Source organism: Chenopodium album, chromosome 16, assembly GCF_948465745.1.
Source record: "Chenopodium album chromosome 16, dcCheAlbu1.1, whole genome shotgun sequence".
Classification (NCBI taxonomy): domain Eukaryota; kingdom Viridiplantae; phylum Streptophyta; class Magnoliopsida; order Caryophyllales; family Amaranthaceae; genus Chenopodium; species Chenopodium album.
Window position 1 is genome coordinate 28,811,446 of NC_137849.1, and position 72,089 is coordinate 28,883,534.

General features: G+C 35.7%; 5 protein-coding genes and 1 non-coding gene across 7 annotated transcripts in view; 4 read left to right on the forward strand and 2 right to left on the reverse strand.

Moving 5' to 3' along the window:
* The first annotated feature begins 10,920 nt into the window (after positions 1-10,920).
* Positions 10,921-14,384, forward strand: LOC145585077 (UDP-glucuronate:xylan alpha-glucuronosyltransferase 2-like). Its single transcript, XM_081641823.1, has 3 exons — positions 10,921-11,370; positions 11,704-12,349; positions 13,380-14,384. The coding sequence occupies exons 1-3, from the start codon at positions 11,146-11,148 to the stop codon at positions 14,330-14,332; spliced, it is 1,824 nt and encodes a 607-aa protein (XP_081497949.1). The 5' UTR covers positions 10,921-11,145; the 3' UTR covers positions 14,333-14,384.
* On the reverse strand, positions 13,073-13,145 carry TRNAR-CCU (transfer RNA arginine (anticodon CCU)). The gene has a single exon. It is a non-coding gene; the product is annotated as a tRNA-Arg (tRNA).
* A 17,927-nt stretch (positions 14,385-32,311) lies between the features above and the next one.
* On the forward strand, positions 32,312-33,046 carry LOC145584040 (uncharacterized). Its single transcript, XM_081640980.1, has one exon. It carries the CDS (start codon positions 32,312-32,314, stop codon positions 33,044-33,046), a length of 735 nt encoding a protein of 244 aa, XP_081497106.1.
* A 2,768-nt stretch (positions 33,047-35,814) lies between these two features.
* On the forward strand, positions 35,815-36,438 carry LOC145584041 (uncharacterized). Its single transcript, XM_081640981.1, has 2 exons — positions 35,815-35,893; positions 36,086-36,438. Exons 1-2 carry the CDS (start codon positions 35,815-35,817, stop codon positions 36,436-36,438), a joined length of 432 nt encoding a protein of 143 aa, XP_081497107.1.
* Positions 36,439-62,699: 26,261 nt separating this feature from the next.
* LOC145586343 (uncharacterized) lies at positions 62,700-68,553 on the forward strand. 2 transcript variants are annotated; one of them, XM_081643144.1, is made up of 5 exons: positions 62,700-63,058; positions 65,510-65,624; positions 65,709-65,790; positions 67,682-67,733; positions 68,101-68,553. In XM_081643144.1, exons 1-5 carry the CDS (start codon positions 62,708-62,710, stop codon positions 68,161-68,163), a joined length of 663 nt encoding a protein of 220 aa, XP_081499270.1. In that variant the 5' UTR covers positions 62,700-62,707; the 3' UTR covers positions 68,164-68,553. The 2 variants fall into 2 exon arrangements, with proteins under 2 accessions (XP_081499270.1, XP_081499271.1); XM_081643145.1 differs by lacking the exon at positions 67,682-67,733.
* Positions 68,554-69,533: 980 nt separating this feature from the next.
* LOC145585078 (uncharacterized) overlaps positions 69,534-72,089 on the reverse strand; it is an 18,625-nt gene continuing 16,069 nt past the window's right edge. The window contains exons 11-13 of the mRNA XM_081641824.1: positions 71,470-71,588; positions 71,135-71,306; positions 69,534-69,936 (exon numbers count right to left, since the gene is read on the reverse strand). Of these exons, the coding sequence (XP_081497950.1) occupies positions 69,862-69,936; positions 71,135-71,306; positions 71,470-71,588 (366 nt within the window). The 3' untranslated portion in view covers positions 69,534-69,861. The remainder of the gene's footprint in view (positions 69,937-71,134; positions 71,307-71,469; positions 71,589-72,089) is intronic.

Genomic DNA, 72,089 nt, shown 5'->3' on the forward strand with positions numbered 1-72,089 from the left:
AGCGAGTGCTGCTAAATATAGAGAACAAACTAACTCTAAGAGCATAACAATTCACTAGAATGTGGCTTTTCTCATCACACTGTGGCAAGTGCTTTAAATGCCTGCATTGTGTTTAAAATACTCAGAACACTGAATTTTGTGTAATTTATATTGTGCCCAAAAATTAATATCATATCGAGCTTTGTTGGTACATTATCTCATATATGTCTGTATTTTTAATGTTGTTGTAGATGATAACTTGGGATGATATGGTACAAGTAGATTTATCGACTTATTCAATCTGGCTGGCTCTTTTATGCACTCTTCCAGAATATACTGGGATGCTGAAACTTTTCCTTGATGGTATTTTATTTGCAGTGGCTGATTTGCCATTCGACCCCAACGTTTTAGCCATACACTAAGCATTCTTGGATCTCTGAGACAATTATGGCGGTTCATGTGCCTACTCCTGTTGTCGGTAGGGTGCTTTTTTCTACCTCTGTCGATCATTTTTGAAATATTTTTCTTAATCATGGAGAGTGATTAATACTTAAATAGATTCTTATGGCTCATCCTGTATCTCATTTGCATTTTACATTCCCAATTAAATAGCATCTCACTCCCCTCTTGATTTGTTTTCCCTACATTTTTTTATATGTTTATTCGACATGGACAGTACTATTTTATTTTGATTTACAGGTATCGACTGTAATCAATAGACAATAATTACATGTAAATCTTTTTGTCAATAAAAGTTGAACTAGAAAATTTTGGGAAACTGACGTCAGTTTCCATGAAGCAGGTTGTTTACTGTTGGAACTGGATCCACAATCATTGCAGTTATAGTTGTCCAACTGTCTGGGAAAGCTGAAAGCTGTTGATCAGAGACTCAGAGTTGTGCAAGTTTGAGTAAATAGCACGGCCTTCATTTGCTTCCTATTAAAGTATGCATAATGCAATCTTAAATTGTTTCCATTCTCTCTGGTTTTGTTGGCATCATTTTACTTGTACCTAGTCATTTGAAGTTGTGGCCTGTATGGTTGTAAGGCTATGAGATGTTAAAAGCTAACTGACCCAAGACCCCGACTTGAACCAGATCAAGAATGGACCTGACCAAAGTCGAGAAAATGGTGACCTTAACATGGCCCAACTTAAAAATCAACCCAACTCCTGACTCCCGAGTGATTTGAGAATTCCAAACCATAACCTAAACTTGACTTAACTTGAATACAACCCATATTTGACTCGAGAATGTCCCAAACCCAAATTAAGCCCGACCCGTTATTCATAGGACCCAATCATCCTACGTGAATTAAAACCAACCTGTTACTCATAGGACTCAACTCAATCCAACCTGAATTAAAAGTTGGTAACTTGGTATCACGTGATCATGCCTTAGTGATTAATGCCCTTTATATATATATATTGTTTTTTACGCTTCCTAACAATTAATGATTTTTTTGTCCAAGGGGATGAGAACCCATTGACCTATGAAGCATTAGTACTTCACTAGATAGCTATACTCATGTCGGGTTTGATTATGACATGTAGTTTATGATAACTATGCAATGGGATTTACACCTCTAATTAAGCTCACTTGGTAAGACATTAACCATAGATCATCCTCTTAGGTTAGTGTGGTCGATCTTAGGTTAGTATCTTACCAAGTAAGCTAATCATATTTCATGACTTGAGAGTTCGCAAGTAGGTAAGCACTTAGTTCATATTTTATAGGATTGAGGATAGTTAAATACTAGTATTAGCAAAAGTTTCAAATATTTTAATTTCATTATTGGTAGTGCCTTTCCGATAAAATGGGAGGTAGTGCCTCTGTTCCAGGACGGTTGGACTTTATTCGATGGCGTTTAGATTTGAACTTGGTGGACATTCCTTTTTCGAGCCCACAGTATACTTGGACAAATAATCAACTAGACTCCGATCCTACCCTGGAACGCTTAGATAAGGCATATGCTACTCAGCTCCTTCTTGGATTGTTGATAACCTAGATGCTTCCATTCTTCATCAACCAATTTTATTTTCGGATCATGCTGCCATTATTTTGAGAGATTCTGATGACGGTTCAATAGTTCGTCGCCCATATCGAATTGAAAATTGGTGTTTATCGGCAAAGGAAGTTTGCTCTATTGTTGAGTCTGTCTTCTTGACCTTTGTGGTTGGTTCTCCTTTATTCTCTATATCCAGGCGATTATCAATCATTAAGGATCGGTGTACCACTCATTAGGGTTGCCCATATCAGATATCCGATCCGATTCGACCCGAAATTTCGGATATCCGAAAATTTCGGATCGGCAAAAAATCGATCCGAAAAAATCGAATATCCGAATTTACGGATATCTGAAATTTCGGATCGGATCAACGGATATCCAAACCGAATTTCTCATAAACCAAAAGATGTACAGCAGCCCCAAATTTATCAACAAAAGTGTTACATTATTTATCTTATAAACATTACATAGTAATAATTACCACTCACTAGAAAACAATTTGCTATAGTTAGAAATCTGAAATAAAGCATTATTGTTTCACATTTTGAAATAATTGAAAAATAATGCAGCATATTCAAAAAAGTAAGAGAATATAGGATAACTTCAAATACTTTGAGGCTAGTTGTCGAGACTCGGAATAGTATAGCCCCGACCCAATTGACAGCTGTGAGAATAGTAGATCGTGAGTGGGGTACGGCCGGTTGGGTGGCTCGATGGCTCTGCCCATCTGCCGCTACAGTAGTCCGATGAGGCGGTGGGAGTAACTTTTAAACTTTGGAAGGGAGTAGTTGAGGTGTATGGCTGGTTGGGAAAGAGATTGAATGACTAAACTTCTTGAGTTTTAGAGCTTTTTGACATACTGTATAAGAATATTTAATTATTTTTAATAAAAAACCGGATCGGGTCGAACATCCAATTTTTTTATTTTCGTGATCCGAAATATCCGAAACACAAAAAAACGGATCGGATATACTTTATTTCGGATCGAATTGACCGGATCGTGGATCGGGTCAATCGGATCGGATCTTTTGCCCACCCTTACCACTCATAAACGTTTATGGGGCATTGATTGGAAGAAGTTAGCTTTGATAGTCACTCAAAGTGCTTCGAATTTAGATTCCCGAGTAGGACATTGTCTGTTTCTTACTACAAGAGAGGAAAAAGTTGTTGAGGCACAGGCAGCCTTTCCGTTTTGGCATCAACGCGCCAAAGTTAATTGGGACGCTTGCGGTGAGAGTCACTCTCGTCTTCTCTTCTCTTTAGTTCAGTCTCGTCATCGGCGAAACAAGATTCTTAGTTTAAAGTCCTCAGATAATCCTTGGATTACTCATCAGGCGGGGATCAAATATGTGGTCCTTTCTTTTTATAAGGATCTTTACGCTGTTAAAGATACATCTTCGGTTTCTGAGTCGTCTTGGTGGGACCAAATTCAGTTTCCCTCTCTTTCCTCGGTTCAACAACAACAGCTGTTACTTCCTTTTACAGTTGTGGAAATTAAGAATGCTATGTTCAGTATTGATGATAATAAAACTCCAATGCCAGATGGCTTCTCATCGACTTTTTTTAAGGTTCATTGGCATTCGGTTGGTACCTTTGTTACTGAGGCCATTCAGTACTTTTTCTCTCATGGTTATATGTTGAAGGAATGGAATCGTACATTTCTTACTCTTCTTCCCAAGGTGGACTGTTCGGAGTTAGTTACACAATTCCGTCCAATTGGCCTCTACTACGTTTTGTATAAATGTATAGCCAAATGTTTGACTGCTAGGCTAAGGCTCGTCTTGCCTTCTTTGGTCTAGGACTATCAAAATGCTTTTGTTCCTGGACGCCTGATGTCAGATAACGCCCTTATTGCTCATGAGCTTATCTCGTTCAAGAATGCTTCTAAGGCTAAAAAGCGTTTTTATGCTCCTCTAAAGTTGGATATGAATAAAGCTTATGACCGAGTTCGATGGGATTTTCTGCTTCATGTCTTACAGGTTTACGGGTTTCCCCCTTATTGGATTCAAATCATTCACCAGTGTATTTCTACAGTGTCTTATTAGGTGTTGGTTAATGGGGATCCATCGTCCACCTTTCATCCACAATGTGGACTTCGGTAGGGTGATCCGCTTTCTTCGTATTTGTTTGTTCTTTGTTTGGAAGTTCTCTCCGCCATGTTGCGTAATGCGGAATAGCAGTCCTTATTTAAAGGAGTTCGTGTTTCCCGGGGAGCGCCTTCAATTTCGCATCTGTTTTTTTGCTGATGATTCGCTCCTATTTTTTCAGGTCTCTTCGTCTGCTTGTGATAATTTGATGAGTATGTTGTCAGACTTTTGCACTATGTCAGGCCTTCGGATTATCGGGATTATCTTGCCAGTACCTTGCGCCTTCAGTGGAGAGACTCTCTGGACTCTTATTTGGGTTTGCTGGTTGATTTGGGACGGAGTAAAGTTTCGACATTCCTCTTCTTAATGGATAAAGTTTTGAAACGTCTCTCCGATCTTGTCTCTTTCCGGCTTTCTTCTGCTGCTAAATTAGTTGTTATTAATTCAGTTCTTGTTGCTTCCTTTAACCATATCTTATAAGTCTTCAAGGTTCCCGCTTCCATTTGTCAACAGGTGGATAGGATACTGGCTCGCTTTTGGTGGTGTTCCTCTTCCTCTTCTAGAGGATTGGCTCTTCGCTCCTCTTCTTTACTCCAGATCCGTAAGGGCTTAGGTGGATTAGGGCTCAGAAGTTTACAATGTTTTAACACTGCCCTGTTGGCTAAACAACGTTGGCATCTCTACAAACACCCTCAACTTCTGGTCTCAAGGGTTTTCTCTGCAAAATATCCCATGCTTCGATCCTTTAGGCCTGCTTGGGTTTCTCGGCCTTCTTAGGGTTGTCGGGGTCTGTTGGAAGCTCATAATACCTTGGTGCAGGGAATTGCTTGGAAGGTAGGTTCGGGGTCTCAGGTTCATATTATTGATGATGTTTGGGCTCTCGGGGGGCCTGTGTCTTTTCAATTGGATTTGAGTGGGTCGGAGGTTCCGACTCATGTTTCTTCTATCATTAATCCGTGTTCATATGCATGGGACACTTTTAAGGTTCATCAGTTTTTTTATAATGCCACTGCTGCTCGAATCTTGTCAGTTGACCGTCCGCAGAAACTGATGGATTATTTTGTTTACTGGAAGTTTGCGCGGGACAGTAACTTCTCTACTAAGTCGGCTTATGCGTTGTTGATCCGCCAATCAATGTGCTCTATAGTTAGTGTTCCAGCTCCAGCTTCTTGGTGGAAGCGTTTTTGGGGCATGCCTCTTCTTCCCAAGTTTCGGATGTTTTTTTGGAAGATGCTCCATGATGCGCTTCCGCTTAGCGCTACTTTACACACTCGGGGGGTCCCAATTAATCTAGTTTGTACCTTCTGTCGAGATCAGTTGGAAACCGCTTCTCATTTATTTCGGGACTGTACGATTGTTTCCCAGCTCTTGACTTCTTCCCTGGTCTCCAGATCTCGTCCGTGCAAGACCAATCATTTACTCTTTGGTTTACTATGTTGGTTTCTGAGTATGGGCGGTCTCGAAATTGGAGTTCTCTAGCTTCTTTGGTTTATCTTCTCTAGGTTATTTGGATCACTCGCAATGCAATTATTTTTAGGCAGGCAGTCTGGTCTCCTACTTCAATTCTGCATATTTCGGCTGACTGGGTTGTGAGGAATTCCGATGCTATTATGTTTGCACAGTCCACTTCTTCTCCTTGACAGCTCGGTTCCTCTATTCCTTCTCTGGATTTGTTCAGTTGTCTACAGGGTCTGGATTCTGATTTTACAAGTTCGGACTGTTGTATTATATTTGACGGTGCTTGGTAGAGAGATGATCAACAGGCAGGTACAGGTTGGGTTTTTCGGCAGTCCTTTTCCCCCTTGGTTCTAGGCAGGGGCGCCAGAGCTTGTCAGACTTCTTCAGCTTTGCATTCGGAGTTACAAGCCTGTCTTTGGGCTCTTCACGCAGCTAGGAGAAGGGGCTTCCTACATCCTCTCCTTTTCACTAACACTGCGGTCCTAGCCTCTGTGTTGCGACGCTCATACCCTGGTGATATATCCTGTTTTTGGTTGATCTATGCGATCAGGGACATGATTTCTAGATTCGATTCCTGTTGGATTCGTAAGGTTCCTCGTCTTCAAGTTGCTACTGCCCACTGGTTGGCGGTCCGTGCTCGTCGTCGTCAGCTCATTTTTTGGTCGTTCTAGCTAGTAGTTTCTTTTGTTCTTTTCTTGTTTAGTTCCTTTTTATGGTTGTTTTAGTTCTTTAGAAGCCTTTGTCAAAAAGAAAAAAAAAAAAAAAAAAAAAAAAAAAAAAAAAAAAAAAAAAAAAAAAATTCAAATATTTATATGGTTGACTCGAGTTCGAGTTGATTGGGATAAACTAGGTTGCGCTTATATAAAATCGAGTTGTTTTTGGCTTAGCTATCACTTACATCCTCATCAGTTCTTTTTTATTTGACTTGTTTCATTTATCACGCTCGCAATGCACAACTTTAATGATCAATAACTTTAAATCTCCACAAGTAAAAATTGTATAAGTTATATATTATGATTGTACTTACTAAGACAATTCTAAGAAGATTTCACATGAATATGTTTTTCCTTGCATAAAATTCATAAAAGACGGTTAAAGAAGTGGCGGGATATAATATAAAAGTCAAAGTTGGTCAAGTAATAATGAACAAAGGAAGTTTTAAGTTACCAACCTCACACTTTACTACTTGCACTACTACAAAAGAAACCCCCAATAAGTTGGACTTTTAGAGTCAGTTGTACATAAATTGCGACTTATAAACCTATCGAGTCGCCTCATACTTATTAGGCGACTTGTTAAGTTAGGGTTACAATAAAAAAAGCACCAAACAAATCGCCTAATGTATATGAGGCGACTTGATAGGTTAACAAGTCGCCCCATATATGCATGCGACTCTATAACCTGACTTATTTGGTGGTTAGATTTTCAAAGTCACTTGTACATAAGATGCGACTTGAAAATCTGTCGAGTCGCCTTATTCATATTAGGCCACTCAATACTCAATAGGTGAATTTTATTAGCTATGAATCTCACCTAATGAGTCGCCTAATATGTATTAGGCGACTCGATTGGTTAATGAGTCGTACCTTATATACTGACTTTTAAAATTTAATTTAAGCCACCGAATAAGTCAAGTTATAGAGTCACATGCATATATGGTGCGACTTGTAAAACTATCAAGCCACCTCATGTATATTAGGTGACTATTTAGGTGCTTTGTTGATTTTAACCCAACTTAACAAGTCGCCTAATAAGTATGAGGCGACTCGGTAGGTTTACAAGTCGCACCTTACATACAGGTGACTCTAAAAGTCCGACTTGTTAGGTGCTTTATCATATGACCACTACATAATAAGTCGCCTAATACGTGAGACGCGACTCGATAGGTTGATTGTTACAATTTATTTAAAATAGTACAATCTCATATATACATAAAAAGTAACTTTTGGCATAATGACAAGAACTTCAACCTTACATGCAAAGAACCAAAGATTAAGCATGTTAAATAGCATAACATTGACATTATATGAGCTAATTAAAACAGTTGGAAAAAAATGTTGATTTTTTACATGCCGCCTCTTTCAACACAAGTGACACAATTGATTAACCTATAGAGTTGCCTCTTTCAACACAAGTGATACAATAGCTTAACATACAGAGTCACCTAACAACTAATAGGTGTCTTTATATAAAAGCTATCGAGTCGCCTCAAAAGACAACTCCTAAAGTTGGATGCTATCGTGTCGATAACTGTGGAGTCGAGAGGCGACTCGTTAGGTCATTTACGGGCGACTCGATAGGGGTTTTTTGTAGTAGTGTTGCGTATATGTATTGTTGTATTTCCTCGGCCAATTTCAACTTTTCTCTCTATCTATTAGGAATTTAACGTTTTTCGTTCAAATTTCCTTTTTGATTCGACTAAAAAAGGTTATTCTTAAAAATTAACTCATTACATTGCTGGAACAATTGAGTTTTGCACATTCTTACATATAAATTTAACCATTAATAAATCTAATCACATACCAAGTGCTAGTTAAAATTATAAAAATTGATATTATGAAAATGTATATTGTAAGAACTCTAATAAAACTCTCATAATTGTCGTAAGAGTTGTAACTATATGAATCTCTATTGTATTTGCTCATAATACATACTCCCTCCGCCCCTATTTATAATTCCCATTTGGATTGTATACGTTTGCCAATGTAACACTTTGACTGTAAGTATCGTTAGTTACTTACTAGTAAAAAATATAATAATTAAATATAAATAATCTATTCGTCGAGACGAATCAAATAAGACCCAACATAATTATGTTATATCTTATATATTAAAAGTAATTTAGAGGATTCTCTCACATTATGAATAGTGTCAAAATTATAAATGGGAACTATAAAAAGAGGCGAGGGAGTATATGATAAATATAAACTCCTTTTCCGAAATATAGGCTATGTGAAGAACAAGTCAAATTTAAATGATTGAATTCAATTTTTTTTTTTCTTCTTAATTTGGTATAACCAAAATCTATTGTTTTAGGTTCAGGTATCAAGCCACAAATGTCAAAGATATAGATGAAAAATGATCAGAAATTACAGGTATCACTTCTTTAGACTTTAATCAATTAAAACTGTTTATTTATAATAAATTATATTTGTATTTATGTTAATAACTTTGCACCAAACTATGATTATGTTGTGCCAAGTTAGAGATTGCCACTTCGTCATTATACATTCTTCCTCCACCAAATTAAATCATATCTTAATAATTGAACATTCTTTAATTGATGATGGTCTTTGAATCCTATTTAGAATTTTAAAAACATTATTCGTGCATTAGTTATTCTTAAATCACATACTTCGTGTTAATTAATGGGCTTTATTATGTGTTTTAATTATGACAATAATCATGTTTAAGTTATCAACTTATCATGGCAAAGTTTTGTTTTTGACGAGTAATAACACAAAATATAGTTTATTAATACCATGAATCTAATGAAAAGTGCACAAAATTATAAATATAGAACAGTCAAATTTACGTATCCGACATGAAGGTGCATTGTTGCCTTTACGCTTAGGTGAAATACAATGACACCTTTTTTCGTTCTAATTGTTTATCATTGCTCGTAAAAAAGTCCACTTTTTCTTGTTCCTTTATTATTAAGTTTGTTATTGTAAATAACAACCAATTTATTAAAAACATTTTAAAAACCCTTCACATGTATATAAACAATATTCATCATGAGACATTACCCCCATTAAATTTATAGCTAATTAGGAGAATTAGTGGTAAAGATCTAAAATTAACCTTATGGATTATTGTCGTATTATCCCAACCCCTTCAATATTCTATGTTACTCCAGAAGTCATTTATAATAAGGTGTTCTCTTTATTCTAAAACGCAATGCTTTATATATTAATGGATGTTAGAACGTTTATGGTTGTAGGGAGTAATTAAAGGTGTCAAAAAATGGTTCGACAACCTCATTCAAAACCGATCCTAATAAAATCCAGTCTAGATTTAATTTCAACTTATATCGACACAACAATTTAGTATGATTCAAATTTGAATTAGATCTAACCAGACCTCACCAAAAACCCGATCTAGGTGTATGAATTGACACTTATAGGAGTAATATATATTTTGACATTAAGTGTAAAAATAACATAATATAATTAAAGAAATTATGAAAGGAAGGTGAAGCAAGAGAAAGGCGGAGAGATTTCCAAGTGGGGACTTGTTAAGGATTTGGTTAGCAGAAAACAGCGACCCTGCTCAATAAGAAGGTGACATTGCAACTATATTGGTTGTTGAAAGCTCTCCTAATCCACGCATTTCTTGGCTTATCATTATGTTTTTCATTACCATTTTACCCTTCTCCTTCTTCCTTAATCACCTCATTGCCACTCATCAAGAGTCTAGAGTTGGCTAGAGGAATTTATATCTAGGCAAAATAATTCCTATTGTAAGGCAAAAATAAATAACAATCACAATTTCAAGTTGGATAATCCTTAATTACATAATCCGCAGGGAGATTCTAATATATGCACCGACCCGGAGATGTGCAATAACATGTCAATATGCATAGGATGCATCTAACTTTAGATGCATATAAAAATGTACATAATTATCAAGACATCAATAATAATGCTGCGTAACTCGTTTTAAATTATAATGTTCATTATGCTTTTCATGTTTGCCGACTCGTTTGAATTGTATTATGTATACTTACTAGATTTATTTTATCTCATTATTTGTTAGTTGTTTGCCTCCTTATCCTATATGAAGGATCTGCTTTAAACATGTTCCTTTTTACCCACATGTACATCCTATTTTAAGCTTTTAACACTTCTCTCTTCGAGAAAATACAAATTTATCTCCGTAACGGGGACAAAAGTGTAACTTTGGTGGTAAAAAATGGGCCAAAATCACTACTTGCTTCATATTTTGCTTCATGATAAACGAAACTTGTCTATCACAAAGATTAATTGGGACAACCTCTTTTTCTTAGCAAAAATTAACCACAAAGAAAATTTGAAGCACATGCAGGTACTAACTATTTCCTAACCAAGAAAGTTATTAAACATGCATCTTCTCTTTTTCTTTTACACATGTACAAAATATAAATGTAGTGCATATTATAGATGTTTCACTAAAAAAGTTATCTAAATTTCTATACAAACAAAATTGCATGCAACATGGCAATTTGTAAATGACTACAAATAAAAAGGGTAAATTAGACATTTCATACCAGAATCTTGATACCAACATGAGTAAAGCACATTTACATTTTATATTTTAAATTAAATTTAGCACCAACTGCATGAAAAATAAGCATCAATATATCTTCAAAGGAATGCAAGGTAAATTCACTCAAAAGAAGAGGCCGGCATTAGACACATGGAAATATGTCAATGGTCCAACCATCCTTAGCTTATTCTCTATAGTAATCCTTACTCTTATTACACTTACTATTTCCTCTAACCACTACAAATATCCCTCCTAATTATGATTTAAACCTTAGTTTAAGAGCAATTATTATTATAAAAACTATAGGAAGTAGTTTGCAATATACTTAACCTATTAAGATTCCCTTTTTATATTGCGGTTTGTACTCTATGAAAAATTCCTACAATTTGTTGGAAAAGCTTGGGTTATACAAGATGTTCTTGAAGGCAACACCATCCAAGGCTTTAGTTATTAGAATCAATGTTATATTCTTTGCTTTCTTTCTTGTTGCATATTGCACCCTTCTTCTTCGGCCATCTTCCCCATCGGTTTATCAAGATAAAGTCGCATCTTCATCCCTTGTAAGGTGCTCCTTACGAGAATGTCATCACAAGGTAAGGTGAGCTTACCCTATACAGTCAAATGATCACCCTAGTGGTGGTCAGTGTATCTAAAATTAGGGGTGTCAACATTTTTAATAAAATGTAACACAATAAAAAGGTAAGGGTCATTTTTAATCTATATCAATTTTGTACATGTAAATCTAAAAGTTACACTAATAGATGTCAACTAACTTAATTGGTTAAACTTTTGGGTGATACTGAAAACATATCAAATCTCGTCTATATTATCCTTAGAGTAATCTGCCCTAGCTAGTGGTGTTCAGTGTATCTTAACACTACGATTTGTTGCGACTTATTTTGGTTAAACTTTGATGATTCTAATAGGCAGCGGAAAGTGGAGTCAAAATGAAAGCAGTCTTAGAAGAACAAGGAGGAAATCAAATGATAAGCCCTAAGAAGACTATAGCAAGAAGAGAAAAACCAAAGTTCTTACAAGAATTGGGAATAAGAGGGATGAAAATCGGTGCAATAAACATGGAGGATGAAGATCTTAGTGAATGGGAAGTACACGGAGACACAATAGTTAAAGTCCCCTTTGAGAAGGTCTCGGAGCTTTTCGAGTGGAAACACCTTTTCCCTGAATGGATCGACGAGGAAGAAGAGAATGAAGGCTTTCTATGTCCTGAAATCCCGATGCCTACATTCGAGGAGTATGGGAATCTAGACATGTTGGTGGCTAACTTGCCTTGTAACTTCCCGGATAAAGGGTGGGCAAGGGACATGTTTAGGCTACAAGTTCATCTGATAGTTGCGAACATGGCGGCGAAGAAGGGGAGGAGGGATTGGTATGGGAGGACAAAGGTGGTGTTGTTGAGTAAATGTAGACCAATGTTGGATTTGTTTAGGTGTGATGATTTGGTAAGAAGAGAAGGAGATTGGTGGTATTATGAGCCAGAAATGGTGAGGCTTGAGGAAAGAGTTTCTTTGCCTATGGGTTCATGTAATTTGGCTTTGCCTTTGTGGGGAAAAGGTATGCTTAATTTTTACTCTATATGCTTGGTAGTCTCACTTAGTTGGCCTTGTATATATAGCTTAACACAATCATTACTTTAGGACTTTATTCTTAACCTTGTAGGAAATTGATCTGCTTGGTTCTAGCTTGACTTGTGTTGATGATATACTATTATCAACTAGTCCGTCATTTCGGATAATGAAGTCGATATTTGTATGTTGATGATATACTATTATCAACTAGTCCGTCATTTCGGATAATGAAGTCGATATTTGTATGACATGTTTGCATCGAGCCATCGACCAAACTACTAAAAGCTAATCTTAGTTAAGGATGTGGAGTTGGCTTGATGGTAGTACTCCCATCTCGTAACCTCAAGGTTACGGGATCGATCCTTGCCTCCAGCATATGCTGGAATTTCCCCCGCCCCCTGTTGTACCCGCCCTTGTGGCTCATATGAATCAAAAAAAAAAAAAAAAAAGCTAATCTTAGTTTTTAACTTATAAGATATATTTTTTTTTTCATGACATTGCTGATGTGGTGTTATCATAAATTATACGTGTTAAGTGGTCCTATTATATTATTACATATATAAGTTACATTGTTTAAGTGTATCATTTCATGTTAATAGTATTTAAAAAATGGAGCTATAATTAAAAATATGATAGATATATTCAGTTATGCATCATATAATGTAGGAAATTCATTGTTCACATAAAAAGGAAAATTTTATATTTAAACCGCGTCAGGTAGGGGTCGAACCTACGACCTTCTGCTTAGGAAACAGACGCTCTATCCACTGAGCTACAGACGCCTCTGATTTTCTAATAAAAATACAAAAACATTATACCTAATTGTATTACAATATGCCATATTATATTTCCTGTTACTTGTCACTTACTTAAAAGTAGTAAAGTTGGTAATTATACTAATTTTCTTAATAAAATAAATACATTATCAATTTTTTTTTTTTTATTTTGGGATAAGTGATCCTTTATAATTTATGAATTAATTAAATGTTAATTTTGTGTTTGTTAATTGATGATAGGGGTGAATGAAGTATATGATGCATCAAACATAGAACAAAGCACAAGAAAACCAACCAAACGAGAAGCCTATGTCACGGTACTACACTCATCTGAAAGCTATGTATGTGGTGCAATCACCTTAGCACAAAGCCTCCTTCAAACCGGCACGAAACGAGATCTAGTTATACTTATAGACAAAGCCATCTCCCTCCCTAAACGAGAGGCTCTTGTCGCGGCTGGTTGGAAGATTCGACTCATAAAAAGAATTCGAAACCCTAGAGCCGAGAAGGGCACGTACAATGAGTACAATTACTCCAAGTTTAGGCTTTGGCAACTTACGGACTATGATAAGTTAGTCTTTATCGACTCAGACATAGTTGTGCTACGTAATTTGGACCTTTTATTCCATTTTCCACAAATTACCGCAACAGGCAATGATGGCTCAATATTTAATTCAGGGATCATGGTACTCGAACCTTCTAATTGTACTTTCCGTACCCTAATGGGCCTACGTAAGGAAATTACTTCGTACAATGGAGGTGATCAAGGGTTCTTAAACGAAGTCTTCGTGTGGTGGCACCGCCTTCCTAGGCGTGTTAACTTCTTAAAGAACTTTTGGTCGAATTCTTCATTAGAAGCAAGTGTAAAGAACCACTTGTTCGAGGCCGATCCTCCTAAGCTATACTCCATACATTACTTAGGCTTGAAGCCATGGTTATGTTATAGAGATTACGATTGTAATTGGGACGTGGCTGATCAACATATATACGCGAGTGATGTTGCACATAAGAGATGGTGGAAGTTGCATGATTCAATGGATGCTAAGTTACAAAAATTTTGTGCACTTACTAAGTTAAGGAAGAGGGATTTGGAATGGGATAGGAATAAAGCCAACAAGTTAAAAATTAATGGGGATCATTGGAAAATCAATATTACTGATAATAGAAGGTTCGTTAAGCAAGAATTATTGTAAGTAAATGGTTTTGTTTTTGTAGAAATGATATTTTTGTATGGTTTTGGCTTCATTTATCAAATTCATTTCATACTTTTGTAATTTATTATCTTGTGTAGATGTGTGGATTATCTTAATATGAGTTGTACATTATATATTCCACTCTCAAATTAACAAGTTTTGGCGTCCCCCTAAAAAGACCATAATACCGTTCATGACCAATGTTAATAAAAACAAGATTTATTCAAGAAGAAATTTTTAACAATATTAATATCCTGAACGATAGACATAAATACATAATAAGGGACAACTATCATGATTATAATTTTGATATTTTTTTTTGTGTTTACAGAGCCATAAGGGCGAATGGTGTTTATAATAATTTTGATAGGAAAGCACATAATAACACTTTAAAATTTTGACACTAATTCTTCATTGAAAAAATAAAACTTCAAAATATGTCGTCAAAATTTTGAAAAAAAAACGCCTATTTATTACTCTACACTAAAGTATTTTTTGTAGGGAATTTTACATAATTATTAATTTTCCTAGGAGTATTATTATCTAATTATTTATTGTTATGCACATTAGTCTACATATTTTATATTAATTAATAGGAAAAATTGCCCAAAATAATCCCATATTTGGGGCGTCCGTCAACAAAATAATCCCACTTTTGGATTATTTTTAAATAATCCAACCTTTATACCCAATTCGCTCTAAATGGTCCCAACCGGTCATGTAATCTGTTATTACAAGTTACCTAACACGTGACAGCTTGTGATTAGTAAAAAAAAATTAAAAAAAGTTAGATTTTTAAAAGAAAAAATTCGATGTGACATGTTAGGAACACTGTCTCAAAAGCAAAATTCACCCCGACTATGGTGCAATCAGAGATGGCGCTGCCCCCGAGATTTAATATATAGCGATCTCTCTTAATGTGCCTCAAAAAGAGAGATTAGGAGCTCACAATTGCATGCTCAGAACTAATTTAGAGGAAAACCAATTTTAAGAGGAAGAGGAAGAAGGGAAAATTTTCATTGTATCAAAACTGATTGTAAACTTGATTTTTAAAAGCTTTCAAAACTCGTAACTGCTAGAGAAAAATCAGGGAGCAGTAAGATATAGAGGGCGAAAATCAGGGGAACGTTTTGAACAAGTAAAACGTATGTTAGTTGCAAGCTTCTTAACTGAACGGTCTCATAACATGGACTGTCAGTTACGACACGACCGAACCGGCCGGACGGCGGCGGCGGCGCGTGCGTGAGGATGCCCCCTTCGATCTAGCTTAGCCTACAACAATAAGGAGAGCACTTCAAACAACTAACCTTACACCCTCAAATAAAAACCAAGTAAAACTTTCTTCTTCTACCAAAAGTGGCGGGCCTAATGTTGCTCAAGATGGATCACATGACGTGGCAAAGATTTTTACTCCCTCCGTGTTTTAACAAGTGTTATAATTTGACCGGCACATAGTTTTAGGCAATTTAATTGACTTAAATAAAATAAGAGATAAGTGGGGTAGTTTGAGTATTAAAAAATTGTACAAGAAAGATACTTCCTCCGTGTTTTAAGAAGTGTTACAGTTTAACCGGCATATAGTTTTAGGCAATTTAGTTGACTTAAATTAAATATGAGGTAAGTGGGGTAGTTGGAGTATTAAAAATATATAAAAGAAAGATAGTGGGGTTAATAGTTTATTGAACAGTAATGAATATGAGAGGAAAGATATAATAAAAAAGGTAGTAGTGGGTTTAGATGGGAACCATGAGAGGAGAGATAAAACCTATTTTTCAAGTGTTGACTCGTTAATTTTCCTACTTGCAGTCTACTGTTGGTTAATTTGCCCTCCTTTTTTTTTTTTTTTTTTTTGGCTCCCTAATTTTTCCTCTTATAAATAATTTAGGGAAAACCTCCCCAAATCAGTTGAAAAATAAATTTAGGGCAAATATCCCCAAATCAAATCAATTGAAAGGTAAATTAGGTTAAGCTATTTCTTCCACAATTGTAGTTTTGACTTCACCTGCTCACTCCAGCGTTCTTCTCTTTTTTTTTGCATATGTTCTCTTCCTGTGCATTTTTCTCTATTCTCTAATAGTTCTCTTCTTGTTTGTTCTTCTCTCTTCTCTTTAAGTCAACAAATTCAACAATCCATCAAAGTTTGTGGTCTTGGTATTAACATCACAGTACAAATTCACTGACAACAAGCAACAATTAGGTAAATTAGGTTTATTTTTAGCCCAATTTTTATACTTTTTGCAATATTAATTTGATTAATTTACACTTACCTTAGATTAGTGTTAATTGCAACATTTATGGCATGCAACAGAGGAGAGAGACAAAGGGAGAGAAAGAGAGAGAGAGAGAGAGAGAAAGAGAGAGAGAGAAATCCACATTGATGTTATAGGAGAGTAGGGCATTCATGGAAGCAATGGAGAGAAGAATACAAGGGCATTAACTTTGGAGGGGAAATAAGAGGGAAATAAAACTAAGGAGTGCAAATATAAAAAGACTTGGGTGTAAGTAGAGAAAATAAGGGGGTCAACACCTGAAAACTAGAGTCAATCCCGGAAAAGAAGGTTGAGGTTTCATTAAACAAAAAAGGTGATCGTGGTGGTTTTTTTTTTTAACAAAGATCCTTTTAAAAGGTTTTTCTTGCAAAATGAGGCATTTAAAAGGTTTTTTTTGACACATTCCTACCTCAATACCCTCCCTCAAGTCAGAAGTGTAGATCTCGAACGTTCGACTTGGACAATAAAAATAAAATTTGCATCATGCCATCATCAAGTTGTAATATATTATTATTTGAATTATCAACGATCCCAAACTGTCGAATAATCAAACCTAATCTCAAAAAAAATTGTGAACCCTTACAGTTATTCTCTCACTATATATCATACGTTAATTATGAAAATAACTTAAAAATTTAAAAATAAATTCTTCACAATCTCACACTATTTTATGTAATATATGAATAAACGTATAATTTAATTGAAAAAATAGTGAACTCTCACAATCACAATGTATTGGACGTAGATGATGAATAATACGTGCAATTGATCACTCTTCTTACACTAACTCTCGTGTTTAAGATTTTGTTATTCTTGATGAGAACGTCATTCTTTTCGAACCTATCAATCAACAATCAAACAAAAATGTCATTCTTTTCGAACTTGCAAGTATTCCAATATGACGAGAAAGTATTTCTTTTCGAACCCGTCATTTTTTTTCTTCTCCTCACACAATCTCCCGTGTTTAAGGTTTTTCTCATTCTCTTACACGAACTCTCGTGTTTTCCATCCTCTGCTCTCACTAGAACTCTCATCTCTTGTGATTAAGGTTTTTATCATTCTCTCCTCTTCCTCTCACGAACTCTCATATTCAAGGATCTCTCATTCTCGTCATCCGATTCCAGGATCTCCCTAAGTTCTAGATACCATGTAACATTTTTGGGAAAATATTTCTTTTTGTATTGTCTCATTGCATTTTCCCATAGTATTTTTCCCATTCATAATCATCGGTCACATTACGATATATCTAGACAATACTTACAATAGGAATATCTAACCCTAATATTCCTAAATATTTCAACTTCCTAAAATCTATAACAACACCTCACATATATATTTATATGGTGTTATAATCAAAATTTTGACAATTTTGTGGTTTTATAATCAAATTTGACAATTTTGTGGTTTTATAATCAAATAGTAAACAATTCATCTTCTAGAAATTATTTTCTTTGATTTTACCAAGTATGGTGAACATAACATTGAAATATACAACTATAAATTATCAAACTAAATTGACAATTAAAATGAGGGATCGTAAGAAATTTATCAGACTATGGTTATTTGATAAATGTACAGTCACTTACTCGGTAGAGCACAAAAAGTAAGTGCAAACAATAATCCACTAATTATACCAAGAAGGAACAAATAGTTGATAAATGTCTATATAATACAGTATAATATCTTACTTCAAAGAAAAATGACGCCAATTCGTTGAAGACCATCCACATTTTCGTGCTGGCTCTTGATATTTAGGCGCACGTAGAAAATAGACCCGAATATAATACAACAATTTTACGTTTACATAATAATTTAATTTACATGATACATGTATACCGCTCCATTTTCTTTTAAAACAAAGTTAGCAAATAAAACGTGATAATTTAAATTAATTTTAAAAAAATAAAAAATTATCAGTTTATTTGAACAAAAGAGATTAAAATTTAACAATTATTTTATGGTAACTTTATGTAAAATACATCAAATCAAATCACAAATTAAATCATATAAACATATAATTGTGTGATTCAATAAATATTTTTTTTTAAAAAAAAAGTGCATTGTACATGCTTCATTAATCTACGCAGTAATTTTGGTAGGAGACTTATTCCGCATTTACATTCTAATTTGGGAGCTCTAGCTTAGCCAAACCTTAATTGGTTGAAACTATATCGTTTTCCACCCTACATACACACTTATACACACACCATGTATTTATAGTGGAGTATATATGTCGGTTTTCCGCTACTCTTGTTCTAGCTTTTTTTTCGAGGGACAATAAATTCTAGATTATTCTATTTTTATTACAAGTATAGACAATTAGCTATACTTGATTTTTCTACAAGAAAATTTGTCAAATTAGACCTTTTAAAAGACACGTATTGTCAAAAAAATAATCTTTTCTAAATTTTAATTGCAAAGTCGGACCTTAATCCTTACTTTTAAAAAGTACGAGAAAACACTTAAGTAGTGTGAGGACTATTATTATCTTTAAAATGTTTGTTTACCTATATGCCCTAATTAATATGATATTAACTGCCACTAAGCTTTTTCTTGTGTGATTTAATGATTTAACTGATATGAATAGTGTTTGGACAATTATACCCTCTAAAAATATTTATTTACTTAATTATTTGCCCTCATTAATGTAATTGTCTGATTTTTAAACTCTTTAGAATACTGTGTGGACATTTATATCCCTAAAAAGTGTCAACAACTGAAAGAGCTCTCTGGACATGGCTAGTTAGTACTCTAGTTTGATGCTAAAAACTACACATTTAGATAATATAGTTGTAGATCTTTTAATCATTTTTTAAATATTCAATGCGTTAATAAAAGTCATACAACATCTACAAATGGAATCTATTGAAATTAATTTTAATACCAATAACATTGAAACATGGCTTTTCACCAAAAGAAAAAATTTTGAATAAAGATTGGGAAATTTTAACTTTTACCACCTACAAAAAACCACTTATTAGCTTTTACTACATAAAAAAAAAATAAAAAAAAATAAAAAAAAATAAAAAATAAATTACCAACAACAAAATTTTCAAAAATTGAATTTCACCGCCAACTAATGGATTTCGTCCATGAATCCGTTAGTAGGGCCCACCTTTTTTGACGTTTTCTCTTCATCTCCCCCGATCTTCCATATTAACCAACCGACAACAAAATCAACTCACCTCGGTTGGTTGGAATTTTGTGTGGGGCTAGGGAGGGGTCGAAATTTGGTGTTAGCTAAGGAGGGGATCAGAATTAGGTGGTGGCTAGGGTTTTAAGAGTGCAAAATTTGGTGGTGTCTAGGGTTTTAGGAATGGTCGGAATTCGGTAGGAGGAGGCTTTATGGGTGGTCGGAATTAGGTTGAAAGGGAGTCGAAATCCGGTGAGAAGGGGGTCGGTTGTGATTGGTGCGTTTGGGGTTGAAGGTGAGTAGTGGTTGTGCGGTGGCTACTGTGTGGTGAGTTTTTGGTGGTTGTTAGCTGTTATTGGGGGCAGGGAATGCATGGTGTGTGAGGGGGAATGCAAGTAGGTGGTTGGGCGAAGCAGGGAAGTTAAGAGGGATGTGTTGCGGTGGTGAATTTGGTGGTGCGGCTGTTGTGGTGGCGATTGAGGCTTCTGTGTGAGGGATCCTTGGCTGTCGTTGGTGGAGTGGCACCTTTTGATGTCGGGTTATTTCCACTGTGGAGCAGCGATGGTGGGCAGTGGTAGCGATGGGGATGTGTAGGTGTGGGGTTGGGCTGACTTGGGCAACCAGTAACGGCGATGGGTAGGGAGCCGATACTGGCGGTGAGGCAGGGAGTTGGTCCGGCGGTGGTGTAATACCCCGTATTTTTGAAACGTATTTCTAATTAATTAATTAATTAATTAGTACTCTCTTAAAAAGTGTATTTTAGTAATTTAATTTACTATTTGAATTTTGGAGCTAAAATGATATTTGAATTTTGGCGCCAAAAGTATTTTAAAAACTCAATTATTATTTTTGGATTTTGGATAAGATTTATTATCCATTTATTTTATTTTAAAAACCGGATTATTTATATATATTTCGGATATTTTAACTAATCAAAAATTATATTTTAATTATTTAATTAGGAGGTCTGAATTTCCTAAATAATAAGCTATGATTTTCGGATTTTCTAAGTGTAGATAATCTGATTTTCTTAGTGAATTTATTTAGTGAATAATTGGTATTTTCTTAATTAATTATTTTATACAATATATTTTATTTACACGATTATTTTTAATTCCTTAAAACTAGCAAATTATTTCCCTAAATGTCTAAAGGGAGGTCCGAAAATATGAGCTTAGGAAAGCTCAAATTTTCAGCCACCATGATGGATTTTTGGGTGATTTATTTTGGTAAATTGTATTTTTAATTATCTCCTTAAAATTTCTTATTTTCCTTAATTTCTATTTTCCATCTCACAAAGATTTGATCATCTTATTTTCCTACTTTATTTCATCCTTGATTATTCCCCAAGTAATCTCTTTTGTCATATTATTTTCATGACAAATACACTTTCCTAAATTCTATTATTCTTAATCACCTTAATATCAAAAGTTTCCATATTTATTTATTCACTTCTCCAAGTAATTCCTTAATTCTTTTTACCATAATTCTCTCATTCATGAGCCTATAAATACCCCTTCATACCTCTCATATTCTTCACACCAAAAACCCAATTCTCTTCTTCTCTCTTCTTCTTCTGTTCCCTAAACTTTTTCATACTTTTCTTCTCCTCTTTTTTCACAAATCATCCCGTTTATCTTTGAAGCCAGTTTTCGGGCACTTCTGGTCAATTTTTGGGGTATTAATGTTTCACAAAAGATTGTTCCTCTTGAAAAAACCTTGAGGTTAGGCTCAAGAATCACCCAATTCGGAGTTATATTGAAGGAGTTATGGCGTCTGCAAGTTCTGCTTATTCTTTCCAACAAAAATTCAATTCTCTTTAATTTTATTTATTTATCTTCTTCATGGTTAGTTTTCTAAAATACAAATACCTATTTCAAAGTTATAATTTTATATTAAAGTATTATTTTAAAAGAGTTTTATAGTCCATGCACATTAGATTTGAGTTTATGTTGTGATAACCTTATGGTTATGTTATTTGCAAGGTGTATTCGTGATTGAACTTTGAAAGTGCGAAGTGCTGATTGATATTCGGAATCAAGGTTCTTGAGGTTCTTTTTGTGTGGTTTTTCTAGCAAGGATCAAGGTAAGTTTAGGTGGCTAGATACCTTTGAAAGTTATTAGTTTGAATAACATGTTTTATATGATTTTATTGGTGATTGAATTAAATTTATTTGAATTATGTTTGGAGGTATTGATTTTAATATTTAATTTGTTTTAATAAAAATATTTTGAATGATTGATTTTTAAATCATGTTTTGAATGGTTTGAATTACTTATCGTGTTTAAACAAAGGAATTGATTTTAAAAGGTTTGTTGAATTAAATAAAAGGTTTTTCAAGGAAGAGGTATTGATATTAAAAAGTTATTAATATGAGATTTTATTCTCAAGTATCTATTTAAAAGGTTTTGATTTTGAAAGTATGTGGAATTATTAAAAAGGAGTTTGAATTATATTGGAATTTATTGGATATTAAAAGGATTTATTGAACCATTGAATTATTATTATTATTATTATTATTAATGTTTTATAAGCATGTTGGTAATCCCACTATGCGGATTTGGTTTATTGATAAGGCCTTGGACTTTGTATGACCGACTCTTTCCTCAAGAATAGCCTTGTAATATAAGGAGACTACCTTGGGGGGTGTGCACACTTGGGTGAGGAATTGGATTAAAAGAAATTGGTTCTTAATAAAGGAATTGGTTTTATTAACTATTATTTTGAATATTGAATCATTGGAATCGGTTTTGGAATAATGAGTTTGGAATTTATTAGATTAATTATTGGTATTGATTTTTAAAGCATGTTTGCAAATAAATTGAGTTTACATTGTCTTGCACTTATCGTACTTACATATTTTGCTAATCCGTATTTCCTATTTATTTTGGTTCGCCCTGTTTACCGTAATGGTAAGCAGTGTTGACTATTTTCAGGTAGAGTCATGAATGAGCATGTGGGAGTCCCGGAATTTGCTTCACCTAGTTTAGGAATGTTGGTCTCGTCTTTATTTTACGTACTCATAACAATGTTACTATTTTTATAAGTATTAATAAAAGAAAGTTGAGTTTCCGCTGCAAGTTTTGTTATTGAGTTAAGTATTTTGAGTAACCTTACGTAATCACGCGGCGGTAACACTCCTAAATCTATCTCTAAGATATAGTTATACGTATTATACTAGTATTTCCGTAGAGGGAGATTTTGTGGTGTTACAGGGGGCTCAACAATATGGTGACACGTGTACATGGTAGGGCCCACTAACGAATTTATGGACGGAATCTATTATTTGGAGGTGATTGATTGGTGATAAAAGCCAACTTTCAATTTTCTATGTGGTGGTAAAATATTTTTTTTTTTTTTTTTTTTTTTTTTTGTAGATTGTAAAAGCCAATAAGTGATTATTTGGAGGTGGTAAAAGTCAATATTTCCTAAAGATTGATTCATAAAAAAAAAATAATAATAATAATAAAAATTAAAATAAAAATTAAAAAAAATAAAATAAAAAATCATATGACATCTACAAAGAGATTTGAATATAATAAATACATGACAATTGAATCAACTAAAAACATCCTTTTAGCAGAGCTAAGATAGTTGGTGCAAATCGTACGTTCTTCATACCCTCTTTCATATTGCTGTGATTTATAGTCTTCTTCGACGAGGGGTCTATCGATTTGTTGTATGTAGCTGTGATTAAAGTTTTCGTGTGATTCATCTGATTTTAATCGAAGAATTAACCTCTTTTACAATCCCGCGCACACAAATCTTTACCCATGAAACAACTTGTACCATACTAAACTTTAAAAATAAAAGCAAAAAACAAAACTAGAACAAAGCCCACCATAGAGGCACTTATTGTACTCAATAACCCAATATAGGGTACTTATTGCCTTCAAAGGGTGTAGATTTATTGAATTCAATAACAGAAATATAAAAAACTAAAGGGAAAGGGTCAAAAATAGCCAAATTTCCGAAGAAATTTGACTATCCGTCCTTTTGAAACACTTTTTTTGTTGAAGAATTCTAGAGAAAAAATAGAGAGGAGATAGGTAAGATTTTTTATATCTTATTTCATGCTTCTCACCAAATTATGTTACTGAGTATAGGGTACTTAGGGCCTGTTCAGTTGAACTTAATTTCAGTTCAGTTTAATTCATTTCAGCTCCAATCAGTTCAGTTCAGCTGTTAATTTCCTTTTCTCATAAAATATTCATTTCAGCTCAGTTCAGTTTAGTTTAGGTCAGTCCAGTTCAGTTCAATTCCAATCAGCTCAGTACAGTTCAGCTCAATTCAGTAAATGTGAACATGCCCTTACTATAGAGTACTTACTATTATTATTTTCTTATAATAATAAAACTAAAAATTAAAATGTACTCCGTAGATAATTTTTCACTTTGAAATAATAATAGAAAATTAAAGATTAATCCCTTATAAAATAAATATACACGTGAATTGATAATCAATTAAGCCTTTCGTTGAACAAATAACTAAATCAAATTTTATCAAACCAATTACACGTAGACCTCGGTTGATGCTTATAAATTTTTAATTACTTTTTCTTTTCAATAAAATTACTATGGGATATATAGTATGGGTAACTTGTATCTTTTACGTTGTCTGGGTCGAAATTGAGTACTTAATGGAATATTTACAAATTATCTCTATATAAAATCGTTTCCTAACTTCAAAATTTAACAAAATTGTATGTGTTTTATTACCCTACTTAACTTTCCAAGTCAATCAATCAATAATACTCATCAGTAAAGTTTCTCTAATTTTGTCGATCGATGTGTAAAAGCATTGATTTATTTATTTTGTTTCCCTAAACTACGTTAGTTTTCTCTGTCATGCACGATAATTTTCAATAATCATTATTAAACTAACATTATAAATAGTTATTTACAATTAAAAAATTAAAAAATTTAAAAATAATAAAATTGACAAATTTTGAACAAAATAAAAAATTATAAAGGTATGTTAGATATAAAGTCAAACTGATGTAGAATATGATTAAAAGTATGTTAAGAATGTTTTTTATATAGCTATATAAATATATGTGTTAAAATTTGTCAAACTTTTTTATTTTAAGTAATCGTAAGGTATATGGTTAGGGAATTATTGAAGTAAAAGATTTGTTTCTTTTTTTTTTTTTTTTTTTTAAAAAAAAAAAAAAAAAAAAAAAAAAAAAAAAAAAAAAAAAAAAAACACCAGAAGATGACACGTGTCATTGCTGTTGTGTCTTTTAGTATATGGTTATTGATTATTGATTGATTGTTTTAATCAAAAAAAAGGAGAAAGGATATTATTGGTGGTTTAGAGCATCCACAATGGTTGCATTAAAGGACCTGCTTGCAATTTTTAAATAATATAGAGCTACATGATAGCCATTGTGGAGGTACATAGGTTGTAGCTAAGACTAAACTACATAGCTCTATAGAGGTATGTAATTTCACTCCACCCAACACACATATATTGATTTTTTAATACTTTTTAGAAAAAATTTCTCACAATAATCCGAACTTTCCCTCATTCGCCCAAAATAATCCCAACTATCGATTATTTTTTAATAATCCCAACTTTATACCTTATTAATTTTAAACAATCCGAAGTGACTTGAAACCGGTTAAATAGGATAATATTTGTGATTTAAGATTAATTGCACACGTGTCACCACGTGGTTGGTCAAAATGAAATTAATCAAATTGAAAAAAAAAAAGTAAAATCAAGTAATATTATAGAAACCACCACCATCTTAGCCACACCACCTTAGCCACCACCATCCCCACCGAAACTCGAACCCAGCCCCGGAATAATCACCCCCACCCCCATCCAGACCCCGGAACCACCACCACTACCCCATCCCGACTCCAAAACCACCACATCCAACCCAAACCAAACCCGAAACCACCCACCTACCCAGATTTGATACGGGACGAGTGAGTGAGAGAGGGGCCAAACACAAGACGAGGGGAAGGGGAAAGGCCCGAAAAATGGGCGGAGAAGGGGAGGAGGCGGGAACATGGACGGGAGAAAGGGAGAAAGGCCGTTAAAAGGGAGGAGGGTCAGAAAACAGGCGGGGGAAAGGTAGGAGGGCCGGAAATGGATGTAGAAAGTGTAAGTGGGCCGGAAAATGGGTGGGGAAAGGGATGGCCGCCGAAAATGGGACGGGGAAGGGGAGGGGTGCTAGCGGCGGTGACAGGGGCTGCCGCTGAGTTTGAGTTTTTTATTTTTTTTAAAGGTTTTTTTATTTAATTTTTCTGATCTATCATGTGTCGACACGTGTCAGGTAACTGGTAATATCAAGTTATATAACCGGTTGGGATCGCTGAAAGCAAATTCATATAAAAGTTCGGATTATTAAAAAATAATCAAAAGTTGAGTTTTTTTGGGCAAATCGAGCAAAGTTGGGATTATTTCCGTCAATTTTTCCTACTTTTTATGTATTTGTTTGTTTATTGTTTACTATTTTAATTTTTTATGGTTTACTTATTACAAAAGGATATAGCTTACCATTGTAGAGGTTGTAGCTTAAATCATGTAGCTTGAGGATTAATGATGTGACAACCTAAAGTTATATGTACATGTAACTAGCCACCTCCTAAGAGTCCGGAATCCAAACCACGAGATTCGAATTTTTCCACGACTCTGCCAAGAGAAACCTTACACCAAAATACAGGTTTCTTTCCTGCAATTCTACCTATATAGAATGCAAGAAAAAGGAGGACTTTGCTTACCCCAAACATTAAAGATGGGGAGCCTCCTTCAAGATTGAAAGTTTTAATGATGACTGTCTTTGTCATCATCAACACCAACATCGACACTGGGATGATAGTAAGTGAATGAAGACCCAAATCATCTCGTAACCAAGAAGCAACTGGACAAGCAAACAAACCTCTCCCCTCAAACTTACCTTCTCCCTGCAAATTCCAAATGCAGGGAATACTTTATGCTTGTATAAATACCGCTAGCCTCTGGAAAATGGCACAAACACATAGGACATAGCCCAAACTATCAACACTTCAACTAATTAATTAAAACACTTGAAAGTGGTTGTCTATGTTTGGGCCACGCCTTTGCATGATGCGAGTAGGAGAGTGGAGACTACATAATGTGTGTTGAGATAAAGTGAATGAGGGATACAAAATAAGAATGTAATGGGAATTACTCCCTCCGTCTTTTAAATGCATCACTTTTCTTTTATGGACGTTTTTTACAACACAAACTATTAGGTACGGCAGTTCGCACCCAATGTTTCGTGCGCGGTAGGTATTATGTTTCCTCCTTTCTCCATTATTCTTCACTTTTCTTCTCTCTGAAAAATGCAGATTCTACTATCTCCTCTTTGTTCTTTCTTCCACCTAAAATACTCCATTGTATGTTCATTTCTCTTTCCTCGTTGGAAGATGTGAAGCAACGAGGCAAAATTAGTGGTGCGACTGGTGGTAATTTGCGATTGGTTGTGCGATTGAATATAAGGCTATTAATTTTTTCATTTTTTTTAATTTTCATGTGTTTGTGGGCGTTTCATTCTCTATTTGTAAATGTTTTGTGCGTTTTTGGGTGTAAATTAAAAGCAAATTTGCGTGCGGCGGTCCGCACCCAATACCTTCTCTTTTTAAAATGCATCACTTCTATTCGGTAACTTTATATTATATTTTATTTTATCATTTATTTCTCTTACTTTTACCCCAAAATAGATTATTTTATAATTTCTCTCTCTCATGGTCTCCACTTAAACAATAATAAAATAGGAGGAATTTATCATCTTCTAATAATTAGAGTCATGAATTACTCTTATAACACGCATTGTTACTTAATTATACTTTAGATGGTATCATCATGATACCAACATACTTATTCAGTGATACCATGAATGCAAAAATATTTTGTTGGTATCGATATAATCAGTTGTTGGTGTCGTGATGATACCATCTAAAGTATAATTAAATACCAACGACTGCAATAAAAATAGTACTTTTATCACATACTTCCTTTTCCATGGTTCTCATCTTACTTTTACTATAAAAATAGTACTTTTATCACATACTTCCTTTTCCATGGTTCTCATCTTACTTTCACTATAAAAACTTACTCGCTCACTCATAATATTATATTACTCTCCTAAAACTCGGCGAATCACCAAGTGATGCAAAAACGGAGGGAGTATAAAACAATTGAATGTAAATTTTAATTATGTAACTAAAAACTATGTAGTTTTTGTGGATTATATTTGGAAATTTCAAATAATATAATTAGACATAAAACTCTACCCCCTACTTGCCTAGTCCTTCTCCTTTCTCTCTTAAAATCTAGCCTCCATTGTTAATTTTAAAAGGGCTTTCATCGGATTTCACCGGTGGCAAGCCTCAATATATACATATATATATATATATATATATGTATATGTGTATATATATATATATATATATATATATATATATGTATATATATATATATATGTATATATATATATATATGTATATAAATGTATATATATATATGGGCAACGGGCCGTGCCGTGCCGCTGCGGGCCGGCCGCGGTGGTGGGCGTGCCGTGCCGTGCCATGCCGGTTCCGCGGCGGGCCGTGCCGTGCCATGCCTAAATTTGGCACACCCCAGCCCACGGCACGACACGGCCCATGTGCCTGGCGGGCCGTGCCGTGCCGGGCCGCGGGCCAGACTGTGCCACTTTTTTTTTTTTTTTTTTTTTTTTTAAAAAAAAATGTAAATTAAATATATATATATATATATATATATATATATATATATTAGTACAACTTAATTTTATATAAATAATGTTATTAATTTATGTTTATGTTAATGTTAATATATTTTGTTTTGAACAACTTTATTTTAATTAAGGTTTGTATAAATTATTTATCTAATTATGTTTAAGTTTATATAAATAATTCTATTAATTTAGCAAAAAAAACAACAATACATATAATAAAAAAAAATTATGAGTGTCGTGCCGGACTGTGCCATGTGCCGTGTCGGCGTGCCGACCTACGGGTCGGCCATCGTGCCGCCCGCCGTGCCTCTTGCCGTGCTCGTGCCGATTCCCAAATTTTTGTTCACGGCACGGCCCACGGTCCACAGGTGGGCCGCCGTGCCGGAATCGTGCCGGGCCCGTCTTTATATATATATATATATATATATATATATATATATATATATATATATATATATATATATATATGCTGGGCCTATTCCTCCAAGTAGCCCAAGGATCGCAGGGCACATTCAAGCACCCAAAGATATACACGGAAAAACAAATGGCTTAATTGATACAAATACAGCAAGAAGATCAAAGAATCAATCAAGAGATTATATGCCAAAAATACACCAGCAGAGCAAGGAAAACCGAATAAAACTAAGAAGATCTTGTCCTTTTGAATATATTCTGATATCTATGTAACCCTAGTAGTTCCTAGGTATAAATAGCGAAATTAGACATTGTAATACTATGATACGCTCACTAGCTAATACATTAATACAAACAATATACTTCATTAATTCTCTCGAAATTGTGTCCTTTCTGATCAAGGAGCCCGTCCTTACTCAGTACTGTATCTTTGAACTATCTCTTTTATCTTAATATCGTTTGTTTATTGCTTTATTATTGTTCTTGGTTGTTGTGTTTGATATTGAAGGTTTGATTGTTATTACCCCTCAATCCCTAAGCAAATTCCTAGATCACCCCATCTAAGATTTGCCTAAACAATTTGGCGCCCACCGTGGGGCTGATAGTCAATTAACGTGCCAAGTCCTCCAAAAATCAAGACAACCACCATGACTGGGCAACCAGTACCTTTCACCGTACCATAGATGAAATCAATGAGAGAATGAACAAATTCCGTCAGACCCTAGACCAACAGAAAAGCCAGATCGAAACACTACAAGCCCAAAAAGTCCAAATCGAGGCCAAACTCTCTAACCTAACCAGACAAAATGAAGCCCTCTGTAGCTAAATAAAATCAGTTGCATCCAAAACAGTTAATACCAGAAAAAACACTGAAAGCATAGCCATTCAGCTTGATATGTCAGGAGCTTTCCATACCCCTATTAACGGGGCAAAAGGTTCCAACAACAGGGATGAAACTCTAGATGAAGGTTTTATTGATGCAGGTAATTTTCAGAAAAGTAAGCAGATGGGAAATGAGGAGGGAAAGATAGAGAAAGTGGTCAAAGAATACCTCAAAACATTCGAGGCCTAGATTGCAAAAATCCTAGGAGTGCCAAAGCCTATGGAGGAAGAAGCTGCAGATGGCTACATATAGTCACCCTTCTCAGAAGAGATCACCATGGTGAAAGTACCAAAGAGGTTCAGTACGCCCAATATGGCCATGTATGATGGAACAACGGACCCAGATGAGCACGTGTCCCTCTACAAGCAAAAGATGATGACAAGTTCAATCCTTAGAGATATCAGAGAGGCCATCATGTGCAAAGGCTTTGGAGCCACGTTGTTAGGTTTAGATCTAACTTGGTTCACTAATTTAGATAATGGGACTATTCGATCTTTTGCAGGGATGGTAAACCTATTCAAGATCCAATTCGCCAGCAGCAGAAAGATCGAAAAGCAATCTTCAAATCTGTACCGAGTCGTGTGGAGGCATGGAAAGTCTTTGAGAGACTATCTTAACAGGTTCAACAGAGAGAAGATCGAGATACACAAGTGCGATGCTCTTACAACTATTGAGGCATTCAGAAGGGGTTTGCTGGATCATAGCGAGCTCTACAAGGAGTTAACCAAGTATCCATGTGCAACCTTTGAAGACGTGAAAGCTAAAGCAATGGCACTAGTTAGATTTGAAGAGGACGTGTGATAAGTCTATTTTATATATATTTTTATTCCCCGTCCCGTAGTCATATTTGTGCTTATTTGAGCTCTACGGAGCTAATTTTATTACTAATATACTTTTTCTAGTTTTTTGTAGAGTTGGTATTATTTTGTAGGAATTTGCAGATTTATGACAATTTCCAAGCTTATTAAACCACTACGAAGATATTGAAGATTGATCGTATTTCATGACCGTATATTTAAAGCCCAACGTCGAACTAATTAAATTTAGTTCGGTAATTAAGGGCTCGAGATAAGAAGAGATCCAAGATTTTACAAGGTATTATTACGGATCATCCAAGGAGAAGCAAAGCAAACGAGCTCGCTATCCTATTGACCAGGCCCAATCGGGCAGAATTGAAGTTTTGTATGCTATGAACACGAGTCCGTGAAGTTGGGCCTACTGTTTTTGGGTTATTTGCTGAGACCCACATATTGCGGACAGTTGACGCAACCTCGAACTATACTCGTAGTAGTTTTAGTTCTAGGAGGTAGTTGTCACTTTGTCAGACTTCTTTTAGGATTTATTTATGCTTACTTATCTTTTGTTAGGATTTTATTTTCATTATTTTATCTTAGTTTATAGTAGTTTGAGTCTTAGTGGGAAAGTCTTCCTTAATTATAAAAGGGAGGTAGTAGTAGTACATGGGGGGTTAGGCAAGTTTTATTAGATTAGTTTTTAGCTTTTAGATTAGGTAGTTTTCTTATTTTTAGTTTTAGTTTAATGATCAGATTTATATTTTTATACTTTTAAAATACTTTGTTTTATATTTTTATTTTACTTCTCTAATTTCTTTTCTCTAGTTTTCATTATTATGGCTTTTTACCCTCTTTTTATTATTATTGTTTTTATCATGCTTTCTTTAATTGCTTTGTTTAGTTTATATTTAATTATGTGTGAGTAATTTTCTTTCTAGGGTTATGGGAATCCATAAATAATATGAAGGGGTAATTTATTATTGTTAATTGTCAATGCTTGATTAATTTCCTATTGATTGATTTAATGCTATGCGGTTTAGATTTGGCCAGATTTAATTCGTATGAGTTTAGCAATATTGATTCGAGATTCGAGAGATGAAAATTGATATTTAGGCTTAGTTTCAATAGGCAGGTTAATTTATAAATGGTTAAGTCGATATTCGAGAGATGAGATTTAATACCGGTAGATTAATTCTGTGATTGTAATACGTAGCGAAAGCCTTTTATGATCTGATTAATTGATGCATTGATGATTGATTATTATGTTTTACCATGGAATGTTATTTATTGGTGAACCTATGCCCTGGGTCATTTATTCATTGATTTCTCTTTACCCTTAATCTTCGTAGTTTAGTTTCCATTCTATAATAATAATTTGTTACTTAACAATTTAGATTGCTTTAATTAGTTAGGAATAGAAAGACCAGTTTCAATGTGGATTCGACCCTACTTCCCTATCTATATTTAGTTAGTGGTTTTAGGTAATACTTTTGATTGGGCAATACGACTTTAGCCTGTCAACGTGTACGCAAGAAAGACCCCTGAGCCAAATCGCTCGTCAAGAAGGAGCAACAATTTTACCAGAAGGGATCATCGATTCAAGCCTTATCAGCGTTCTCGTTTTGAAGAAGGATCAGTCAATGCTGTCGAAGAAGAATTCACAAATTGGAGGGAAGATCTTGAACTCTAACCTAAATTGCACGAATATTGTTTCAAAGTTAACCCTGTAAGTGTAATTAGGACCTTGAACAAAATGGGTGATATTGTGCAATGGCCCAGAAAGAGCGACATGCCAGGAGAGAAGAAAGATCCTTCAAGGTGGTGCTATTTCCATTCAGATATTGGCCATAGTACTGACGAGTACGTCGCGCTTAGAAAGGAAGTTCCTTACTTGCTGAAGAAGGGATTCCTTAAAGAGCTTTTGACGAACAGGTCTAAAGCCTCAGGAAGAGAAAAAGAATCCAAGCAAGGTGGCCTACCACCACCTCCTCCAATTATCAAGACCATTTGTTTCATATCAGGAGGGTCGAAAGTATGCGGCTTGACGTACTCAACAGCAAAACGTCATGCCAAAGAAAGTAACATGGATCAACCAGAAATGAAGGCGCGGGCAGAGCTAGACATCCATGTCATGTTTGAGGAAAGCAATGCGGTAGAAGGGAATCATGACGGCCTAGTAATACCACTCCCAGTAAGGAATTGCCTGATTAAAAGGATCCTAATTGACAATAGAAGCTCAGTAAACATCATCATGCTTGATACTGTGAAACATATGAACATTGACGAGAAGAGCATCATCAACAAGTCAACAATGCTGGTAGGATTCAGTGGGGAAACCAAGAAAACCATCGGAGAAATTACACTGGCCACCTATGCAAAAGGGATCAATTTGCAAGTCAACTTCCTGGCGATCGATACTTTATCATCATACAACATGATTCTGGGCAGACCATGGATACATGATATGAAAGCCATCCCGTCCACATAGCATCAGGTCATCAAGTTTCCCACAAAATAGGGGATCCAAGAAATCAAGGGAGATTTGGAAGAAGCCAAAGAGTATTACAAGATCGCCTTGAAAGCAACATTTGCAGAGAAAGGATCAGCATAGCAACCAGAGGGTCAATTGGATCAAGAGAAGCTCAGTATATCAGAAGAGCAAGAAGCAACAGAGGTCCAACTGAACCCAAAACATCTAGATCAAAAAGTACGAATAGGGTAAGAGCTAAGTGAAGATCTCCGTCAACAAATCTCAGACTTCTTGGAAGCGGAGAAAGATGTGTTTGCATGGAGACATGAAGATATGAAGGGAATCTCTCCAGAAGTAATCACACATAAGCTAAACGTAGACCCAAAGCATACGCCAGTAAAGCGGAAGAGAAGAAAGTTCGCGCCAGAAAGGAATAAGGTCATCAATGAAGAAGTTCAAAATCTGCTCAAAACAGGGGAAAATCAGAGAAGTAAAGTACCCAGAGTGGCTTGCCAACGTGCTAGTAGTTAGGAAGAAAAATGGGAAGTGGAGAGTATGCATCGACTTTACAGACATTAATAAAGCTTGCCCAAAATACCCATTCCCATTACCCCATATCGATGCCATGGTAGATGCTACAGCAGGACACGAGTTACTCTCTTTTATGGATGCATACAGTGGGTACAATCAGATCCTCATGCATAAGGATGGTCAAGAGAAGACCGCCTTCATAACTAGCCAAGGAATCTATTGCTACAAGGTGATGCCTTTCGGACTAAAGAATGCAACAGCAACGTATCAAAGGCTAGTGAACAAGATGTTCACAAAACAGATTGGAAGCACAATGGAAGTATACATAGACGATATGGTGGTGAAGTCCAAGAAGGCAGCTGATCATGTCAAAGATCTCAAGGAAGCCTTCTCCATCCCAAAGCAATACGACATGAAGAAGCCTTCTCCATCCCAAAGCAATACGACATGAAGCTAAACCCTACAAAGTGTACGTTTGGGGTACAGTCAGGAAAATTCTTGGGATACATGGTAACACAGCGAGGAATAGAAGCAAGCCCAGAACAAGTCAAAGTTATTCTAGACTTAGAACAACCAAAATCGAAGAAAGACATACAAAGCCTTACAGGAAAAATAGCAACACTAAACAGGTTCATTTCTAAATCTTCAGACAAGAACAAGGTCTTCTACAAGGTCCTGAAGAAAAACAAAGAATTCAAATGGGAGCAAGAACACGAGGAGGCATTTCAGAAGTTGAAGGAATACTTAGCCAATCCTCTAATACTGTCCAAAGCAAAAGAACGAGAGCCACTCCAGCTATACCTTGTAGTGTCAGAAGGAACAATCAGCGTTGACCTCACCAGGGAAGAAGAAAAGGAGCAATTTCCAATCTACTATGTAAATAAAACCTTACTCAGTGCGGAAACCAGGTATGCTTCTTTAGAAAAGAACATTTTAGCCTTAGTCACTGCTTCAATTAAACTGCGTCCATACTTCGAAAGCCATTCTATATATGTGCGCACAAATTATCTTATTAAGGCTATCATGAGAAAGCCAGAAATGTCAGGAAGGATGGAAAAGTGGGCACTCCATCTCAATAGGTATGACATTCAATACAAACCTAGAACCGCAATCAATTAAGTCACAGGCCTTGGCAGATTTCATAGCCGATTTCAGCCCAACTCTTGTACAGGAAGCGTAAAAATAAGTACTGGCCCTATAAGAACCTAAAGCCACACAGAAATGGAGACTCTACACAGACGGAGCAGCAAACATACGAGGCGTAGGCTTGGGGATAGTACTTACATCCCCCTAGGGAGACAAAATTGCACAGGCAGTAAGGTGTAACTTCAAGGAAACCAACAATGAAGCTGAGTATGAAGCATTAATAACAGGGTTGACAATCGCCAAAGAGATGAAGATAAAACACCTAGAAGTGACCTCCGATTCCTTACTCATTGTGAACCAAATCAACGGTGAGTATGCAATAAAAGACACCAAGATGATAGCATACCTAGAGGTAACCAAGAAACTCATCAAAGAATTCAAGATTGCACAAGTGCCCAGGAACCTGAACACTGAAGCAGACGCTTTGGCAAATCTTGGATCAAACATCAACCCCAATGAGTTCGGAGCTATACCACTGGTGCACGTCTTATCACCAGCTATAAAAAAAGAATCAACCATGAGCGTTTATGAAACACAAACGGATCTCGTTGAAGAAGAAGACAGTTGGACAAGACCTCTCAAAGACTTCCTCACGGACAAAGTAACACCAAAAAGGAAGACCGCAGCTCATGCGCTTGCCATGAAGGCATCTAAGTATTGTCTGATCAGCAACATGCTCTTCAAGAAGTCAGCAGCAGGACTATGCCTACGGTGTATAGAGAAGCAAGAAGCGCAACAAGTCTTACAATCATTACATAGTGGAGAATAGAGCCCTCAAAATGGGTACTACTGGCTAGTATGAGAAAGGATGCTGCAGAATTCTCAAAAAAGTGCCTAGCATGTCGAAAGCACGCACCGTTGACCCATCAACCATCTAAAGAGCTACACCTAACATTGACACCTTGGCCATTTATGAAGTGGGGAATGGATATAGTAAAGCTGCCAACCCTCATCAGGGCAAAGGGTCTACTTCTTGGCAATGACAGACTACTTCTCCAAATAGATAGAGGCTGAAGCATACAAAGACATCAAGGACAAGCATGTCATCTCATTCATCAAAAGGAACATCCTAAGCAGATTTGGTGTACCATCATAAATCATCACAGACAATGGGTCCCAGTTCATCAGTAACAAAACCAGGAAATTCTGCAAGGAATGGAACATATGCCTCATCACATCCACACCAAGGTACCCACAAGCGAATGGATAAGCAGAGTCAAGCAGCAAGGTCCTCATCAGCAATATGAAGAAAAGACTAGAGGGTGCCAAAGGAAAGTGGGCAGACGAACTACCTAACATACTGTGGGCAGATAGAACGACTCCAAAAGGCGCATGCAACAGGCCATACTCCGTTCTCACTAGTATACGTATGCGAAGCAGTAATTTCTACAGAAGTAGAAGTCTCTACTGCAAGATATGGATTAATGACTGAAGATAGATTCCAAGCCGAGTTGGTGCACAACTTAGATATAGTGGAAGAACTCAGGGAAGATGCAAGGATGAGAATGGCAGCTTACCAACAAGAAGTAGCGAGGAGCTTCAATAAGAACGTAAGAGCAAAAGTCTTTAAAATAGGAGATTGGGTCCTCAGAAAAGTATACGAGAATACAAGAGAAGTGAACGCTGGAAAATTAGTACCCAACTGGGAAGAGCCTTACGAGATTATCAAGGTGTTTGGAAACAGGGAATACAGACTAAGGAATGCAGAAGGAAAAGAAGTACAACAAAGCTGAAACGCAGCACACCTAAAGCTTTATCATTTCTAAGGTATGTGAAAGTGCAAGTAGCTGGGACTAGAGAAAGGTACGCAATAACTAATTTAACATACTTTTATGAAAACATTAGTCAGAAAGGAAAACCTCCCTGCAGGCAGTAAGACATAACATGAAAAAGATACTTCCTCTTATCATAATACTTAGTCAATTAAGTTTATTTATACTACGAATACTGACTTAAGCATCGGAGGGCCGTTGGGGAAACCCACGGCCACCCCTAACCCTACTTTGTTTTGCAAGGATAACAGTACAGTACGGAGCACAGCAAAGCATAAGATCTTCCCTGCAGAACAAGGAATGCACAAGGCGTAAATCATGTAAGAAACACAACATCCCAACTGTAGTACAAATGTAATACAACTAGGATACATGGAAAAACAACATGAACAGCATAGCATAGAAAATACCAAATTACTTAGTTGCATAAAGCAACAAAACAAACAGAACATCCAACTGTAACAAGGCAACAAACAGACAAACAAAAACACCAAATATCCTACTGCACTTAGGCAGCTACAACATACATACTGAAAACATTAAAAATAAAGTTGTTTTGAAAATTCTATGTGACAAAGCACCACAAAGATAATTCTCTCCAGTCTTGTCATCAGGGACCTTCTATTCTTCAGGAGCAACCTTTGCATCCTCATTGACTGGGGAATTCACCTATTCATCAGCATAGCTCAGCAATAGTGAACTCGGAGCAACAACCCCTTCTGGAAAAGAAGTAGCAAAAGCAGACTTCTCAGCAGCGTAATCCCATGTCTCATGCTTGCCCTGCTGATACTCCTTCATCATCTCTAGACGAGCCTTCCCAAAGTAATAACTTACCATGTCAAGAGACTCATTCGCAGCAGCCTTCAGAGTGCCTTTCATTTCAGCACGAAAATCTTTGTGCTTAGTCCTCTCACCCTTCAGAGCTTCAGCAACCGCCTTGTAATTATCAATAAGAGCATCACTATAGACACCCAAATGTGTCTCCCCAAAACCAAACCCGGTGATGAATACTTTTCACGTCAAATTATAATCGAATGAAGTGAAAGTGTGGAAAGTCCAGTGTTGCGATTAGTTTTTATTTCTCTTCTTTCTCTCTATTTTTGAAAACCTATTTTATGAAAATAGCCAATCTAGTTTATTTTGGTCCATGGCAAGGGTCCAATAATAGTGTAGTTGGATGGGGTTTGAAAAGACCTTTCCAATGATATATTATAAGCCCAATTCCGATGAATAATGAAGAAGTTATGGCCAAATTACTAAATTGGGCCCGGTTTGACCTTTATATGCGGCCCAATGATCTAGAGGAGGGCCTATTATGATTTATCATTCCTAATGCAATTAGGATTGATTATAGTCTTCTAGAATCTTCTAGAAGATTCTTTTGAATCCTAATGTGATTAGCATTGATAATTGAGTTTTATTTAGAATAAAAGAAGTGTTTTAAATGAAATTACAGTTTTACCCCTCGTACGCTTAATTTTATCAAAAATATGAAACGTTTGAAAAAACTGTCTGCAGCGCCGCACCACAGGCTGTCGCGCGGCGACAGATGCTTGTGTGGCGACAGCGTCGTGTTTTATTCTTCTTGAAACTCTGATTCTTTTTTACCATATTCCGGCTGATTTTCGTTATAAATACCCTCTACCAACTCTCATCAAGAATTTCTTGATACTCTTTCTCTTTCTAAACCAACTTTTCACAAACAAAATTCCGCATTCACAAGATCTAGACACACCTAGCCCAATTCGAAGTTGCCTTCGCCCTAGACGTGAAAGGTTTGATATTTCTGAGGGTTTGGTCCCAAATATCTATTTCCATTATTTAATTTAATTGTTTGATTTATTATTTTTCTTGAAGTTACTAACGTGTGTATTTTGTTATTAGAAAGAGATACGAGGCATCCAAGTAAGTACTTTAATTGTTTAATTGATCTTATTATATAGAAATCATGTTAAGATTGTTATTTTGGTTCCTAGTATCATGTTATGATGCTTTCCTTAGTATGATATTTAGGGTGATTTGCTTATATCAATTATGATTTCTAGGATGCTTCCTATTTTCTTTCCTAATATCATGTTAGTATCATGTTAGGGTAAAAGCTTTGATCTTTAATGCTTAGTGACATGCTAGAGTTTGTTATTAACCTTGTTAGTATCATGCCTAGGATCTTGCTAATAATATTATGCTTTAACATGATTATAATTATGATGATTGTTATTATGTTGCTTGATATTATATTTATTTATTGTTGTTGCTTGATCACGCCCTCTCTTGCGTGTTTTAAGGGAATTTGTACTTGCAATCACGCTCAATAAGATAATTAATAATCTTATTTAGGGCTAATATGATTATAATTCAAGTGATCGCCAATAATAGGTTTGTTTGTGCATTATATTCAACCAACATAGATTAAACAGGTTTAGGGTTAACCTATTGATTGCGTATTAGTCAGAAAGCGCACATGAATACGAGAAGAATAAAGTAGAGGCCTATTTTTAGGGCAGGTTTAATCTCTTTTAGGTTGGATTTGTACCTTCATCCCCGAACTTCCAGTCATGGTTCTAGACCTATTAGAGTTGACGATCTCATGGATCGTTAAGGGGTGTAACCTTCACCCTGTGAACGGTTTACAAGTTCCTAAAACTTGTTGGCGACTCTTTTGCTCTAGCTTCCTTCCCTTTGGACGCCACCATGCTTAAGTGTATGATCACAGTGGGGTTCAAGTTTAGGATGGCTTGAAATATTCCCTACAGTTTTTGGCGACTCCATTGTTGAGGATTTCTATTTTAATTCTTAAAATTTATTTTGGCAATGATTTAGAATGAGTGGATGACACTCGAAAAGTTCTAAGTATTTCATGTGCGTAATTTTGATTAACATTATTGTCATATGCATAAAAAAGGTTCTCATTGGAAAGACCATCTGTAATGAGTCAAAAACATAGGATTTTTACACGTAGAAAATTTGAGGAATATCTTTCACAACTAGAACCGAAATAATGCTGCGAAGAAACTGGAAAATTTTACGAACATAGAAAGCTGCTGAGGCATGTAGGAACTGGCGTCTAGAAAACAGAGCTTGTCGCCGAAGATATGGCTCTGTCACCGAGCGACAATTCTGTCGCCAGGCGACACGGCTATATTACGGCGACAGTCTCTGTTGGCTGGCGCTACGTTCTTCCAATACCGAGCCAGAAATATAAGTTCTAATTTCGACCAGTTCTAGCACTGTTGGCTGGATTCTACTTCATGATTGAGTTTTTCTCACTTTTCTGAAACCCATATATGTTCTACATATGGACATAACCCTCTGGGAATTCATGCTCCATCTACCTGATTGAACGCTCTGAGCAACAAAGGGTACATCTGAGAATGTTGAATTCCCCAAACCATGGAAGCGAGTTTAACTCGCGGGGTCCCATCCACACATGCCAACCCTTCCAAAGGTAAGGCTTCCGCGCGGTGCATCCGGATTCATAACCATGGACCCTTTTTGACTAACACATATCCTGAACTTTAGATAACTAGAGCCATGGTTAGGTTGCAAACTCATTGCATCATGTTGTGACTACTTGACTACTTGTGCATTATTTGTTTGTGCATAACCTACATGTGATTGAACTAACTGTTTGGTTTGACTTGTAATTATGAATATGCTTAAATAAACTAACCAAGGACTAAAATACTTTTCTTAATTAATTAGTTAATTAATTTGGCTAATAAATATGGCTAAAATCGAGTCATAGCTCCTTTGAGTCAACCCGGATTTTTATTCCCGTATACTGCACAAACGTCGAATTGTTTTGGTCATAGCCGGAGTTATAGAAAGAACTAAGAGTCGTACAACCTATGGATCTGTAGCCCCGAGTTTTATCTTTAATTTGGCGTTGGTTTCATCCCAATTAGAGTCACAGATCAAAATTTATTACTAAAATACCACAGCCTATCCAGTTTAATGCATATATGTGAGGTCTTAACTTAGTCTTTACTTGAGTCTAGTCACATAGTCTAGCCACATGGTCATGACACAAGTCTTAACATGTCACCTACACTCAATAGTATTAGCACACACTTTGTAAATATGTCACCATGACCATGTCTTAGGTTCATGCATGAGTCGTTTTCCGTCATTTGAGTTGGGGGTCCACTTTATTCCTAAATTCTTCTATAGATTCCCATATACATAATTTTTTCACGCTTTACATAATTTTTTTCATACCTATCATTCTCCCCTTTCTTCCATGATCTCTTCCCATCTATTGCATGTTGAATAGAGCTTGAGTCAAAAATAAAAAACTTATCCCTAATTTCCCTTTCCACAATACTTGGTCAAGGAGAGAAGGGCGATTAATCAAGGACAACACCTTCGTTCAAGTTCAACTTTTTGATAAACCAGTCGGTCGAAAAAGAAAAGCTAAGAAGATAATGGCAAGTCAAGAAGAAGTCAATGAGCGCTTAAGAAGCAAATGGCTAATGTGACTGAGGTGTTGAAGGCTTTAACCCTTCAAATCAATGACCCTGTGAAACAACAACAAATGGAGCTCATGCAAGAAAGCTTGAGCAAAATATCCAATGACTATAGATTCCAGGGCATTAGCTCACAAGGGGTCTCAGTGGACAAGGAGCTTCTTCCGCAGAAGTTCAATGCCAATGACATCCCTAAGTTCCAGCCAACGGACAATCCTTACTTTCACTTAAGGGCATTTGAAACTATAATGAACATTAAGGGCATTGATAAGAATATTTTTCACTCTTTATTCTCAATGTCTTTAGAAACCGTTTGTCAACATTGGTTCTTTTCTCTTGATAAAGAGAAAACCTCCACTTGGGATGGAATAAAAAACGCTTTTATTGACAGATATAAGTGTAATATTCAAATCGAAATCGACTATAGACAACTTGAGATGCTAAAACAAAAAGAGAATGAAGGCTTTACTTCTTTCTTTAATAAATGGAGGGAAACTTCCGATAAGATGATTGAGGTGCCCACCGAAAAAGAATCTGTAAGGATGTTTATCAAGAATCTCCAAGAAAAGTATTCGAAGCACTTAAAATATCAACACAACTTGAATACTTTCAAAGCCGTCTATGACATAGGCATCGAGATCGAAGATGACCTCGCAAAGCAAAAAGCTACTAACAATAGTAACCACAGTGGCTGGAAAGGAAAGAAGAACGACAATCCTTCTTCTTTCGAAAACGCCCACTCTAGTAACAATGTTAGTACCTTTGATCTCAGTGAAGTCTTAGACATGGATAATCAAGGATCTAAAAAGAAACCCAAAAGAGAACTCACACTCATTGGAATGACCTATGATGTTGCTTTCGATCGTCTCTATGATCGAGGATTAATCAAACCTATTGGCCCTACCGAGGATCCAACACCAGAAAAGCGATCTTCAAGACGGGATCCCAATTCTTATTGCAAGTATCATCAAGGAAATGGTCAAACCACCGATGAATGCTACAGGTTTCAAAATCTCATTCAAGATCTCATAGAAGCAAACAAGATCCCATTGCCTCTAGCTAGCAAGAAGACTGGGTAATGATAAAGCAAAAGATATAAGGCGGGCTTCAACGACAAGATTTCGTGACCTCTTTTTCTATTTTTCTTTTACTCTTCCTTTCCCCAATAAGTCTAGCATAGACACCTTTCACTTTCCTTAGATATACTTTGTAGATTTTTTCTTTTTTCCTTTTAATAAAATGAACATTTATTTCCTTGCATATGATCATGGCATTGCACCCAAAAAAAAAAAAATTGAACTAAGCACAAGGTATACCAGTGATTAGAGGCACCCCTTGTAGCCTATCATATCATCTTCACCCTTTCAAATATACAACCCTTTTTTTAAAACCACTTTGAGCCTCGTCTAACGATAGACCTTTCTTTCTTCAACCCACATCTACCTAACCTTGGGATGGGACAGTGTGCAATTTATGCAATTTTAAAAAGTTTGAGTGATTTCAAAAGATCAAAATAAATAAAATAGCAAAAACAATAAAAGTGTACAAAAGAGCAAGTGTTCCAATGACTTTGATATGAAAATGTCTTTGATATGAACACGTCTCAGATTGCGTTTCTTATCGAGTGCTCGGTACCGTGCCTGAGAAACATGAATGTCAAGTGAGTGATAGACCGCATGATTAGGATTGCCCAATGTAGACACCCATTTGTGTCTCCCCAAAACCAAACCCAGTGATGAATACCTTTTGCGTCGAATGATTATCGAACGAGGTGAAAGTGTGAAAGGTCAGGTGTTGCGGTTGGTTTTTATTCAAAATTCTTTCTTTCTGTTTTCGAAAAACAACTCTATTTTATGAAAACAGCCAATCCAGTTTAGTTTGGTCCACTACAAGGGTCCAATAATAGTGTAGTTCGATGGGGCTTGCAAAGAGCTTTCCAACGATATATTATAATCCCAATTCCGATGAATAATGAGGAAGTTATGGCCAAAATACTAAACTAGGCCCGATTTGATCTTTACATGCGGCCCAATGATCTAGGGGAGGACCCAATGTTAATTGTTATTCCTAAAGTTATTAGAATTGATTATAGTCTTCTAAAAATTCTTTAGAAGGTTTTCTTTAATCCTAATAAGATTAGAATTAATAATTAGATTTTGATAAAGTTTTACTTGGAATAAAATATTATTTTATGAAAAATACGATTTTGGTTTTCATACGGACTTTATAAATCGATTTTGATTTTCATACTCAAAAATTTTCAAGGCCGTCTATGACATAGGCATCGAGATCAAAGATGACCTACGCAAAGCAAAAAGCTGCTAACAATAGTAACCATAGTGGCTGGAAAGGAAAGAAGAACGATAATCTTTCTTCTTCCGAAAACGCCCACTCTAGTAACAATGTTAGTACCTTTGATCTCAGTGAAGTCTTAGCCATGGATAACCAAGGATCTAAGAAACAACTAAGGAAAGACTTCACCCCCATTGGGATGAGCTATGATGCTGCTTTCGACCGACTCCATGCCAAGGGACTCATTACTCCCATTGGACCTATTCAAGATCCCGCACCTGAGAAGAGATTGCCTAGTTGGAACCCAGATTCACATTGCAAGTACCATCAAGGTAGGGGTCATACTACTGAGAGTTGTTGGAAGCTAAAAGAGGCTATCCAACATTTGATCGATAATAACAAGCTTCCTATACTTCCAGTCGGCAAGAAGACCGAGTGATGATAAGGCACAAGACAAGAGGCGAGCTTCAACGACGAGATTTCGTGACCTCTTTTTTCGGTTTTCATTTTTTCCTTTCCCCAATAAGTCTAGCATAGGCACCGTTTTATTCTCCTTAGATTTATTTTGTAGGATCATTATTTCTTCCCTTTTTTTAATAAAATGAGCATTTATTTCCTTACATATGATCATCGCATTGCATTGCATTTAAAAAAAAAAAAAAATCGCCGAACTAAGCACAAGATATACCAATGATTTGAGGCACCCCTTGTAGCCACATCATATCACCTTTCACCCTTTAAAAAATAAATCCTTTTTTGATAAACCACTTTGAGCCTCGTCTAACGATAGACCTGTCATTTTTCAACCCATATCTACCTAACCTTGGGATGGGATGGTGTGCAACTTATGCAATTTTCAAAGAACGAAAGCTTGAGTGATTTTACATAAAACTCAAAAATTCAAATAGCAAAATAGAAACAATAAAAGTGTACAAAAGGGCAAGTGTTCCAATGTCTTTGACATGAACATGTCTTTGATATGAACACGTCTCAGATTTCGTTTCTTATCGAGTGCTCGGTACCGTGCCTGAGAAACATGAATGCCAAGTGAGTGATAGACCGCATGATCGGGATTGCCCACACTTATAAAAATAAAATAAATGCTAAAGCAAAAGAGAGAGCTAAAAAAAGAGCAGAAAGCCTCAAGCATAAAAAATATAAAGATTCAAAAGCAATGTTGCACACCTTGGGGGTTTATCTAGGGTCTTGAGCCTTTATCCCTTTCTTCTATAACCTTTAGCCTAACCACGTTACAACCCTTAAAAAGACCTCTTTGAGGTATACACACACTTGTGCGAGGTTCGACTAGAGCTACGTTCGGCCTGATTCCTAACGGATACGTAGGCAACCTCACAAAGGGGTGCGGCCGTAATAAACATGCATTCATATTCACATTCACACACTCACACCATGATCATATCAAGGGATCTCCGATGCTCATCCCTATTCATGTAGAGCTAGACTTGGGGGCTTGATCCTTACATTATTAGCCTACCCAGCCTAAGAGTCACCACCATTTGACTCTTTTCAAAATATTTTTCCACACACTTAGCCCTTGCGGCCTAACTTTAGTGTCACTTTCACACACTACACAGATACATGACCAAATAGTCTTTCCCTTAGGAACCATTTGTCATGAAATCTTAACACAACGTTGGAGCATACTTTGTCATAACAAAATCACTCATCACTCATCATCGCATCACAAAGTATAAAGTACTTAGCCTCCGCGCCTAAGTTACCTAAATACTTTCATTATCGAGTCAACCAGGATAGTCTAATATGTTATAATCCTTGTACTGTGAGAGACAACGTTAACGGATTAAGCTCATTCAACATGCACCATAAAAAACTTCTTCCTTTTTGTGTCTTTCTTTTTCGGGAGAAAGTCGGTACCCTCCACAAAATGACGGAAAATTTTTGAATTTTTGCTTTTTCGCATTTTGAGTCAAGCACATCATAATACAATGCACACACGAGTCATGAGTCACACGTGTCAACTCACCTTGGGTCAACCTCAAGTCAGTCAGTCACATTGAGCCAACCTCAAGTTACACGTCGAGTCAAGCAACACTAAGTCTTAGGTCAACCCTAAAGAAAGATAAGCAAAGTCCTATAGTCAAAGATAAATACAGGTGCGTCCCAGCGGCAGCAAGAGCAGAATAGGGAAGACCCTACTCTAGCGCCAGACGACAACATCTAGCGTCTGGCAACAGATTTCAGCGTCTAGCGCTAGATCACAGCGTCTGGCGATTGAGCCAAATCGCAGCGCCAGAGGCATTGCAGCGGCGACAGAACGCTCAACCACTCAGAGCAATTATTTCAACCTCTTTCAGCAATTTCGGGTTCCTTGGTACGCCAGTTAGCCCCTATAAGCAGTTTGACATGATTAAGTAGTCGGCTTGATTACAATCGCAATAAGTGATCGACCTGACGAAAGATCATCTCACTTAGCTTAAAGCGCCTAAACATCGGCTCATCGCAAGACACCGACATACTGGTTCATAAACAACAGAGGCACCGACATAATGGTTCACAAGCAGCAAAAGCGCCGACGTATTGGCATAGTGGAAGCAAAGTTCAAGCGAGCTTTAAAAGATCGACAAGCGTTGGTCTTCGGTAATTTTCTTTGGAACATTATCGTAACAATTGAGGATGACTTCAAGCGAAGTTATCTTCGACAGCGTTCGCTAAGATTGTGGAGGTTGTCACCAAGATTTGAGAAGATAGCACGAGATGGGCAGTCTTCGACAACGTTCGCTAAGATTGTGGAGGTTGTCACCAAGATTTGAGAAGATAGCATGAGATGGGCGATCTTCGACAGCGTTCGCTAAGATTGTGGAGGTTATCACCAAGATTTGAGAAGATAGCACGAGATGGGCGGTCTTCGATAACGTTCGCTAAGATTGTGGAGGTTGTCACCAAGATTTGAGAAGATAGCACGAGATGGGCGGTCTTCGACAGCGTTCGCTATGATTGTGGAGGTTATCACCAAGATTTGAGAAGATAGCACGAGATGGGCGGTCTTCGACGGTATTCGCTAAGATTGTAGAGGTTTTCACCAAGATTTGAGAAGATAGCACGAGATGGGCGGTCTTCGACGGCATTCGCTAAGATTGTGGAGGGTTGTCACAAACAACTGAAGATGGCTACAAGCAGAGTTATCTTCGATCGTGTTCCCTAGGATGTGGAAGATGGTCACAAGCGGCGGAGAATGACTACAAGCAGAGTCATCTTCGATAAAGTAGGAGGCAGCTACAAGCAGAGCGATCTTCAACAAATGCAACAAATCGGTTACCTCTAGAGACGTGTGCTCGACGGTGCAAGATACGCGTTTCTTAACTCTTTTATCTATTTTAACTAACGCTAGTTTGCAGGTATCGGCGTTACAAGAGTGATTTAGGATCGCAGAACGTTCTGAATCATTCTCCGTCCCTATCGCTACTTTGACTTTCGTTTTCGAAACATGCGTTTCTCCAAACTCAGTCAAAGTGGGGGCTTCTGTAGACACCCATTTGTGTCTCCCCAAAACCAAACCCAGTGATGAATACCTTTTTCTTTGATTGATTATCGAACGAGGTGAAAGTGTGAAAGGTCAGGTGTTGCGGTTGGTTTTTATTCAAAATTCTTTCTTTCTGTTTTCGAAAAACAACTCTTTTTTATAAAAACAGCCAATATAGTTTAGTTTGGTCCACAAAAAGGGTCCAATAATAGTGTAGTTGGATGAGGCTTGCAAAGATCTTTCCAACGATATATTATAAGCCCAATTCCGATGAATAATGAGGAAGTTATGGCCAAAATACTAAACTATGCCCGGTTTGATCTTTACATGCAGCCCAATGATCTAGGGGAGGGCCCAATGTTAATTGTTATTCCTAAAGTTATTAGAATTGATTATAGTCTTCTAAAAATTCTTTAGAAGGTTCTCTTTAATCCTAATAATATTAGAATTAATAATTAGATTTTGATAAAGTTTTACTTGGAATAAAATATTATTTTATGAAAAATACGATTTCGGTTTTCATACGGACTTCATAAATCGATTTTGATTCACATGAGGACTCCGTGTTTGAAAGCGCGTAGGAATCTAGGCTGTCGCTAGACGACAGGCCTGTCGCCTGGCGACAAGGTCGGTTTTGCGGCGACAGCGTGGAGTTTTATTCCTTATCAAATTCTACCTATTTCCGGACTGTTTTCTTATAAATAGGGTCCTGAACCTCCGTTTTCAATCTAGAATCAACAATCATCAATTCTCATCATCAATCATCTATTTCTCTATGCTCTCATCTCTCTAGCTTTTTACAAACACAATTCCGCATACACGAGCACTAAACACACCTAGCCAAGTTCGAAGTTGCCTTCGCCCTAGACGTGAAAGGTTATAATTTCTGAGGGTTTGGTCCCTAATCTCTCTTTCAATTATTTAATTTGATTGTTTGATTTTATTATTTTCCTTGAAGTTACTAACACGTGTATTTTGTTATTAGAAAGAGATACGAGGCATCAAAGTATGTAATCTTATTGCTCTATTCTTGTAGAAAGCATGTTTAAATTTGTTTAGTTCCTAGTATCATGTTAGGATGTTTCTGTTGCTTTCTAGTATCATGTTTAGGGTGCCTTTTACTCTTTTCTAATATCATGTTAGTACCATGTTAGGTTTAAAGCTTTGATTTTTATTGCTTAGTGACATGCTAGGGTTTATTATTAATCTTGTTAGTATCATGCCTAGGATCTTGCTAATATTATTATGCTTTGAGATTGAGAATATTATTATTATGATTGATGTTGATTGTTATTATGTTGCTTGATGATTATTATTGTTATTGCTTGATCACACCTTTTATGCATGTTTAAAGGGAATTTGTACTTGTAATCACGCTTAATAAGATAATTAATAATCTTGTTTAAGTTAATATGATTATAATTCAAGTGATCGCCAATAATAGGTTTGTTTGTGCATTAAATTCAACCAACATAGATAAACAGGTTTAGGGTTAACCTATTGTTTGCATGTTAGTCAGAAAGCGCACATGAATACGAGAAGAATAAAGTAGAGGCCTATTATTAGGGCAGGTTCAATCTCTTTTAGGTTGGATTTGTACCTTCATCCCCGAACCCTATTTGGTTCAAGACCTTTTGGAGTTGACGATCTCCTGGATCGTTAAGGGGTGTAATCTTCACCTTGTGAACGGTTTACAAGTTCCTAAAACTTGTTGGCGACTCTTTTGCTCTAGCTTCCTTCCCTTTGGACGCCACCATGCTTAAGTGTATGATCATAGTGGGGCTCAAGTTTGGGGTAATGGCTTGAAATATTCCCTACACCCACACTTATCAAAAAGGTTCAAAATAAAAAAAAAATTCAAAAGAAAAAAAAAGAGAGAGCAAAAATATAAAAGAGAATTCAAAACTGAGAAAACTCAAGCATAAAAATACAAGGATCCAAATGCAAGGTTGCACACCTTGGGGGCTTATCTAGGGTCTTAAGCCTTTATCCCTTTCTTCTTCAACCTTTAGCGAGGTTTGGCTAGAGCTACGTTCGGCCTGATTCCTATAACGAATACGTAGGCAACCTCACATTGGGGTGTGGCCGTAATAAAAATGCATTCATATTTACGTTCATAATTAATCATATCTAGGAATTTCCAATGCTCATCCCTTTTCATTTAGAGCTAGACTTGGGGGCTTGATCCTTACATTATTAGCCTACCCAGCCTAAGAGTCACCACCATTTGACTCTTTTCAATATATTTTCCCACCGTTAGCCCTTGCGACCTAACCTTAGTGTTACTTTCACACATCACAGATACATGACCAAATATACTTCCCTTAGGAACCCTTTGTCATGAAATCTTAACACAACGCTGAAGCATGCCTTGTCATATCAAGATCAATCATCATTGCATCACAAAGTATGAAGTGCTTAGCCTCCGTGCCTAAGTTACCCAAATACTTTCATCATTGAGTCAATAATTGAGATAGCCTAGGATGAATTAATCCTTGCACCTTGAGAGATAGTATTAAACAACATTTGACTAAGCCCGTTCAACATGCACCATCAAAAACTTCTTCCTTATTGCGTCTTTCTTTTTCGGGAGAAAGTCGGTACCCTCCACAAAAATGACGAAATTTTTTGTTTTTCTGCATTTCGAGTCATGTGCATATCAAGCTTCACGAGTCAACACTATGCACACACGAGTCCCACGAAGTGAGTCATCACTAAGTCTTAGGTCAACCCTAAAGAAAGATAAGCAAAGCCCTATAGTCCAAAATATAAATGCAGGTACATTTCAGTGAGCAAGAACATTCCCGAATTTTTTCGAAAAACCGCGAATGAAAACCTGACTCCAGCGTCAGACGACAAGGCTGTCGCTTGACGACAGAGCGAGGACGCGGCGACAGCGGTTTCCAGCGTGCGCCAGAGCAGTAATGAGATACATGGCCCCATATTGGATTATGCGGACCTCATACAGCAATTTCGGGTTCCTTGGTACGCCAGTTAGCCCCTATTAGCAAATTGACATGATTAGTAGTCGGCTCGATTATAATCGCAGTAAGTGATTGACCTGACGACGATCGTCTCATTTAGCTTAAGCGCCTAAGCATTGGCTCATTACAAGCACCAAGGCATCGGTTCAAAAGCAAGCACTTATACGACAATTTTTCCAAGATTGGATTGTCATCCCCAACTGACAATATTTCCAAAAGTGGATTGTCGCGCATTCTTCTTAAACGACAATTTTTCCAAGATTGGATTATCATCTCTGGCAAAGTTTCCAAGCGTGGATTGTCGTGCTCCTGCTCTGTTTGGCAATTTTTCCAAGATTGAATTGTCATACACATAGTTCCCTATGGCAAAATTTCCCAAAGGATTGTCGTAGGTCTCTACTCATCATAAATTTTGGCAAAGGTTCCTCAATGTGGATTGTCATTCATTTTAGTAAGTGGAAAATTTTCCCGAAGTGGATTGTCGGTCGACTCTTTTTTGCAAATGTTCCAAGACGCGGATTGTCAATAGTGGCAATATTTTCCTAAAAGGATTGTCGCATAGCGTTGGCAAATTTCCAAGGTGGATTTCTTTCAAGAGTTATATTCCAAGATGTGGATTGTCGATCGTAGCAAAGTTCTTATGACAGATTGTTACGAAGCATTGACAACTTTTCCCAAAATTGGATTTTGGCAAATTTTTCGAGATACGGATTGTCGCTTCATCGTAGCAACATTTCCAAGGATAGATTGTTACGTGGCATTGATAACTTTCCCTAAATCGGATTGTCATACATCATACAAGAGTTGTGTTGACAACTGTTCCTGAAGAAAAGAGGATTGTCATCACCCAAAGCATCAACAGCAAAATTCAAGCAGCATTAAGGATCGACAGGTGTTGATCTTCGGTAATTTTCTTTGGAATATTATCGCAACAAATGAGGATGGATTCAAGCGGAGCAATCTTCGATCATATTCCCTGGCTTGCGGAAGATGGTCACAAGGCGGTAGAAGATCATTTCAGGCGAAGCAGTCTTCTATAGGATTCTCTAGCTTGCAAAAGACTATCACAGCGGAGATTGGAGGCAGTTACAAGCGTAGCAGTCTTCAGGTGGTATCCCCTAGCTTGAGGAAGATCATCAAAGCAACAGGATGGCGTTCCCTAGCTTGTGGAAGGTTGTCACAACAACAAAAGCAACAAAATCGGTTACTCCAGAGACGTGTGCTCGACCGTGCAAGATACGCGTTTCTTAACTCTTTTATCTGTTTTAACTAACGCTAGTTTGCAGGTATCGGCGTTACAAGAATGATTTAGGATCGCAGAACATTCTGAATCATTCTCCGTCCCTATCACTACTTTGACTTTCGTTTTCGAAACTTGCGTTTCTCTAAACTCAGTCAAAGTGGGGGCTTCTGTAGACACTTAAATGTGTCTCCCCAAAACCAAACCCGGTGATGAATACTTTTCACGTCGAATTATAATCGAATGAAGTGAAAGTGTGGAAAGTCTAGTGTTGCGGTTAATTTTTATTTCTCTTCTTTCTCTTTGTTTTGGAAAATCTATTTTATGAAAATAGCCAATCCAGTTTAGTTTGGTCCATGGTAAGGGTCCAATAATAGTGTAATTGGATGGGGCTTGAAAAGACCTTTCCAATGATATATTATAAGCCCAATTCCGATGAATAATGAGGAAGTTATGGCCAAATTACTAAACTGGGTCCGGTTTGACCTTTATATGCGGCCCAATGATCTAGAGGAGGGCCTATTATGATTTATCATTCCTAATGCAATTAGGATTGATTATAGTCTTCTAGAATCTTCTAGAAGATTCTTTTGAATCCTAATGTGATTAACATTGATAATTGAGTTTTATTTAGAATAAAAGAAGTGTTTTAAATGAAATTACAGTTTTACCCCTCGTACGCTTAATTTTATCAAAAATATGAAAACGTGTGAAAAAACTGCCTGCAGCGACGCACCACAGGCTGTCGCGCGGCGACGGAGGCTTTTGTGGCGACAACGTCGTGTTTTATTGTTCTTGAAACTCTAATTCTTTTTTATCATATTTCGGCTGATTTTCGTTATAAATAGCCTCCTTAAACCTCCGTTTTTAAGGACCAACTCTCATCAAGAATTTCTTGATACTCTCTCTCTTTCTAAACCAACTTTTCACAAACAAAATTCCGCATTCACAAGATCTAGACACACCTAGCCCAATTCGAAGTTGCATTCGCCCTAGACGTGAAAGGTTTGATATTTCTGAGGATTTGGTCCCAAATCTCTATTTCCATTATTTAATTTAATTGTTTGATTTATTATTTCCTTGAAATTACTAACGTGTGTATTTTGTTATTAGAAAGAGATACGAGGCATCCAAGTAAGTACTTTAATTGTTTAATTGATCTTATGATATAGAAATCATGTTAAGATTGTTATTTTGGTTCCTAGTATCATGTTAGGATGCTTTCCTTAGTATGATATTTAGGGTGGTTTGCTTATATCAATTATGATTTCTAGGATGCTCCTATTTTCTTTCCTAATATCATGTTAGTATCATGTTAGGGTTAAAGCTTTGATCTTTAATGCTTAGTGACATGCTAGGGTTTGTTATTAATCTTGTTAGTATCATGCCTAGGATCTTGCTAATAATATTATGCTTTAACATGATTATAATTATGATGATTTTTATTATGTTGCTTGATATTATATTTATTTATTGTCGTTGCTTGATCACGCCCTCTCTTGCGTGTTTTAAGGGAATTTGTACTTGTAATCAAGCTTAATAAGATAATTAATAATCTTGTTTAGGGCTAATATGATTATAATTCAAGTGATCGCCAATAATAGGTTTGTTTGTGCATTATATTTAACCAACATAGATTAAACAGGTTTAGGTTTAACCTATTGATTGCATGTTATTCAGAAAGCGCACATGAATACGAGAAGAATAAAGTAGAGGCCTATTTTTAGGGCAAGTTTAATCTCTTTTAGGTTGGATTTGTACCTTCATCCCCGAACTTCCAGTCATGGTTCTAGACCTATTGGAGTTGACGATCTCATGGATCGTTAAGGGGTGTAACCTTCACCCTGTGAACGGTTTACAAGTTCCTAAAACTTGTTGGCGACTCTTTTGCTCTAGCTTCCTTCCCTTTGGACGCCACCATGCTCAAGTGTATGATCACAGTGGGGTTCAAGTTTAGGATGGCTTGAAATATTCCCTACAATCACGTTCCTTCTTTATGGCTTCAAAGGACCTAGAAAACTCTGACACCTTGCTCAACACGCCCAAGCACAATTGAAGACTCTTTATAAACAGAAGACAACATCAGTAAGGATTAAATAATTCCTTATAGCTACTTTATTTAAAAAAAAATTGGGGAGTATACTATACCTGAAAAGAATGTGCAGCAGCCTCCTAAGAAAGGTCAGTAAAAGTCTGCAAGGACTAACGTTCCTTAAAGGAGGGGAATAACAAGTTTTCTGCGTGAGGAGCCAAAGCCTCATAGGAGAAGGTCGCAGCATCAAAATCAGTAGGCATCTCGAACTTTCTTTTAAGACTAGAATAGCGAGGTGGAGGAAGTAAATGAGCTTTCTTCAGTACAGTCACCTTCTTTGGAATGTCCTCACCAACCTTGGAGGCCGTTTGCTTAATACGGCCAAAAATAGAACATGAACTAAGCAAATCATGAGACCTCAACGACCTAGAGGTATCTATAACTCGAAAAGTAAGAAAACCAAAGTAAATTCAACAAGGCAATACAAAATCACAAGGCATACAGAACGTAGACAACCAACACACAACACAAACAAGGCAACAACATTACACCAAGTGTACGCAAACAAGATTCAATAAAACAACAGACCTTGAGACATAGCAGGGGCAACTTCTTTGTCAAACTTAGAATCGTCCAAATTTTCAATTTGCACAACTACTTCAGGCTGTGTTAACTTGATGAAAGACCTCTTGTCTGCACTCAACTCGTACGGTTGGTCAATCAAAGACTGAGACTGGGCACACTACTTCAACTTGCTCGCTGCAAATACCACGCAAATAAGCCCAAATCAACAAAGAAGGAAAGCTAACACAAAGAAACAGAAATTAAAAATACCTTTAGCCTCAAAAATGTCAATCAAGAAATAAGTGTCTCCACCTAAAGAATCAATCCTCACAAAGAAAAACCTATGATACCACTTCTTATCAAAAGCCTTCTCCAAATCTGTCACAAAAGGATCAACACCATCCTTCAAATAAAGGCCAAATCGACCCTTACCACTAGTTCTAATAGTATAAGGATAGCAAAGATCCCTCACATCCAAAGAAATACCCAATTCCGCACTCAGCAGCTCAAGAATTCGCAAAATTCTCTAAGTTTGGGGCAACAATTGGCAAGGCGAAACCCTAACCTTAGAAAGAAATTGCCAAACAAGAAGAGAGAATGGGAAAGTGTGCCCAATAATGAAAGGATACTCAAAGAAACACACCCAACCAGGGGCAGTCCAGTTTGCCCTCTCTTTAGAAAACGGAATTTTCACCACCACCCCATCGGGAAAGTGCACAGCTATGGCGATCTTCCTAACATCGTCCTTTACCAGATGAGAAGGATAAACATCCTTAATAGGAAAAACATCTTTCGCGACAAAAGTCGGCTTTTTCACACCTTCCTCAGCCCTAACAAATACCACTCAGACCATCTCACTCATCCCAGAAAACGCAAAGAAAACAAAAGAGATAAAAAGAGAGAAGATAGAGAAGAAAGATAAAATACCCGAGAAAGAAGTTCATATTGGGGCAAAGAGTGAAGTGATTAGATTGAAGCATGTACACCCAATAAATACTGCAAGGAAAATAAACCGCCTATCACAACTATCGAAGCACTTGCCTTAAAACCAACACCCAACTCCCTTATTTTTGTTAACCGCTGTAAAATAACTTCCAAAATTTGAAAATCTTCCAACGACAGTTTTGGGTAATTTTCATCTTCAATGCTTGAACATAAAAATTAGGGGCAATTGTTGGGCCCGTTCCTCCAAGTAGCCCAAGGATCGTAGGGCACAGCCAAGCACCCAAAGATATACACAGAATCAAACAAACGGCTTAATTGATACAAATACAACAAGAAGATCAAATAATCAATCAAGAGATTATATGCCAAAAATACACCAGCAGAGCAAGGAAAACCAAATAAAACTAAGAAGATCTTGTCCTTTTGAATATATTCTGATATCTATGTAACCCTAGTAGTAGTTCCTAGGTATATATAGAGAAATTAGATATTGTAATACTCTGATACGCTCACTAATACATTAATACAAACAATATACTTCATTAATTCTCTCGAAATTGTGTCCTTTCTAATCAAGGAGCCTGTCCTTACTCAGTACTGTATCTTTGAACTCTCTCTTTTATCTTAATATCGTTTGTTTATTGCTTTATTATTGTTCTTGGTTGTTATGTTTGATATTAAAGGTTTGATTGTTATTATCCCTCAATCCCTAAGCAAATTTCTAGATCACCCCATCTAAGATTTGCCAATATATATATATATATATATATATATATATATATATATATATATATATATATATATATATATATATATATATATATATATATATATATATATATATATATATATATATATATATATATATATATATATATATATATGAATGGGATCAAGTGAGAACAAATCCCTTATGTGAGAACTAGGGGTGAGCATGGGACGGGTACTCGTACCGTTAGTACTAACGGTTCGAGTACTCGATAACCAAAATCCCTAAAAGTGATATCCATAACCCGAACCAATAAGTTCGGGTACTCGAATTTCGGGTACCTGGATTTTCGGATCGGTTATCGGGTACCCAATAAGATATCCAATAATAATAATTAAACTTAATTATGTAGTTATTATGATATAATTTACCACTAATTAACAACAATATCATATGATTTTGACCAAATTATTAATAATATTACTAATCATTGATGTTATAGAGTAATTATGAAGTAAAGTAAGAGTTTAGATTTTTAAAAAAATATATAGATTTAACTAGGGAAAAAATGCAAAAAAATGCTTATCGGATCAGATCGGGTAACCGTTAATTTTAAAATGATACCCAATAACCATACCCGATAACAAATTATCAGAACGAGTACCCGAACCGTTATGGTTATCGGATCAGGTACCCTAATTTTCGGAACGGTTACGAATCGATTTTTCGGGTTTTCGGTTTTTCGGGTAGTTTTGCTCAGCCCTAGTGAGAACTATAATCTATATGAGAACAAATCTAGTCAATTGATCAAATTAAATCTAACGGTCCAAATAAAACATAGTAATGGCATTTTCGTAATTTTGTGAATTACACTTCTTCTCTCTTTCCTATTCTTTTTTGCTTTCATGTTCAACATCTCCTTCTCTCTCTAACCTTTTTGCTGCTCTCTCTCTCCTCGGATCAGTGTTTTTGGGGATATTCTATACCAATTTGAAGTAAGTTAATCAATATTATGATTTAATTTGTTTTTAAAATTCGATTATTTTACATAATTTGCTGCAATTTGATATAAACATGCGTTGATTTTAGTTTGATTTTAGGTTTATTTGAATTTGGTTTACATATTGAACCGATTGGATTGGATATTTTGATGATAAATCTGATTCTAGACTTCAAGAGCTACATTTTTACTCAATCTCTAAAGAATCGTTATTTGTTTAAGATTTTATTTGAATTTGGGTTACAGATTGAATCGATTGGATTGGGTATTTTTGATATTGTCCACCACTATTAGATGAAATGCCCGGTAGAAAATAACATGTTTTGCATTTTTTTTTTTTTGACAAAACATGTACTATTTTGCCTTTCTCACTCTTTGTTGTTGTTCTTAATAAAAATAACAGAACATACATTTAACTTCTTTTTTTTTTTTTTTTGACAAAACATGTTTTGCCATACTCAAGCTTATTTAATCTTGTGAATATTTGAGCTCATTTTATGTTTTGTTGCTCATTTATGAAATATGAGGTTTTAAATTTTGTATAGCATATTTGATGAAATTTATGTTCTATCTGGAGTTGTAGTTATGTGTTAAATTAGCACTTAGTATTTGCGCATTTGACAAATGAGCAACTAACTATTTGCTCATTTGATAAATGAGCAACTTGCTAAATGAGCAAAAAATTGATTGCTCATTTTCCAAATGATCAAAAAAATGTTTGCTTATTTTATAAATGAGTAACTAATTAATTTTGCTCATTTGACAAATGTGGCTCGACCTAAATCTGAATATTATTTGCTGACCATTGTCTTAGATCTGCTCAACCTTAACCGTTAGCCAAAATGATTTTTCTTGTAGCTTCTTGGCCATGATCATCCAAGCATTTACTAGCTAGTTTTCATTTATGTCTTCACTAATACCTCATGTAGTAAGGAAGTTGGCCTTTTTTTGTATAGTCAAATATGCTACTAATCACAATCATGTGTGCTGTCTGATATCTATGTGCATCTTCTCCAATGTGCTGACAATAACAACTTACTGGCTTATGAAAAAAAAAACAGGGGTAATGAATGTATTTCTCAACCATTCAGAATGGATTTTAAAAAAAAGTGTGGGGTGTGTTGTTTCAGACTTTCAGCCATGCATTCAGGTTGTGTTGGGCTGGTGGCTCTAGTTTTGGTGTTATTCAGAGATACCTGGCTACCTACAACACAGACACACAGTCAACCAAACTCGGATCATTTGGAAGAGTGGCTGCATCACTCCATGTATGGTTGTTGGGCTTTTTTTTCATAGCTGATGTGAACCATATTGGGCTGTATTTTTTACTTCTAAGGTGTTATACCATACCAAGCTTGAACCTTCATAGGGGCACAATAAATACTATTCTTCCAATTCTAAACAACTGGTACAAACTTTATGTTATGAATTTTCAACTGTTACTTTTTTCTAGTTGTCTAACTTTGCCTTATGATTACCCTTTTCTTAATACGAGTAAACAAATATTGCTCATTTTTGTCGATTGATGCAAAAGAGGAAACAATGTTGCTTATTTCATATTTTGCTCATTTAATCATTTCATAAATGAGCAAAAATATTTTTGCTCATTTCATTTCATAGATTGACGTAGAAAAATAACTGAAAACATATAATTTTAGCAACAATTATTTTGTTAATTTATAGAATTTGTTTTATACACCCGTGTGTACTGTACACCCGGAGTAATTTACTCATAAATTTTTGCTCATTTAATAAATGAGCAAGGGTGTACATTACACCTAGGTGTATAGATAGGCTCTCTTTAATTCATCAAATGCCCTTGGTTGCCCTAGTCTCCATTTTCTGCCTACTACCATTACAATGGTTGGGAGGGAAATTATGGTTGATATTTGGTGTTAAAGGATCATCTCAACCAAAAGCTTAAACTGATGGTTGAGGCCTAGGAATATGTTTTATACTCTATCACTCCCCATCACATGAAAGGCCTCAGCGCAAATTAATTCCACTTTGAAGGAAGGGTCAATGAGATTCAAACTTATGACCTTTGTGTCACGTTGGCTCCGATACCATGTTAAAGGACCAACTCAACCGAAAATTTAAACTTATGGTTGAGGCCCAGGAATATGTTTTCTACTTTATGACTCCCTCTCACATGAAAAGACAACTCTTCATATTCTTGCTTGCATTATGTAACAGGGCAGTGTTTGTTTGGTATACTTCTCCACTAAGACTCGAGCTTAGCACATTTAAGGTTGCATCTTAGAGTTGGAGATGGTGCACACTGATATTGAATGGTAGAGCGTGTTCTGGAGTCTGCTTTGGGGTATATGATTGGTTGCAAAGAAATGCCTGGGTTTTTGAAGGGAAGATGGTTGATCTAGCTGGGATTCAACAAAAAGCTATGAGCATAATTGGAGAATATGAGAAAGCCAATGAAGCAACATCAATTATTAATCTAGGTGCTGCTAGTGTTGTGCAGAAATGGGAGAAGCCTGAGGCGGGTTGGTATAAGGTAAACTTTGTACTAGTTGAGAAGTGTTTACTTATTTGATAAATGAACAAAGTATTGTTGCTCATTTGATAATTGAGTAAAAAAATTATATGGTCATTTGATAAATAAACAAATAAATGTTAGCTCATTTGACAGATGAGTAAAGAATTGTTTGCTCATTTGATAAATGAACAAAGAAATGTTTGTTCATTCGACAAATGAGTAAACAATTGTTTACTCATTTGATAAATGAGCAAAAAATTGTTGCTAATTCTTCTTCTTTCCATAGCATTAATTACTTCCTCTATCTAAGATTCTCTTACCTTTTCTCATTTGATTTTCATTTGTGCATTTTTACTATATGTGCTTTTGCTCATTTTATTTCAGTTTTCTAATTTTAATTTTAGTTTAGTTTGCTCATTTTAATTTCACTTTGCTCATTAGAATTTAGTTTGCTCATTTTATGTCAGTTTTCTCATTTGATTTTAATTTAGTTTGCATTAACCTACTAGCTCAACAGGTAGAGCATTGTGCAAATGCACAAAAGATGTGGGTTCGAATCCCACGTAGGTTCATTTGTGTAATGAGGAGACAAAGCGTATATGAGAGTTTAGTTGTAACAAAGTTTCTATCGATATTAATCATTTTAATCCAATTTTTTGCTCATATAATTTTTTGCTAATTTGATTTTCTTTATTTTTAATTAATTTCTTTTTTAGTAATTTATAGTTATAACCTATGTAGGAATTGAACCTACATCCTTACATTTGCATAGTGCTCTACCAGTTGAGCTAATAGGTTTATCATATGTTATTAATAGTTTTTGCATATGTTCTAAACTTTACTAAATATGTTCAAAAATTTACACCATTCTAAAATTTTTCGCTAATGGTCTAGAATTTTCTACTTTAGCTCTAAATATATGGTTTAAATTATTTTTTTTCACCTTATGTTGCCCAATTGATAAATTAAAAAGTATTGTTGCCCATTTATCAAATGGGCAAAGAATTGTTTACTCATTTGATAAATGAGCAAAGAATTGTTTGCTCATTTGATAAATGAGCAAGAAATTGTTTGCTCATCATTTGATAATTGAGCAAGAAATTGTTTGCTCATTTGATAAATGAGCAAAGAATTGTTGCTCATTTGATACATGAGCAAAGAAATGTTTGCTCATTTGATTTATGAGACTTAATTTATGTACATGTCATCTTTTATTTATATGATTAATTTCACGACAATTGAGAGTTCTGAGAATTATTTAAGCATATATACCTTAATCCTTTCATATAATCAATTTCAGAAATAATAGCATCCAAATATAGTAATATACTCTTCTCGCTCATTAGAATTTAATTACAATAACACACTCTTTGAAAATTTCACATAATTAAACCTAAAATTTTTCACTCAACAGAATTCAAAAATGAGCAATCAAATAAGAAAATACATGTCATTTCGAAACTAAATTTTAGGTCATAATTCCAAAAAATACAAAAATTGCAATAGAATTCTCAAATCAGCAATTAACATAAAATCGAACAATGAAATCCGCAATCTAACATAAACCGAACAATGTAATTACAACTTCATATCAAAATGAAAATTATGATGAAAAACCAAAATTAAGAGCATGATATTCAAAAATTACTTACCAAAATTATGTATAAGTGAACAAGAGGAGAGAGAAATTATCGATCTTTGATGCTTCAAACCATTGAAGTTTCTCCTTTAACTTTAGGGAGAGAGAGAAATAAGCTGGGTACTTTTTTCTGGAGAGAGAAAAATAAGCTGGGTACTTTTTTCTGAAGAGAGAAAGAGGTTATGTGTGATGTTGGGTTTGGGTGGGTTTTGTTATGTTGCAAATTGCATTAATCTAAATGGTTAAATTTAATACAATCTAATGGCTGCGATTTGTCCTCACATAAGGGATTGGTTCTCACATAGAAGGTGGTTCTCACCGGATCCTGCCCTATATATATTTGTTTTTAGGTTATGATAATGTCTCCTTCAAAAAAGGGTTTATCTCCTTAGAAAGGTTGTTTTGATCTCCTCCAAAAGACAAGATTTTATTTGCGCTTGATATGCTCTCTTGCTGTGCATGAAAGCGATTAATTGTTGCTCGAATTTGAGTTACAAAATCATCACAAGAATTTTCTTTCTCACAAAATTATGAAGTGACTACGAATCCACTCAAAAAGTTGTATGAAACAACGAATCGAGAATGTGTCGAATTGTTATATTTATGTACTCCCACTGTTCCTGAACATTCGACTCACCTTTGCATTTGCACAGTCTCCAATGAACATCTTTGACCATTAATAACTTTAGCTATGTATAAGTAAAATATTTAAAAAGTTGATATTTGAAAAATTCATCATAAGTGGAATCTAATAAGATCAAACTTGTTATTTAATTTTATTTATATAAATCATCAAATGTGGTCAAAATTATTTTATTTTGACCACATGAATAGTAAGTCGAACTTTCAGGAACAACTATTCCTCAGTTAATTCTTGTTTGATTTTGTCAAATTTATTTCATTATCGTTAATTGTCAATTGTAGATGTCGTAAGACTTTAATTACTGAAATCGATTGTCTAGTCAAAATAAAGGCCATTCAAATATTCAAAGTAAGGCCCTGTTCACTTCATCTTAAAAAAATAAAAATAATATTCAGTAAAAATGATTTCAGTTCAGTAAAAATAAGTCCAGTTCAGTAAAAATAGTTTAAGTTTAGTAAAATAATATCAGTTTAGTAAAAATCAATAACTTTAAAGAAGAAAAATTATAGAGAATTAGTAAAAATAATTTCAGTTCAGCATAAATAATTTCAGCTTAGTAAAATTATTATCAGCTCAGTAAAAATAATTTCAGTTCAGTAAAAATAATTTCAGTTTAGCAAAAATAAGGTAAAATGAATGAGGCGTAAATGTAGATGATCAACTAACTTAGTTAGTTACCCCGTAAAAACTTATAAAGTGTACTTTAAACCTAGTATCGAATCTCGTCTACATGATTAGGCTTTGTCTGGTGGCTGAACAAGGCTTATGCTTTGCTCTTACTCCCCCAAACAAAAAGAAACACAAGTTTAAAATGGATATGGTGCAATATTTGTGAAATTTTCTTAAAAGGCAAGTGGTGCAATATTTTAAAAAATAGGAGTATAAGTTTTTAAAAATTTCATAGAATTATTGGAAATATTAGGGGTGTCAATTCGGATGATCGGATCGGGTCTGATATGGTCGGGTCAGGTCGGGTAAATTTTTAAAGTTAAGTCATACTAAATTGTTATGTCCACGCAAGTCCAAGTCTGAATAAGATATTTTTCGGATTGGGTCGGGTCGAATGTGCTTTGACACCTCTAGGAAATATCAATTTTTTGGATTGTACGCATTAGGTCGATGAACCAAACCCCCTCATAATTGGTTAAATACTTTTTTTCTTTATTTTTTTTAACGAATAAAATTGGTCAAATACTTAAGAGATGGAGTAGCACTCAAAAACTGATACGAATAAAGGGGCTTTACAAGTGTTAAGGTTCTTACTGACTACTGTACGGTCCAATCGTTTCTTAGGGGTCAACTTTCGGATGCTATTTCAATGATTTGGATTCTGAAGGAGATTCGTCATCTCATCACGTTGTTCAGGATGTTTGATATTCAGAAAGTGTCCCGGCAGGAGATTAGTTATGCTCATCTTATGGCGGGTTTAGCTAGCCGCAGACTTTTGCTTTATTTTCGCTTATAGTTTTCTTAGTTCTCTTTGTAAAAAAAAAAAATAAAATAAAATAAAAAAAAATAAAATAAAATCCCGCTTAAATTATTTCCCCTCGTATCTTGTGGCTGAAACACAAGCCATCCCCAATTCCCTAGCCCTAATTAGGAAATATTAGAGGCAATTGCATTTGCTTAGCTCCCCAAAACAAAAAGTAACACAAGTTTAAAATTTTAGTTATAAATACCCAAAAAAACAATCAGTTAATCAGATAAAATTAAAGCAACAATGTCACTCCTCCAAAGCAACTGCTGTTTCAACTCACCTCTTCCCTTCAAACCCAGAAAACACAATAACGATCATCTCCTCTCATTCTCATCCTTCTTTCTCTCTCCTCCAACTTCTAGAATTTTCAGGAACCTTCCATTTACAGCCTCTTCGTTAGAGAATCCTCTGCAACCGGTTTCACTTGATCAAATTACTCCGCCTTTATCATCACCGTTGATTTCAGCTACTGATGTTGTCAGAAATTTCTATGGAGGAATCAACCGCCATGATCTTGCCGCGGTTGAACCCTTGATTTCTGAAAGTTGTGTTTATGAGGATCTTATCTTTCCTCAACCCTTTGTTGGTCGCAAGGTATTTTTTATTTGATTTAATTGATCAATTATTATTCAAATTCATCATTATTTGTTATTCAATTATGGTTAAATTGTGAGTAAATGTGATTTTGTTGAGTGATATTATGTTTTTTTGCATTGATAAGGCTTAATTGTTCTCATTAAAGTTACTCGTTTTTATGTGAAAAATAATAACCGTGGAAACCGCCAAACAGGAAGAAATTCTAGAGACGGAGGTTTTTTGAATTTATACAAACAGGAAATTGTCTTTGATGATGTTTTTTTTTCAGTGTAGGACAAATAATTATACGGAAATACGGAATAATCACTTTTGGTTCATCTAGCCGACCCCACTTATGGGATTAAGGCTTTGATTGATTGAAGGACATCTAACTATTAGAGAAGGAATGTGTTAAGGGTATTTGAGATTTGACCTATACTGATAAGAATTTACAGCATTTACGGCGATAGGTTGGAAATGCCTACACCCCAGTGCATATAAGAATTTGTACTTAGAATCAGAATCAAGTTTGATAGACAAGTATATTCGTAAATGGATTTTTAGTTCCTTTCAAGTGTATGTAAGGTTAGTTATTGTTGTTCTTTGGAAAATTTAGTGACCATTTTGGTGAGATAAATGAATGACTCTTAAGAATGAAAGACTCTTGAATAAGGAGCGAAAGAAAGGGAGAAGTGAGACGAGGGGAGAGATGGGAAGGAATTGGCTTGCATTTTTCTTCCAATGTTTCCAATATCAAAGAATTTGATTTAGTTAAAGGGGAAGGGAAATTAGCTATTTTTTCTTTTTTCTTTCATGGATATGGGTAAGATTTTTTCAGATTTTAGGCGAACACCACACATTCAGGGGGTAAAATGCGCTACCAAAGTTGTGTGCCACCTAGTTGTTCTATTCAAATACACACCTAGTCCTTGTCTGTGATCAGTAGTGATTTATGTTTGTTATTTAAAAGTTAGTCCTCTGTTACAGTTTTTACTTTATTATTAACATATCAGATTGCTTCACGAGTTAAACTGAGACGTGCTAGACCCTTGGTAGCATAATGATCGATAGATACTTTTATGGGGTAATACAAGTCATTTATGCCTTTTCTGAGTTGCTCGTAGACCCTTGGGATTATACTGATTAATACATACATTTGTGGGGTAATTCAAGTCATTTATGCCTTTTGCGTTGCTCATGGACCCTTGGAATTATACAGATTAATACATACTTTTGTGGGGTAATTCAAGTCATTATGCCTTTTCTGCGTTGCTTATATATCCTTGTAATCATACTGAATAATACATACTTTTGTGGGGTAATTAAAGTCATTATTCTTTTTCTGCGTTGCTCATAGACCCTTGGAATCATACTGATTAATAATACATACTTTTGGGGGGTTTTTCAAGTCATTTATGCTTTTACTGTGTTGCTCATACACCCTTGAAATCATACTGATTAATGCGTGCTATTCTTGAAGCACAAAATTAAAAATATTATCGTGATTCGTGACAACTATCTACTTATACCCTACAAATTGACAATCTCTGTCCTAGACACCTTGAAGAGACGTATCAAAATCACAAAATAAATCTGAACTCCTTCCAGGCTCCATTTCTTGCTAGTTGATCTCCTACCTTATTATCCTCCCTAATTACATGTTTTACACCAATTTCTTCAGCATCCATCTAAATGCTGAAAACCATCTAATATCCATCGATCTTTCCCTTTGTACTTTTTAGCTATCTTGGGACTTTTATGATTTTATCGAGCAATTTCAAAATTCAGTTGATTTTGAGGTATGACAAACTCCTGGTGTGTATTGACTATGAATTGGCTTTAGAAAATGTCATTTACAATGAAGTTACCCTTATCCAAGTCCATAAGATTAATATGAATGATGAAGAAGGACCTCTGATAATTGGTAATCTCTTCTAGTCTTGTTTACGAAACCTTGCTCACCTGCTGGACATGTTTTCCTTAGTGAAGTACCGCCTTAATTACATGACTAAATTCCCTAGTAAAAACTTTGGCGCTTGTTCAAAACTTGTAGAATCCTGGGAACTGTGACTCTGAATCTCTTCTAAAATGTAAGGCAATAGAATATATTGTGGGCTAATCTCATATTTTACTGATTCTACTTTGTAGTCAAGGTGCATCTAACAATTGACTGCTGACATAGCTATTTAGCTGTTACTGACTTTAGTCAATGTGTGCTTGTTCACCTTGTTGGATAACAGTGATGGTTCAAGGATGCTACATGAGTATCTTCTGATAAATTTTACGATCTATGGGTTAAGATGGTTCTAGAATGCTACAAAATAGATTTGCATTTTTAAATGGTATAAAAGAAATTGTCCTTTAATTTATAATTCACAACTTTTATTTATGATCTTATCAATATTGTCAATCCCATCTTTGTATTTCATTCCTTAAGAAACTTCACTTTTTACTTTTTGGTTTCCACAGTCTATCCTGGAGTTCTTTGGGAAATTCATAGATTATGTCAGCACAGATTTGCAGTTTGTGATTGATGCTATTTCTGAGGAAGATTCATCGGCTGTTGGTGTGACATGGCATCTGGGTATTTTGGAAATTATTTGAATTGCTGTTCTTTCCTATGTTATTTGATACAATTGGATGCAACTCACTGAAGAAATAATGACAGAATGGAACGGAAGACCTTTTCCATTTAGCAAAGGTTGCAGCTTTTATCAATTGAAGGTAATCAATGGCGTTCGACAAATAATGTAAGTATCTTTTTACTCTTTTCTTTATAACTGTCTGAACATATAATCCTTATTGTCTGTGTCATGATCTAATCTATGCTACTTGGATTTGGGTTCCATGTCTGGTATGCATCCAAGTGTCCTACTCGACTACTTTCTTAAAAAAAAAAAAAATCCATAAATCTGGTCTGTATTCAAGTGTCCACGTGTCCTACTCATGTCTTAGTGGTGAGTGTTTGAAACGAGTAGAGGCGAAATGAAGAGTTAAGTAACATGGGATCCAGTATTGTCTTGTTTCCATCTAGTAGAGGTGAAATGAAGAGTTCAGGCAAACATATTGACGAACATATTGTTATTGTGATAATCTAATCTAATCAAAGCTAATTAAAGCAAAGATATTGAAAGCAATAACTAAAAGTCTAAAACTAAGCAATAAAAAGGTTTAGAAAGCGAAAGGATATCTAAACTTGTAATTATGAAAGCTTGAATTCAACAATAATATTAAGAGTGCTCTAAACTAAATCCTCTCTAAATACTAAAATCGCCAAACCGGAAATTAATTAATGAAAAGTGTACTTAAGGATTCTAAAAAAAACGTATTTAAACAAAGCTCCAAAAGAATAAAAATAAAACTTAATAAAATCTATCTCTTGAGACACGTGCCCGATCGGTCCAGCCTTCTGCTTGCTCGCTAATTGCTCTCGCTCGCCCGCCCGATCGGGCGGTAGTCCATCCCGATCGGGCCCTGTGCCTTTATTTCACTTGGACTTTTGAGTTTTGACTTTGGCCTTTTTTGACTTGAGTCCAATGTCCTCAATCAGCTTGGTTCGTAAATTCGTAGCAATAATTCGGACCTCTTCACAATCGAGCCCTTAATCTCCAAACCAAAATGCTTAAGCTTAGTCTTGGGCATCAAACATCTCGGTCATAGAATACGGTCCAACTCTAGTATCTCATAGCGGCTCAATAAGCTCGGAAATCACCGAAAATCCCAAAATTCGTACCAAACCATACTACCTCTACAAAACACTAGAAAACGCATATCAGTAATAAAAATAGCTCCGTATAGATCCATTAAGTTCAAAAATGACAGTGGGATAAGGATCAAAATCGTATATAAAATGCACATATCAGCTATGAAATACATGCATACCTTTGTGAGCCTGATGTGCGTACATTAAGTACCCTTCTTACCCAGGAATACGGGAATGACCCACCATCATGTTGTCTAAGGGCAATCATAGGCAAGGAGACAACTATTTTGGGCAGAATCTTGTTGAAAGCCGGGACATCACTATTACAGTTAACGGATCTTGGCATAAGCAGTCTGGTACTGCTGGTCTGGTGTGGCCTTTTCTACTGTTGGGACCAATTTCTTTGATGAGCTGCTGTAGGGTAATCCTAGGCTTGTCTTCATGCTCTTCGATGGGCTCTAGCTTAGGACTACCATCAAATAACCCTATACTCTGACTCAACAACACTGGTTTACTGAGGGAGAATAAGAATACAATGGTCACCTTTTTTTGGCCCTGAAAGAGGAAAATGGGAGTTCTCTTCCAAAGTTATATCGTATGGAAGGTAGACAGTGTCAACAGGGCATATCAATTGGCAAATGGTTGTAGACTTAATTTTATGAATTTTACTAGTGCGTAGTTTGTATTTCTAGTTGTCAAAATATAAAAAGTAAACAAATAATGTTAAGAAATTAAAGCCTGCTAATGATTGTTAAAAGCTTTAGGGTGATGATATTTACAATTTCGAATAGAATTATGTTAGGGAATAGGGAGTGAGTGTTTGTTTGGGGTAACTATGAAAGAATGTGTACTAGGTATCCATTGCTTTTTTTTGTAGAGAAAGTGACTTTTTCACATGTTTACCACTTTACTATGAATGTTTTCTATTTATAAAACAGCTATGCTCGAGACAGTGTGGAACCTGCAATTAAACCTGGAGAATCAGCTTTGGTAAGTTATAAGTTGATGCATCTTTTCAACTGATGTATTATTCTTAAGTTTCTCTTACATCATACCTCACCATATTGACCAAATTATCATTTTAACCTAACCAATCTGCTTTATTGAACCTTAACTGAGGCACTTATACCTCATACCTTCGTCATACTGTCATACCTGTTACTAGTCCCTCGAGTGTAACTCTCCTGAAGTGATCTTCCAAAATCCATGACCTTATGGATTTAGTAAAATTGTTTGGCAGCCTAAAAGTGGGTTGGATGAGACTTGCTATCAAGATATTGCTCTTCCCTGCTACTTAATGATTGTCTACATAGTATTACAGTAAAATTTATTCTGATAGTGATATGGTTCTAAACAGACTGCAATCAGAGGTGTTACGTGGCTGCTGCAGCGATTTCCAAACCTTGCAGACCGGTTTTGATAAATGACCATGGAATCACCATATGACTTTGGAGTGATTTTCCTGTTGCTTTTGCAACATTTTTACAGAAACAGAGTGCAGGGGCTGACGCATGTTCTGAAAGCAATTCCTTGTATATTGCCAATATTGATGAACATAATTAGGTTTGTAGTTGGTCATATACCGCTGTCATTTTGTATTGTTAGAAAGGGAGAAAGGGAATGTATGGTGGTGAGGTGGAAACCCTTATAGATCTCCATGAAACATTTCGCATTGTAATTTTTATGTACATTGCTCATATTAGATCATAACTGTAAAGATCATAACTGTAAAATGTAAGCCATTACAAAATTTGTACATACTGGCATCTTCTACAGTCCTATATATATATATATTGGTTGAGTTCTTTCATCTTTCTTTCCTTTTTTATCTTGTTCGCTTCTGTTTGTGCTATGTTAACCTTTGGTAAAGACCAGTAGACCACATTCATCGCTTTTATGTATCAGGGGCCATATATGTTGCTTTGCAGATTCTAATCATGATCTCCTTTTCGTTGATTCTATTTCTATGATCAAGTCTTCCTTTTAGTAACAACAAATTTGAAATATTCAATTCAATTAGTCTATCTTTATAAATACTTTTTATGTTTAGTGTAGTAGTGATACACAATGGTTTAAAGTTGAGAAATTAATCCAAGCATTCCAAGAAACGCAACTATATTACACTGAATAAAAAGCTATTCAAAATATACACATGAGCAAATACCCTTGGCTCTATGAGTATCAATGTATGTTAAGGTACAATGAACGTCATAATGTTACTCCCTCTGTCTTCATTTGTTTGTCCTATTTACCATAAAAGGGTGTCCCTTAAAATTACCTCATAGACCATTTTTCTCTCTCATCAATTCTAACCAACTAAAACTTAAAATACACAATATGAGTATGGGACAAATATTTAGGGGCGAAGGGAGTATAATGCAGCCTCAATCCCTCTGGTCATTTCCAAAAGCCACAGCATGATGGGTGATCTATATTCCTCCATAATAGAAGATGCTAGCGATGTAAACGCCACTTCATACCAAATATCGATTGTGTCTTTGTTCTTAGTATTCAACTACATGATAAAAATCCTCTTGCATTAGAGTTGATGATTCAAGAATGATCTGGTCTCGACTTATACATCCAAATATCCAAATACCCATATAACCAGACTCATTTGAAAATGCATCGAAAAAAATGTTTGAAAATTTTACGGAGTAAATTTCAAGCAAATAACTCAAATTCAAGTTGCATGTCAAATAAGTATAATATAATAACAATTATAAAGTAAAAAATTATGATCTGCTTTTTTGTACGGTGTGTAATGAACTAATGATCGAACCTCTGCAATTATTAAGTGGAAGATACAAAATAAATTGAGCAATGAATTTCCTGATACATGCTATTAAAATTTCCTATACGGCTTTATGCACAAAAGAATGCCTACTGTAAACTTAACATTACAAGATGGAGAAAATCATCTCCTTTAGCAGTAGAGATCCTCTACTCCATTATGCGCCTCATCTTGTGTCCCTCTGCTTTTTTTTTTTTTCAATATTAATGCCCCAAATCATCTACAATAACCTATGCATTAAAATTTTCTGGTTTTAAGTTAGTGATGTGTCGAAACCCTAATGAGGACACAATGAGAAACTAGTTGAGACATAGTCTCAACTCCTCAAAGTTGTGTTGTGAATCCTTCAAAAGAAGAAGAAAGTATTTTGAAGAGTCCATCTGGGTTATCAGTATGTACCTATCAAAGTAACAGAAGATTAGCCAACATGAGATTAGAACACAAACAATGAACACACATACTAAATCATAAACATGAGATTATTATATCAAAGATTAAATATTATATCAAAGATTAAAAATCTCACAACAAAAGATCAGTGATGCTGGTAAAAAACATCCAAAAAGACACTGCAGAGCAAATAAATTGAGAAGAGATCGACGAAGTTGACAGAAACTGATAGTCTTGTAGTAATGCTCATGCTATAGATATTGCCTATCATTATAGCTCGAGTAAACTGTTTCACCAAAAAAAAAAAATACTATTCTACAAGCACTTCAGAAAGAGACTACTACTGCAAGCTCTTCTGAGTAAAATGTACCACAGCTAGCTTTTTCGTAGATTCATATGTGCCCAAATAAGGTTATAGTTTTGCAGACAAGCCATGTGTTCATAAAAAACATCATTCATTTTCCAATAAAAATCTTTAGTGAGTAGAGAAACATATGAATTTGAATTTTTATAAAATAAAGGCAGTAATTCAAATTTTTACTTTTGTCTAATAATTGTTCAACTTCCCATTGTCATAACCAAACAACTTTGTGAAATTCCTAGGAATTTCATGAAGGAAATAACTTTCCATGAAATTCAACTTCCTACGGGAATTATTTTCTGTGTCAACCAAACGAGGCCTCAATATTAGGATTATCAGCCTTGTAGAAAAATTCATCAAGCAGCTAAGGTGCTTCTTTGTTGGCATAAGGGGGGGAAAAAAAAAAAAAAAACTCTACACCCCTGATTGGAAAAGAAATGAAAATTTTGAACATGTTCAATAAGTATATTTAATAAAAATTCTGTTCTCTTCAATCAGTAGAGAGTTTCCTCAAAACCCTCTATTGTGATGCCCACCTCCCACCTGAGACTTAAAAACACTCCTCGACACTGATAAATTTTTACCAACCTTGGCCACCACCCTTTAAATCATTCTTACCCTAGATTCACTACCAGCTCCCACCATCCCAACCAACAAGAAAACAACCCCCAACAACCTGATCCCACCACAGCCCTTCCCCACCAGCCCAACTAAAGCCAACAAAATAAAATGGAGCCTTGACAGAAAAGCAGGTAACAACCATTATTTGTGTGACATACAACCTGCTCAAGTGCTCATATTCTTTGCAGGTAACCAAGATGCTCAATGTTTACATTAAACACTCACCCAGTGTCCTGCATCTTCAAGAACATGCATTTGCACACCACCTCCCTCATCAACAGCTACCTCCTCAGCAGCATGAATTCGTCGAATATCCTCAAGGGCCCATCTATGCAAGCTCCTCTCTGCTTTTAAAAAATTTACATGCACACCTCGAGGAACATCTTCAACAATTTTCCTGTGCAAAGATCATATCAATGAACAAACTAAGTTTTAACAACTGGAATCAAAAGCTCTAGTGTTCATCGTCAGCTAAAATGCAAATGTTTACTGAATAAATTGTACAGGTAGAGCGGAAAAGTTAAACAAGAAAATGATTTTTTTCAGAAAGTTTCCATTACCACAAGTTTGTTTCTTCAAAAGAGTGATACATGTCAGCAATTCCATCAAGATCAAATACCCATGAGAATGATGATCCTGAGTTGGGTGAGCCACTGTGCCGGAGATTAGTTGCTACCCACTGTACACAAACACAACAATAACAAAATTGGTCAGTTAGTTGTTTCTACTGAAGCCTGCTGTCTGACAAAAGTGAGTAAACTAACAGAACCCGCTGAAAAAAGTAAACATCTTCACATTATGGCTGCATAAGCAATGATCAATGATGCATTCCCCCCCCCCCCCCCCCCCCCACCTCTTCCTTTTTTTTCACCCACAACTGGAGCATGGAAACAGATTGCATTGCATTCCACTTTACAATGGGCTACTTCAACAAATTATGAATGGGGTATTAGGGAATTCAAATCCAAAGGCAGATCTAATATTGAGAGAATTTGCATGTGAAAACATAAGAAATAACAATGTTCACTAGATTAAGCTTCTATTCGTTGTACAAATGTTTACGCACTTACATAGCACATAAGTTTGGAAAGAGAGAATAAAATAGGTGTGCTTCCATTCCTAAATTAGATGTATGATATAGGGACAAGTCAGAAGTCACAATCATTATAACTTTGCTAAA

Coding starts and splice junctions, on each gene's coding strand:
- LOC145585077 (XM_081641823.1), top strand. CDS start 11,146: ATGAAAAATTCCTACAATTTGTTGGAAAAGCTTGGGTTATACAAGATG. Junction 11,371..11,703: donor TACGAGAATGTCATCACAAG/GTAAGGTGAGCT, acceptor TGATTCTAATAG/GCAGCGGAAAGTGGAGTCAA. Junction 12,350..13,379: donor TTTGCCTTTGTGGGGAAAAG/GTATGCTTAATT, acceptor AATTGATGATAG/GGGTGAATGAAGTATATGAT.
- LOC145584041 (XM_081640981.1), top strand. CDS start 35,815: ATGGGTCCCAGTTCATCAGTAACAAAACCAGGAAATTCTGCAAGGAAT. Junction 35,894..36,085: donor CTCATCACATCCACACCAAG/GTACCCACAAGC, acceptor TATGCGAAGCAG/TAATTTCTACAGAAGTAGAA.
- LOC145586343 (XM_081643144.1), top strand. CDS start 62,708: ATGTCACTCCTCCAAAGCAACTGCTGTTTCAACTCACCTCTTCCCTTC. Junction 63,059..65,509: donor AACCCTTTGTTGGTCGCAAG/GTATTTTTTATT, acceptor TGGTTTCCACAG/TCTATCCTGGAGTTCTTTGG. Junction 65,625..65,708: donor TGGTGTGACATGGCATCTGG/GTATTTTGGAAA, acceptor AAATAATGACAG/AATGGAACGGAAGACCTTTT.
- LOC145584040 (XM_081640980.1), top strand. CDS start 32,312: ATGGGTGATATTGTGCAATGGCCCAGAAAGAGCGACATGCCAGGAGAG.